Raw genomic sequence first — 71,351 nt, 5'->3', positions numbered from 1 at the left:
TGGATTTGGAGAAGTCTGAATTATTTGTTAGAAGAAATAAAGAAAACAACTGAAAAGAGGAAAGTCCAGTTGGGTTGTTTCCTTCTCCAATTCGATGCTGACTTCTTCGACTGATTCAAATATTCACTTCTTCTTGGCGGTGGCTTATATATAAGTTCTCAAGGGTTCGCGCTCTATGTGCAATTGTTAATGCGTGCAGAGTGGGTCATTATGAATTTCACGTGCCAGTGAAAGTTTTTGTTTGTATACACCAAGAATTTAAGTGTTAAAGCCAATTGATCTTGTGGTAAGATTTGTTGATTTCTTTGTGAGATTGAAAGATTATTTTGTAAGGAATTGTGGAGGTAAATATTATGTGAATTATTGGGTGTAATTGAGGGCTGAAAAACACATAAAGTGTTGGAGTGACTCGATTGTGATTGTAATTTCTACTGTATCGCTTAATACGACAATCCAAATGCAAGAGAATATTACCGATTTACAACAAACACATCATAACTTCATCGAAGCAGGTTCCAATCGCTCTAGAACCTCAATAAAGAGTTATGTACACCTACTTCATTCAGATAACATTAAACACATTCTCAACTCCTCCATGATCATTTCCAAAGATTAATTTTGCCTACCTTGGGATCATCGCCACCACTCACCAGCCACCACACATATACAACCAAAGCATTGAGTATAAAGAATACAAATATGGAAGGGAAACGAGGCAGAGGGAAAACAGTAGAACCAAGTACACAAACACGAACTTGATTACTCGATTCTGTACAAGTAGACTTGCTAGTTTGTTCTTTTGTTGAGTTTGAGATGATTTGCTTTAGTGAATGTTGACACCTAAATTTTGCTAAGTCATTTAGGGTTTAATTGCATAAAAAATTAGGGATTGATTTTTAACCCCTAAACAAAAATATTTTCATTAAATTACATGGCATATAGGTATTAGATGTATTTGCACTAATAGGGCCTATTAGAATATATTTTTATTTTTTACTATTCTAAAAAAGAATTAAAAAATTAATTAATTAATTAAAAATTTCAAGAAATTTATTGTTAAAAAAAAGAGAGGGGGAATCGGGTCGGTTTGACCCGGCCTGACCGGGTCCGGCCCATCCTCCTTTTTATTTTCCCCTTTTCTCCACCTGGACCGGCCCATTCCTCTGCCTTTTGGAGCCCGGCCTCTTGCCCCTTCCTTCTTCCCCTGCACACGTGTGCTTGCAGGGGGACAGGGGAAGGACGCTCGTACAAGGGGGACGGAGGGACACCACGACAGAGAAGCAGAGCCGGTCGGCGACCGGCCGACCACGGCAGGGCCGGTCGTCGAGCGTGACCGACAAGCCACAAAAGGGCCTCACGGGCGCACGAACCAGGGGGAGGAGGGGGGGAGAGTTTTTGGGGAGAGTCTCTTCTTGGAACCGAAAAATAGAGAGACCGAGAGAGTTGGAGAGTGAATCTGAAAGGGGAGATCTTTGCTCGTTCGCCGGTGGTCCACCTGGGTCGCCGTCGGTCCCGTCGAGCCCCCAGCCGCCGCGCTTTGTCCCGGTTAGTCACAAACCAGGTGGGTCTTCACCATACATCGCTCTGTTTTAAGCCCCCCTCCCCTGCCTCTCGGGTGCCGGGCACACCGAGTCTATTCGGTGATCGCCCGGCTCCACTAATGGAGGATAGCACCTGTTTTATACTCAAAGAAGTGGTTTGGAGTAGGGGTGTCAATGGATCGGGTCGGGTCGGGCTTTCATGATACCCGACCCGACCCGAAAACAATAGGGTTGTGCTTGACCCGCCCAGACCCGGCCTAAGACCCTGTTCAACATACACCCCAAGGGCTGGGTCGGGCCGGGTGGGGTTTCGAGTTTTTTTCTCTTCAAACACACACACACACACACACACCTTTCTCCCACTCTCTCTCCTCCTCCTCTTCGTCTTCTTCACTGTTTCTCTCTCTCTCTAGTTGCAGACAATTTGCAGAGACCACAGAGACAGAGAGAGAGATGAATTTGATACGAGAGGACAACAATCTCCAGCCAAGCGTCCATCATCTCCAGGCGGCCCCTTGTAAGAGCTCGCACCTCGTTCTCCTCCTTGTCCTCCTCCTACTCCTCCCTCCTCCCCCCGACGACCGGTTCCCGGTGTCGTCGCTGTCCTTCCCGATCGAGGACAACCCCGCCGACGACCAGCCGCTTCTCGCCGGCGCCGGCGCCGCCGCCCCCCCTTGCCGCCGGAGGAGTCGAGCTCCGGTGGATCGAAGGCCGAGGGCCGTGCGGCGCCGATCGAGAACCCGAGGGGCTCGACCTCGACCCCGCGGCCGCCGTGCAGCGCGACCGACATAGCTACCGCGATTCGTCTTCTTTACCGTTTCTCTCTCTCTAGTTGCAGACAATTCGCAGAGACGAGAGAGAGAGAGAGATGAATTTGGGAGGACATGACCCTGTCGGCGAAAGCTGAGAGATCCGAGCAAGCGAGCTCCGGCGAGACGAGCGAGGAGGAACGAGCTACGACGAGGCGCCGTGGATCTCCGAACAGAGTTTCATGCGAGAGAGCGAGAGAGCGAGCTCCGGCAAGACGAAAACCAGGCGACGGATGCGGAGATCGGTATCGGAAAATCGAAGGATCGCCGACGAAATGTGCACAGAAAGTGAGAGAGAGGAGAGAGAAGGGGAGAGAAGAGAGAGAGAGAGGGAGGTGTAGGCCGGCCCAGAGTGTTAATGGGTCGGCCCGACCCTACCCCAACCCTAATGAAACCCCAAATTTTAGGGCCATATTCGAATAAGATTAAGGCCCAACCCCAAAATACCCCAAATTTTAGGGTCAGGCCGGGCCGGCACGGGTCGAGCCGGGCCGGCGCGGGTTTCATTGACACCCCTAGTTTGGAGTGTCGTATGTCGAAAAAAGGCCATGAATCTCGTTAAAATCGGCCCTGTATTTCCTTTTTGTAGTCACACACCACCTGTTTGACAAAATGCCTCAACGAAACTGTTTAAGCTTCAAACGTCGAATCTGGTCGTGTGGTTTTCTAGCGTCTCATTGCAAACTGAGACGATCCTGTGATGAGATATGGCCATTTAGATCCTTAAACTTCATGTTTGAGCTAAAAATCGCATAAAATCTCAGTTTCTAGCTCCGGTTTGAACTAGCCCTCTACCTGTTCGACAAAATGCTCAAACGAGGCCCGAGATGAGCTTTATGAAAATTGATGCTCTAGAGCTTTGATTTATGCACGATTTGCTCCAACATTGTCACTGAGTTAAATTTTTCTTTGTCTTTCATGCAGTTTGTCGCGATTCGCACATCGTCCGAGTCAGCCATTTGTGCACCTCCCATCCGCTGGAAAGCTTTTGGTCGCCGGTGATGCCCGCGGTTTGAGGCCGCCATCGTCAGTCCACTATCTCTATTTCATGTCGTGTATGTCTGGTTGTTTAAACTTGGCAAGCTTTCTTGTGGCCGAAAGTTTGGGGGCCGGAAAATGAGTTTTGGTCGCCGGTGTCGTTTTTTGTGGCCTGAGTTGGTCGGTGGTTGGCACGCGCCGACGGTCGGAGGCGAAGGGTTATTCTCGGCGGGGTCTCCGCTGAGGGCGTGAAGAAGAGAAAACTCGGGGAAAAGAAGACCAAAAGAAGAATGAAAAAAATCAGAAAAGAAATAGGAGAATGGGCTGAGGGTTATATTCTCAGTTGGGTTTTGCGGGTTTATCTCCTTTTGGTGCGTGAGGGCTCTGCTTTGTTTTAGAACATTTGGGCTTGGTTTGAATTTTGTGAGATAAGTTTAGATCATTTGAGTGGACTTATCATGAGAGCCCAATCTTGAGTTCATGGCTCGGATCCATGAACCTATTCGCGGCCCATATTCAGGCTAGGCCCTGGGGGCCTAGCCCTAGACCCTATTTTGGAGTAAAAAAATATTTTTAAAAATTCCGAAAAAAAATTATTTTTTTCTAAAGTTAGGAAAAAGCTTAGAAACTAGATTTTTAGTTGTTTTCTTTAAAATGTGTGAAAGTATTTTTTGATAAAATTGAACCTTAAAAATTGAACAAGCCATTAGGGCTTTACCATAGGGCTTTTGGTTGCCTTTTCTTTTCTAGAGACGATGCTAGGTCACTGGTTATCTATTTCTATTACGATTATTTGATTGTGCATTTTAATAGATTGGTCATTATTTTCCATTTTTAGCATGGTTAGGATGAACTTTAGGCTCTTCAGTAGGTTACCTTGACAAGTTAGTTGGCAAATGATCAAATTTACGTACCGAAAGGGTACTAGTTAGATGACTAGTGTAATCAAGTTCCCGATCGTAAGAATCTTTGGTTGCGCACATATTGAGACGAATTCAACTAGGTTGTCACACCCCGAACCCCATCGAGCACGCGACATCCCTCTTCGGTCGAATTAGTGCGACATCCCAGGAAATGTCGCCGACCCAAATTAACCCATCAGAGTTTAATCGCGGCGGAAACATCAAACACCCAAACATTAATTTACCTGGGGTACTAGGGAGAATAATTTGCCAAACCACCAAATCTTAAACTATACCTCGAATTAAGCACAATATCCATTTACAACATAAATGTATGCCACAACCGCCAATTTACAAGCCACAAAGCAAAATATGCACATTGGACTACGAAACTGCAAACCACCGTTATCACAAAAGGTTAGTAGCCTGGGTAACGCTACACCAAAATGGGACACTTCCAAACTCTTCCTCAGCTCCAAAACTTATCCCTACGCCCTCTAGATGGCGTCCACTCTGACTCACTCTTTTTGGAATCCTCATCCGAATCCTCATCAGGCACGTGCTCATCCGTCAACTCCGAATTGGCCTCCATCTCGATCGAGAATTCTACCACATCATGATCAGAGTGCAAAACAGTTCCAAAACGCTGCGACGGCGGCGGAAGGTTCATGGCTCGGGCGGGTGCTCTGAAATGGTTTGGTTGAAACAACCATGAGACACTTCTCAATATGTTCACAACCTAAACCTTACTTAGGCTACCACGTATTCCAGACAAGTCCAGACACTGAATCAAGCAACACACAAACAACATCCACACAATCGTACTAACAATCACATGCGATCCTACCTGGGATCCATCATGCACATCCCTGCATGTCAAACAATAATACAGCCAATTCATTTATATCCATACTCATCCAGCACCGTATCACGCGAGGCAAACCACACTCACACACTAACTCTCGCCGTGCGTCGACTTTCACAAACCTCATGCGTCAAACCAAATCCGACTCACTCTCAACTTTTCCACCACTACCGCGCCCGCGTAAAACGCATCAGGCCCACGGTCTTCTGACCTCGTCAGGCATCGTCACCTCGTCGGGCCGGGCATCGTCACCTCGTCAGGGACGGCATCGTCCCGCGTAAACGAACACGCCTCAGGACGGAATCCTACATTCTCAACTTTCCTTCTCTACCGCGCCCGCGTAAAACGCATCAGGCCAACGGTCTTCTGACCTCGTCAGGCATCGTCACCCCGTCGGGCCGGGCATCGTCACCTCGTCAGGGACGGCATCGTCCCACGTAAACGAACACGCCTCGGGACGGAACTTACCCCGCGTAAACGAACACGCCTCAGGGTATCACTTTTCCAACCAATCCTACATTCCCATACCTTCGTTCCACTCATTTCACACGTATCACACGGCCACACGTACACACGGCCACACACAATCTCACGCCTCACACTCACTTCCCAAATGCACATCCTTGCCACACAAACACCATACAATTGCACATGCTTGACACGTGAGCTCATTTCACAATCACACCACACACCTCACGGCCATACACACAGGGCACACGGCCACTCAATATTCAGCCCAACAATCATTCAGAAATCAACCAACAACTACAACCATTTTACAAACACACCATCCACATACAAACACACATTCAGGATCAATTCCCGTCACAAGGGCAGCAACTATTTAACCTCGACACCCCCATCATTCCGCTCATAAAAACGAACATCCAAAGAATCGGGGTAAAGTTGGGCTGTTTACACAGTGATCGAAATCCCATTCAAATAAATAGTAAACGAGCTTTAAAAATTCTGAAATTTGGATATGTTGCGTAAAACATCTTGATAAACATTTTCCGTGAAGAACTCGAAACCCAGTCCCAACTGTAAACACCTCTTTTTGTCACTTGAAGTCAGATGAAAATCAACCCGTCCGGTCAGGCCACCTGACCATAAAAATGCATTTCATCCGGTACCCAAATCACTTTGGAGCCTTGAAATTTTTATATGTCATAGTCACAAATGTCCCCAACAAGTTTTGTGAAGGAAGTATTTTGAAAATGGGTTTGGAAAAATTTATAAAAATTCGAATAGACCCGAAGGTTGGAGGAACAGTATTTCCAGCACACTAATTTCGGTCCAAAGATGGACTTCCGAATGGCCTTCGATGATTTCCAAAAATTCTCAAATTAAATTATGCTATACTTCAAGATGTTGGGAGCAACTTTCATGAAGAAAACTTCCTCAAATTCAGCCCAAAAAATTCGTTACAAAAATAGCAAATCGAAGACGTACAGTAACCGCGAATCAGAGATTCACCTCAAATTTCAAAGATCTAAACCTTAGTTAATATCCACCGAAATTCAGACCACAAAACTCATTTCCCTCAGCTCAAATGACCATCTAACATCCACAAGAATGTCCAAGAACACAATAAAGGATCAAGCTCTCCTCTAATCCAATTACAATAACTTCCATTAACCCCTAAACTACTCTAAACCGCGCCTAAACGAGTCCCTTAATACCCAATATCCTAAATAGGGTTTAGATTGCGACTTACCCGACTCTAGACTCACGCGGCTAGAGCCAAAGCGGCGGCAAAACCAAGATCTAACGGCGGCTTGCGGCGGCGGTGATGATTGGCTGCGATCGGCGAACGGTGGCGGCTTGGGCAATGGCCGGTTGGCTCACGGCCAAGGGGAGAGGAACCGAGAGGAAGAGAGAGAGAATCACGGTGGGGTGAGGGTGGCGTGAGGCTCGGAGGACGGGTGGTGCGGCACACGGCGGCGGCGGTCCGGCGGGCGTACGAACGGCGGCGATCGGCGAGGGGAGAGGCGGCCGAAGGGGAAAGCTCACGGTGGGGGGGGGGGGGGGAAGGACCGAATGGGAGGGGAGAGAGAGGAGAGAGAGAGACTTATCTTTTAAAAAGTCCACTTTTGGCTAATTACCAAAATGCCCCTCTCTAATCTTTTCATCCGACGGTCCAGATTCGATCTTATCTTGAAACCGACGGCCCAGATCGAATCTTACCAAAAATATCCAAGGGCAATCTTGTCATTTCTCAAAAAGTCCAAGGGCAAAATTGTCTTTTCCAAACTTGAGGGTAAAATGACCAAAATGCCCTTTGCCCATAAAACTAACCCTTTATTAATTCCCAAGGGTAAAATTATCACTTTCTCCGTTTCTCATCGAAAATGAATTTTTCTGAAGAATTCAGGCGCATCCAAAATTGCACGTTACAACCGCAACGTCGTCCTAACGTCCCGTTGTGACTTCCTAATTTTCCGATGTCCAATTTGGGCTCAATTAAATAATTAAATTTTATTAAACGCAACTCGAGCGTTTCTCAAACTAACAGGTGGCTCGTTGGGGAAATTCGCATATTCGATCCGTGACTGATAATAAATTGAGTCACGTGCAAGTTCGTTCGGTTCGTGACAATTTCGGTTGTCATTTAAATCGTGAGGATCAATCACTAGATCCGAGGGGTACGATCGTTTGGTATAAGTTCAGGACCGTTCGTCAATTCATTTCGTGGTCCAACGGAATCACCCGCGATCCACTACTATGACAGTGGTGAACTGGCCCCTAGTTATCCTCAGATCGGCCAACAGTGGCTCCAAATATCACCTCGGCGATTTTATGGTCGAAAATCAATTCACGATCGAATTTTCTTTTCGTCGCACGAATTTAAATCCCCCATTAGCCCTTCCCTAATGGTTAGTATCCCAGGAATGATCAGTTCCGGGCGAGAACTAACTACGAGTACATTCATAAAATCTAGTATTTCATAAATCCCAAATGGATCAATTTTCAGGATGTCACATATGTAGCACCGACACGTCCAAAAGGCCGACGTGTCCGTGTCGGACGCGTCCAATATGCTCGGACACGCTCCGACACGCGGTCAATAGGTGTCGGATATCCGACATGTGGTCAACGCGCCGGACATGCCGGTGACATGTGAGTCCCTTTGTCACCGAGAGAGAGATGAGCATGGCGATGAAAAAGGTGTAGGGGAAGTTCAAGATGAGAGGCTACATGCCGTCATCTCCTTCGCCTTCTGCTTCTCCGGTGTTGGTCATCTCCTTCGCGTCCCTCTTCTCCGGCGCCGAGGACGATACCCTCGATGCCGTCATCACCTTCGCGTCCCGCTAGAGCGCTTCTCCTGCGCCAAGGACGACACCTTCCACGCCATCATCTCCTTTGCGTCTCGCTTCTCCGGCGTGAGGACGACGCCCTCTCGAATCCCTACTCTCTCGTTGCTCCGTTTTATGCTTTGGTTTTCTTTTGTTGTAGAGAAATTAGGGTTAGGTGAGAGAAGAATAGGGATCAGCCGAAGTGATGATCACGGGGAAGACACGATATTAATGGTGATTTGATTTTCACCCTTTTTCTCCCTCTTTTCTCTTTTTTCAAGGTTGAAATATGTGACATTCTGAATTTCGACCCATTTTTGGGATTTATAAAACATGTATTTCGTCGGTGTACTTATAGTTAAATCTCGCCCAAAACTGATCACTTTCGGGTTATTTTTAAATTTGAGATTTCGCTAAAATCGCATTCAATCGAATTTGGCCGTTATTTAGAGCCTGAATTGCGATGTCGAATTTCTCGAAATTTCGTGACGAATTTAATTAGACGGTGTCGATATTATTGTGGCCAGCGTCGATATTGCCTGGAATTGGTGAAAAGTGAAATTTGGATCGAGTGCATATTTTGACTAGTAGATCTCCCTCTTAGTGTATTTTAGTTAATGTTTTTGGCCTTTTCCTAATTTATAAATTAGGATTTTTCGTGGACCGTCAGATCAACTTCGAGTTTGAACGTGGGCCGTTGGATCGCACTCATTGAATTGACTTTCTCTCTCTCCTCTCTCCCCTGCGCACGTCCACTCCTCCCCTTTGCCATGCAGACCTACTCCCTCCCTCTCTCTCTCTCTCCTCCTTTTTCTTCTTCTTCTTTCTTCTTTCTTCTTCTTCCTTCTTCTTCCTTTCTTCGTCATGGCTTCTGCTCCTCCCCTTCTTGGCTCGCCTGCCCACCGCCGTTCATCCCAGCCGTTGCTCGCCGGCCATCCGCCATGTGCCGCCCGTCGCCGCGCGTCTCGCCGCCTAGCAGACGTTCGCCCGTCATCGCGTGTCTCATTCGCCCGTTGCTCGCCAGCTCGCCGCCCGCCTGGCTGAGCCCGTCGCCACCACCCTCGCTACCACCCTCGCTATCGCCCAGCCACCGCTCGCCGTCACCGTCGCCGCCAGCTCGCCCAGCAGCTTGCCGCCTCGAGTCTCGCCGCCTAGCTCGCTGCTCGGCTACTCGCCATCCTGTTGCCGCCCAACAGCCGCTCGTCTTGTCGTCGTCGCCGTGCCGCCCAGCTCGCCACCCAGCTCACTCACCAGCCAACTCGGCTGCTTGCTCAGCTCGCTCACCAGCCAGCCGGGCCACACGCCTGCTCGTTCGCCCGTCTCCGTCGCCGTCGCCGCTCGCCTGACCGCTCATCGTCGCCGTCGACCGCTCGCCCAACTCGCCGGCTATGTCGCCCAGCTCGCCCAGGCCGACGCCTGTTGCCTGGCCACTGCCCCGGGCCGTGGCCGAGCCGTCCCAGCCGGTGCCCTTGCCGTGCCGTGCGCCCTGCCCGTGCCCAGCCGCTTATTGACCGCTTGCCAGTCTGCCCGGCCGCTCGTCCGTTGCCTGGCTGAGTGCCCTGCCCGTGCAGAGCGCCTCGCCCGTGGCTGAGGGCCGTGCCGAGGCCTTACCCGTTGGCCGGCCGCTGCGCCTTCACCCACGCCGAGCCTGCCGTTGCCCCAACCGGCCATTTGGCCCCCTTGCCAGTTTTCCTTGGGTCAAAACCTAGGTAAGTGACCTTCCAATCCCTACTTAGTACTTTTGGTATTATTAGACTTGTTTAGGAGTTGATAAGGGTTGGTTTAGCGACTAAGTTAGGTATGAATTAGTTAATTGAATGTGATTGGTTTATGGATTATGTGGTGGTGATTCTTTTTGTAGCTAAATTAGTGATTGATTGAGATGGGTTCAATGACTGGATTGTCGTGGCGTTTATGGGGGAAATTGATGCTTGAATGTGGTCGACTTGAAAGTCGCGTTGGTGGGCTAATGTGGTGAGCATAACTTGAATTGGAATAGTATGACGTGTTAGATTGGTATTGGCGAATTGTGTGTGGCGTATGTGCATGAGGAATGTCCTGAGACGTGGTAACGCGGGACTGAGCCCGGATTGATCGGAGGGTTGCCAACCTGAGACGTGGTTACTCGGGTGTGGCTAGAAAGGCAAGAAATGACCTGAGGTGTGGTTACGCGGGTCGAGAGAAATGTCCTGAGGTGTGGTTACGCGGGACTGAGCCCGGATTAATCGGAGGGCTGGACCTGAGGCGTGTTGACGCGAGTCGTGGCTAGTTGGTTGGACACGCATACGAAATGTGTTTGGTCGAATTGGGTGAACGTACGTGGTTGTGGCGCTCGAGTGTTTATGTTATGTTCTTGAGCTATTATTGCATGTTTGTATTTGACTAATGCGCGGAGTTGGCGTGTGATTTGAGGCGAGGTGAGTGTGCATGAGAATTCTATTATGTCGTTTGCTAGATTGCATGTTGGGACTTGTTTGGGTACGCATTGGCCTAGGTGGGGTTTAGGTTGTCTGCTTATTGAGATTTATTCTCATTGCTATAATGCAAACCATTTCAGATCCTCGACCCTGACCTTGATCATGCCGCCACCTCGGCGTTTTGGGGTCCCTATGCATACGGTGCATGAGGAGACCGAGTATCCAGTAGGTCCATATCAGACTTATATTAGGCACCTCATTACGATCTGGGTAGATGTAGGTCTAAACGAATTGCAGCGTCAGACTTACTTGGCCTAGTTTTATCGTGACGGGTTGGAGTTAGTTGGCCCAATCCGGGGTTTTGAGGGACAGCAGCACGGCACCGGGGATGCCGTGGATTGGGAGCCCGGGGACGTGTATGCTCCTGATGGTGAGATTCTGGACTCCGAAGATTCCCCGGAGAACCCTGGTCCCGAACCCGAACCCATACCAGAACTTGTAGTGCCTGCGGATCTCGAGCTCGAAGAGGATTTTGAGGAGTCCGAACCTGAAGAAGAGCTCGAGCCTATACCAGAGCCCATGGAGTCCAAGCCCGAGGAGGAGCCGGGTAACGAGGAAGAGCCGATCGAGATCAACTCTGACACGGAGTCGGAGTTTTCAGGGTTTGATTCAGATTGGGCGCCTTAGGAGTATTTGGGTACTGGGCTTAGAAGCTTTTGATAGAGCCCCTTTTGTGTAACCAGTTAGTCTACCTTACCACTTGTCCTTTTTTTATGATAATAGTGGATGTTAACCCTAGGAGCCTGATGTCTGATTGTCTGGCCGAATGTTGTAAGTGACTGTTTTCCATTGCTATAAAATTATTGTTTTATTAAATAGATAATGACAAAGGGATAATAACAGCATAAAACAATAATTTCATAGCAATGGAAAACAGTCACTTATAACATTCGGCCAAACAATCAGACATTAGGCTCCTAGGGTTAATATCCACCATTATCATAAAAAAGAGACAGGTGGTAAGGTAGACTAGCTGATTACACAAAATGGGCTCTACCAAAAGCTTCTAAACCCAGTACCCAAACACTCCTAAGGCGCCCAATCTGAATCAGACCCTGAAGACTTCGACTCCGTGTCAGAGTTGATCTCGATTGGCTCTTCCTCGTTACCCGGCTCCTCCTCGGGCTCGGACTCCATGGGCTCTGGCACAGGCTCGGGCTCTTCTTCAGGTTCGGACTCTTCAAATTCCTCTTCAAGCTCAAGATTCGCAGGCGCTACAGGTTCTGGTACGGGCTCGGGTTCGGGACCAGGGTTCTCCGGGGCATCTTCGGAGTCTAGAATCTCACCATCAGAAGCATATACGTCCCTGGGCTCCCAATCCACGGCATCCTTATTGCCATGCTGCTGTCCCTCAAAACCCCGGATTGGGCCAACTAACTCCAACCTGTCACAATAAAATCAGGCCAAGTAAGTGTGACGCTGCAAGTCGTCTAGGCCTACGTCTACCCAGACCGTAGTGAGGTGCCTAATATAAGTCTAATGTGGACCTACTGGATACTCGGTCTCCTCATGCACCGTATGCATAGGGACCCCAAAACGCCAAGGTGGTGGCATGATTAAGGTCAGGGTCGAGGATTTGAAATGGTTTGCATTACAGCAATGAGAATAAATCTCAATAAGCAGACAACCTAAACCCCACCTAGGCCAATGTGTACCTAGATGAGTCCCAACATGCAATCTAGCAATTGACATAATAGAATTCTCATGCACACTTACCTCGCATCAAATCACACGCCAACTCCGTGTATTAGTCAAATCACAAACATGCAATAATAGCTCAAGAATATAACATAAACACTCGAGCGCCACAACCACGTACATTCACCCAATTCGACCAAACACATTTCGCATGCGTGTCCAACCAACTAGCCACGACCCACGTCAACACGCCTCAGGTCCAGCCCTCCGATCAATCCGGGCTCAGACCCGCGTAACGCCTCAAGACATTTCTCTCGACCCGCGTAACCACGCCTCAGGTCATTTCTTGCCTTTCTAGCCACACCTGCGTAACCACGCCTCAAGTTGGTAGCCCTCCGATCAATCCGAGCTCAGTCCTGCGTTACCACGCCTCAGGACATTCCTCATGCACATACGCCACACATAATTCGCCAATACCAATATAACACATCATACTATTCAAATTTAAGTTATGCTCGCCACATTAGCTCACCAACCCGACCTTCAAGTCGACCACATTCAAGCATCGATTTCCCCCACAAATGCCACGACAACTCGGTCATTGAACCGATCTCAATCAATCACTAATTTAGCAACAAAAAGAATCGCCACCACATAATCCATAAACCAATCACATTTAATTAACTAATCCATATCTAACTTAGTCACTAAACCAACCTTCATCAACCCCAAAACAAGTCTAATAATACCCAAAGTACTAAGTAGAGATTAGGATGTCACTTACCTAGGTTTTGGCCCAAGGAAAACCGGCAAGGGGACCAAATGGCCGATCGGGGCAGTGGCGGGCGAGGGCGTAGCGGCCAGCCAACGGGCAAGGCCTCGGTATAGCCCTTGGCCACGGCCGAGGCGCTCGGCCCGGGCAGGCGACAGGCGAGCGGCGAGCCGGGCGGACTGGCGAGAGGTTGGTAAGCAGTTGGGCACGGGCAGGGCGCACGGCATGGCAAGGGCACCGTCTGGGACGGCTCGGCTACGGCCCGGGGCAGCGGCCAGGCGACGGGCAACGGCCTGGGTGACACGGTTGGCAAGTTGGGCAAGCGGCCGACGGCGACGGCGAGCTGGGCAGGCGGCCGGCGAGCAGCGACTGCAATGAGCGAACGAGCAGGCATGCGGCCCGGTTGGCTGTTGAGCGAGCTGGCCGAGTGGCCGGGCTAGCTGGTGAGTCAGCTGGCCGAGTGGCCGGGCTGGCTAGTGAGCGAGTTGGCCGGCGAGCTGGGCGGCACGGCAATGGCGACGAGATGAGCGGCTGTTGGGTGGCGACGGGATGAGCGAGCAGCCGAGCAGCGAGCTGGGCGGCAAGCTGTTGGAGGCGCTGGCGGCGACGTCGACTGCGAGCGGTGGCTGGGCGGTAGCGACGGTGGTGGCGACAGGCTCGGCCAGGCGAGCCGCGAGCAGGTGGGCGGCGAGCTGGCGAGCGACGGGCGAATGAGACGCGCGGCGGCGGGTGAACGGCTGCTGGGCGGCGAGACGAGTGGCGGCGGGCGGCGCAAGGTGGACGGCCGGCGAGCAGCGGCTGGGATGGACGGCGGTGGGCGGGCGAGCCAAGAAGGGGAGGGGCAGAAGCCGCAGCAAAGAAAGGAAGAAGAAGGAAAAAGAAGAAAAAATAAAGAAGGAGAAGAAGAAAAAGGAGGAGAGAGAGAGGGGGAGGGAGTAGGTCTGCTTGGCAGAGGAGAGGAGTGGACGTGCGCAGGGGGGAGGGGACGCGCACAGAGGAGAGAAAGAGAGAGAGAGTCAACTCAATGAGTGCCATCCAAAGGCCCACGTTCAAACTCGAAATTGATCCGACGGTCCACGAAAAATCCTAATTTATAAATTAGGAAAAGGCCAAAAACACTAACTAAAATACACTAAGAGGGAGGTTTACTAATCAAAATCCGCACCCGGTCCAAATTTTCGATACCATAGTTCAGGCTCTAAATAACGGCCAAATTCGATTGAGTGCGATTTTAGCGAAATCTCAAATTTAAAAATAACCCGAGAGTGATTAGTTCTGGGTGAGATTTAACTATAAGCGCACCGACGAAATACACGTTTTATAAATCTCAAATATGGGTCGAAATTCGGAATGTTACAAAATAAGTTGCTCTGGTACGGGGAAATGGAACATCCAGAACAACTACTTTAATGCTGCTCTATTTTTTGCCCTTGGCGGACTACTTCCTCTCCACCTCCTCCGAGCTCGAATTCCCAGTCTTATTTATTTATGACAAGCTTCATAAATAAATTGGCTTTTTCTTATGATATATTGGATGTATTTAGGAAAGTTCCTAATGTCAAGTGGCTCATTTGGTTAACGTTAATATTTTTAGTGTAAATTCATTCTATGCTTTTATTTATTTATTTATGGATTTGAATCAGATTTAAAAATGATAATTTATTGTGTATATATGAAAATATACATTTAATATATAACGTGTCCAAATATGTCGGAATTCTCTATTTTTTGAGAAATGACGTGTTGTGTGTCGTGTCGTGTCACGTGTCGCATGTTAGTGTCGGTGCAACATAGTTGACGACCCCATGAGTTAGGTTCATATGGGTAATAACAAGTCACTTGTTGATCTAGTGGTGTAGTATTAAAATTTTTGTCTCCCCTAAGGTGAGAATAGAACAAATCTGCAATGAAAAAGAGGCTGAGCTAAGCTCTTAATGAATTTCATAGCCATTATTGGTGGTATATTAAACTACAAAGACTTGATGGAATTACCTATATAAGTGTGGAGTGGGACTACTCCGATTAGAATTATTGGCAATGATCTCTAGAGCACTTGTGAATAAACCAAGCACGCGCTTGGTCTATTAGTGCAAAACCGCATTGAGCAACAAAATTTGTGATAGTGTAATGCAATGGGTAAAAATTATAATTCACAAAAGGAAAATCTTGGTTCATAGAAGTTTCAAACTTTACCAATGATTTCATGAATTATATTTCATTCTTTCTATGTATGATTCATAACCTAACAAGCACCATTTTTGATGCATTACTCTCAAATGACCCAGCATTATTCTATTTTTTATTTTCAAAACATTTTAAAATATGTAGAGGATTATTGGATATTTCAACAATTTTGAAATATTTTTTAAAGTAATGGCTTTGATAAAAGTTATGACCACCATGCGGCCATCATTTTGTAATGGTTGTATAGTGGCTTTGTAACTGTCTTGTAAAGACTTTGTAACGTTTGATTGATTTCTTCATAAACTCTTCATTATTTTAGAATGGATTCTTTATAACAGTCATCATTTTAATAATTATCAATTGATTTATAACGGTTTCTTATCGGTTCTCTCTTTTGTTTAAATGTAAAATTAAACTTCAAACCACATTCCTTTAAGATACACGAGAATTTTCCTTTTCTTCTCATATCTTTCCTTTCTTTGCTAGGTTATACACATAACGTTGTTCCTGTTCCTTCTATTATTTTATGCGGAATAAAGAAGAAGGTCTATTGTATCATGGGAGGATAGCCGCTAGAGCCTTACGCGTCAAATTTCGTACTCCAATGGGCGGAATTATCCTTAAGACACTACTTGCACGCCTCATATATTTAATCTTATTTTTTATCCTCTTTTAACAATAGATTTTTCTAGCAAAATATACATAACGATTACTGACCACAAGCTATCAGATTAAAAAGAAAAGAACTCTTTAGTTTACCTTAAAATATATGGATGGAGAATTTCTTAATTAATTGAAGATGTTTAGGGACAAGTTTATTATTCTCATGACATATTCTAAGGATATTTCGCAAAGTTTGTCATAATTTTACAAGTCGATCTTATTGTACCATTTTGTGAACCCCTGTCGATCGAACAAGCAATCTTGACTACCTTGGCAATGACGCCGCACTATATTAACAGAGCCTGGCGTCCCTCACCGAACCTTTGCCACTGGTCTTCTTCCTCCCACCATTTTGGTTTAGATTCAACTATTATGTGATTCGATGGTCATTCTTCCTCCGGGTTTTTCTCACTGTTCTTCTTTTATATTTTCATTTGCAATCCAAACCCTTATCTTTTATAGTAAATAGTATACGACGAACTCGAAATATAAAATGCGGGAAAAGTGTTAAAAAAGTCATAAACCTATTACGTTGGTGCCAATTTAGTCTTAAATCTTTTTTTGGTGCCAATTTAGTCCTGAACCTTTTGTCTTTGTGCCAATTCAGTTCTTCTAGCTAATTTTGGTCGGATTTTGCTGACGTGGACGCTAGTGGTGCCATGTAGGCCCGCCGGTGATGACGTGGACAATTTATAATAATATTTTAATATTTTTTCGATTTTTTTAATTATTTTTCCTTTTTTCCTTTCTTTTTTTTTTTGGCTTTCTTCCTCCCTTTGCCGATGACCGGCCACCGGCCATGGTTGGGCGGGCTGCCCTCTCCCGGCCAGGCGAGGGCAAGCCCCGGTGAGGGTAAGCCCTGACAGAGGCTTCCCTCGTTAGATCTGGCGGGGCCGACCCTTGCCTAAGCCATGGCGGTCTTGCTGGGTGTCGCCTGCGACAAGACAGTGCTCAGCGAGGCCGTCCTGGCTTGGGCGAAGGCGAGCCCCGATGGAGGCTCCCCTCGCCAGATCTGGTGTGGGCGAGGTTGACCCTCGCCAGATCTGGCGAGGGGAGCCTCCGTTGAGGATCGCCCTCGCCTAGCCGGGCGAGGGCCAGTGGCCGGTTACCGGCAAAGGGAGGAAGAAAGCCAAAAAAGAAAAGAAAAAAAAAGGAAAAAAATTGAAAAATAATAAAAAATTGAAAAAATATTAAAATATTATTAAAAATTATCCACGTCATCATCGGCGGGCTTACGTGACACCGTTGGCATCCATGTCAGCAAAATCTGACCAAAATTAGCCGGAAGAACTGAATTGGCACAAAGACAAAAAGTTTAGGACTAAATTGACACAAATTCAATATATTTAGGACTTTTTTAACACTTTTCCCTATAAAATGCTGATTCAAAGATCTAATTGCGCACAAGAAAAGCTGAAGGACCCCATTGAACAATTTGCAACGGTTCAAAAATCTCCGATACCTTTGAACCTTTTCTTAACCTAAAGAAAACATCGAATATTGTTAATAATCCAGGGACCAAAATAAAAAAATTAGAAATTCAAGGTCGACATTGACACATCAGACAAAGTTTTTGTTATCACATTGTATATTAAACAAAAATTGAATGTCATGACCAAAAAGGAAAAAAAAAAAAAAAGTCACCCTTGTCCCTAGTTGTCACTGGTACGAGCATCCCATGGACCAACCGGGCTCCACGAGTCCGAAAAATCACATGCAGGCATAGGTACATGCATACTCCACATCTTATCCCTTATTGGAGTGTGAAAATAGAAAACAAAACCCTAGAGATTCCTAACATACGTGAAGACAATATCATAAAATTAAATAGAGGAAAGTAGAATGCGCAACTCAGCTGGTGAGTTCCCATTTTGTGCTTGATTTGAGAGCTTCAAGCTTGTGTGAGTTCTTGATTTGTGCTGGATTTTTATTTTTCCACTTTCGCTTTCCAGTTTGCGCTTGATATGAGAGCTTCAAGCTAATGTGATTTCCCTATTTGTGCTGGGTATTTAATATTTGCAGGTATAATTCATGGTTTATATTACATATTTTGAACTTCTTATGGTTTAATATTGTATTTCACGTGTTCGTTTTCATTGTTTGTTGCTTTTAGTAACTGTGAAATTTTTGTTGTTACCTTATCTTAAATTTATGTTTGATATGTACTGGTGTTCATAGTTTGGCTGCTCAATATCGTATTGTTGATGGATATGTAATTTGAAATAGTATGTTTGTCCTCTCAAGGAATACAAAAAAATAAAGAAAAAATAATCGATTAGTCCCGGGTTGACCCTAGAACTGGACCGGACCGGGCCCACAGGGTCGGTTTGATCCTCGATCCCAGGCTCAACAGGGTCGGTCCTTGGTTCTGAAAATTGGGGACCAACATTGTACGGATTGGTCAATGGGTTAGGTTTTGGACCAGCCCAATCCGGATTGCTCACATTCGTAAAATTGGCAACGCAGCAGAAGCGGATTGTAATTTTACAATTAAGTCGGGAGCTATAGAAAATCGACAGAGAAATAAACCGAGGAATAATAAAAGGACATGAGAAATTTTACATGGTTCGGTCCGAATGCCGAAACCTACGTCTAAGGGGAGAACTAGCAAATAATCCACTAATAAATCAGAGAATTACATAATTTATAATCACTCATGCTCAAGTGTTTCTAGCCCTAATATATTCCTAATACCCATAGTATTTAACAACTGAACTCGATGGACTCAACTCCGCACAAATCTCTCCGAGCTCACACCTCTCTGTCTTTGGAGCTCTCTCAGCTTTTCTCTCTACTCACAAATCTCTCCGAGCTCTCGCCTCTCTTCGTCACTAGAGCTCTCTCGAGTCCTCTTGGCTATCTTTGTCTTCAGATGTCCTCTCCGCTTATAGGAGAAAGGATGGGAAAACAAGACAAATGACGCCTATCTTCAGAAGCCATGCGCCTCCATGCAATTAATGATGGTATGACCATCATGCACCGACATAAGAAATGAACATAGCTTCTGCCTTCCCTCTTTCTTCCATTTATTATAAAAGACAAAGGAAGCAAGCAAGACAAAACTCTGAAGCAGTAGGGGCGCGCTCCAATTTTCCTGGGCATGTGTGCACATGGCCATGTGCATGCATTAAACGAGGAAGGAAAGTGGCCGTTCAACTCTTAGGGACAAAGCAAGAACCCATGGCCATGCATTAATGAAGGAGAGAAAAAAGTCAAGACTTTCATGTTTCCCATGTGCACATTCAATTAATAAAGGATTAATTCCGCGAAAATTCATAAATAGATATGCTTATAATAATTTTACCTCATATTAATTTTTTGATCACAAAAAACTCCAAACTGATATATCTGTGATAAATTTACTCTCAGTTTATTTCCATTAAATTTTATTGTCAAATTACTTTATCAAATCATACGCGGCAATTGACGGATATACCAATTTTATGTTTTACCCTCCGTTTGTCACATCCGTACCAGTCTATGATTTTTTGTGGTATTAATTCAGTTTAATAGAAACTAACGGAAGTTAAATTTGTCACAAATGTATCAATTCGAGATTTTTGTTGGTCAAAAAATTAATTTAGGGTAAATTTATCGCAGGTGTACAGTTTGAGGTTTTTTATAGTAAAAAAATTAATTTGGGGTAAAATTATTACTGGTGTACTAATTTGAAAATTTTCATCGTATTAATCCATTAATAAAAGACAAATATGGCCAACACTTCTTCCATGCGCAGAAAACGTTCAAGCTTTGCTTCTTCCTCTTTGTCTGCTCAACATTGCATTTTTGCGCATGACTTTGAGCAATAAATGCTCCACGTGTGCATCGCGTCTCGTATACGGGCTGAGCTCGAACTCAAGACATAATTTAACACCCACCCCTAATATCACAGGGGGAGGCTGAAGGTTGAATTTCTGCGTGCACTCAGTTTTAGCCGGTCTTTTTATCTTCTCCCTCCCGTCTTCCTCTCATCTGCTTGCCTTGCTCGCACCTCCAGCTCTCACATGACAAAGCAGCTCGTGCACTACGTAGTGGTATGAACATATCTTCTCTCTCTCTCTCTCTCTCTCTCTCTCTCTCTCTCTCTTATGGTTTCTGTCAGTCTATAGTTATAAACGTCAATGGAACGCGCATTATTATTGAGCATGCTGATTTCACTGCACGTGAGGCTTATGAACTCTGATTCTGCGGTCGCGGTCGTAAAGATTAGCACTCTCGGGGTTGACGCAGTGTCGTTTCTCATTCTCAGATCATCCCTTCTCCCTTTTTGCAGGTGGACGCATTCACTGAGACGGCATTCAAGGGGAATCCCGCGGTGGTGTGCTTCCTGGAGGATGAAGAGAAGGACGAGGAGTGGTTGCAAGCAGTGGCCGGGGAGTTCAACATACCCATAACTTGTTTCTTGGCTCGAGTAGCCGCCTCGGGGACGGACGGCTCGAGCCCGAGGTTCCACCTCAGATGGTTCGTCACTACCGTTGCCGAGGTGAGTTCCGAATCTCCATCAGCTTCTCAGCATGATGGACTTGCTCGGTAGTTTCTTACCTTGTCTCGGACTTAGCATGAATGGAAACGCCTGAATGGTCCCTCCCTCGTTGCCCAAAAGCACATTGACTGTTTTGTTTCCCTTTTTTAGCTTTCCAAGAATTATTGCCTAAAATATAGTATTGTTTTCCCCCATTCAATTGGAAAAAAATCTACAGACCAAAAAAAAATTATTGGAAAAAATCTTGGCAAATTGAACAATATGGCAAACGAAAATTCGTCACTCAATACAAAATTACGTAAAAAAAATGAACTTAATGTTGGTGAGTTACTTAAATCAGATTTAGTAACCAAAAAAAGGTTGGTAATTTGATCTAACAAAAGATGGTAACTCACTCTAATTTTTTTGTCAAACTTAGACTGTTAATTTTATACGAGAGTTGGTAAACTTGAAGGATTGGTAAGTTAAGAAAATTAAAATCAATAAGTTTTGCAAACTATTAAAAAAAGCCAATAATTTCATAAAAGTATCTAAATTACTTATTTGGGAAAAAAATTTTGCTGGTCATTCTTTGACTGGAAAATGTCAATTAAGGACCCAAAGTAGGTCTCTTTTTTCAAAAAAGAACTTCAAGTGGACAATGTTTCAATTAAGGACCCAAACTGCCCAAACTAGTCTCAAATAAGAACCCAGCTCGCCGGCCGGCCAAATGTTCACCGGCCGGCGACTGTGAGACAATTTCCGGCGCCGGAATAGGGGCAATTTTGTCTTTTTCTTTCTTTTTTTTTTCTTTTTCCTTTTTTCTTTTCTCTCTTCTCTCTTGTGGCCATCGCCGGCGACGTCCGCCGGCCTTAGGCGAGGGCCGCCTTCGCCGGCGTCGGGCGACGGCCGCCCTCGCCCTAGCCAAATCCGGCGAGGGCAAGGGCGACCCTCGCCGCAACCCTCGCTAGCCCAGGCGAGGGCGGTTCTCGCCCGCCCAAATTCGGTGAGGGCTGCCCTTGCCCTCGCCAGCCCAAGCGAGGGTGGCCCTCACCAGCGTCGGGCGAGAGCCGCCCTCGCCGGATCTGGCGAGGAACGCCCTCACTAGCCCAGGCGAGGGCGACCCTTGCCCGATGCAGGCAAGGCCGAGGGCGGCCCTCGCCGCAACCCTCACCCTCGCCCAATCCGGTGAGGGCCACCTCACCCACCCAGGCAAGGGTTGCGGCCTCGCCTGGGCTGGCGAGGGTTGCAGCGAGGGCCGCCCTCGGCCTTACCGGCGTCAGGTGAGGGCCGCCCTTTCCTACCCAGGCTAGGGCGGCCATGGCCCGACGCCGGCGAAGGCGGCCCTCGCCTGAGGCTGGCGACGTCGCCTGCGATGGCCACAAGAGGGAATAGAGAAAAGAAAAAAAGAAAAAGAAAGAAAAAGACAAAATTGCCTCTATTCCGGCGCCGGAAAATATCTCACGGTCGCCGGCCGGCAAGCTGGGTCCTTATTTGAGACTAGTTTGAGCATTTTGGGTCCTTAATTAAAACATTGTCCACTTGGGGTCCTTTTATGAAAAAAGAAACCCACTTTGGGTCTTTGATTGACATTTTCCCTTTTTTTGATATACAGTTTCTTGACGCATATTAAGTTATCAACACTGGAAAGAATATCCACATTTTTGGGCACACAATAGATTTCTGCTGCTTGGAAAGTCTTCTTTCCTATTTATTATTAATGAATTCTTCATATGGGATTGGTAACAACAACAACGGAGATCGGCTCACGCACATGAGATTAGGCCGATTAAGTGTAATGGTGGATTCCACCCTCCTTGTGCGCGAAATACACGCGTAGTCTCTTAGTTTTCTGAGTGGTATATCGATTTGATTGGGATCGAAACAACGGATAGCTCCTTTACTCGTCGATATTGAGTTAAATTTTCGTAATTTTTATGCAAATCATTGGAAGGTGGCGCGCAGATACCATATAAATACGAATCTCCTTTCAGGTTGACCTCTGTGGTCATGCAACACTAGCTGCTACACACGCTCTTTTTACCTCTGGGAGGGTGGATTCAGACACTATCCAATTTGTCACCTTATCAGGAACTCTAACCGCTAAAAAGGCGTCCGAGATTGAGACAGTCAGCACTTCAACATTACAGAATGGGGATGCGCTAGGATTCTTCATTGATTTGATTTTTCCCACTATCCTGATTTCAGAATGCAACAGCGAGAATGTGTCATCTGTCTCCGAAGTATTTGACGGTGCCTCCATAGTCGAAGTCAAGAAGACGGCAAAAGATGACCATCTTGTAAATTCCTAACCGCAGTCGAATCTTTCAACTTTTGTTTTGTTGCAGCTTACTGAAAACCTTGATTTCTCTTCATGAAACTAATCCTTTATGGTTTTCAGAGTCTTATTTTCCTTCTTGGGTTGATGAAAGTTTTCAACCATGACATTGAGCTGATTTGACTGGGAATAGCCAGGTGATTAATTTTGCTTCTTTTCCTTGTCACTTTTGATTTCTTTTCGCAGGTCGTTTTCTCATCGGGAAAAGCAGTTGAAGACTTGCAGCCTCAATTTGATAAGATACGAAGTTGCGCAGGGAGGGTCATTGCCGTAACAGGACTTGCTCAACCAGACTCGGGATTCGATTATGTCTATCGACTCTTTGCTCCAAAACTCGGGGTGAACGAGGTATCAATGTTCATTTGCAAGCAGACACAAATCATTGTAGTGTATCTAATTAATCAGCTGTCAAGTGATGTGCTAGAAGGAATTACCCACTTCCTAATTCTTGTTCACTTATTGTTTTGTCTATGATTCATCCATGTATTGATAAGACTGAGATAGCTATCCGGATCAAAGTGCCAAGGCTATCTCGTTGTCGATTTTGTGCCTGTGATGCAAAATGCTAACTAAAAGATGTATTTTCCAGGATCAAGTGTGCGGGAGTGCAAACTGTTTTCTGGCGCCTTATTGGAGCAAAAAGCTGAGGAAAAATGATTTCATTGGTCATGCTGTAATCTCTTTCTCTCTCTCTCTCCACACGCCCAGATAGACATGTGCGAGCAGTGCATCTGTCATTGCTCAACTTCTTATGAGTCCTTTTCAATAGAATTTCACGTGTTTCCCTAATCATCTTTGTGCATGGGTTGAGTAGGCATCGCCTAGAGGAGGAGGAGTGAACGTGCGCCTGGATGAGCAAAACCAGAAAGTCGTGCTGCGTGGGAAAGCTGTAACTGTAATGACGGGTTCTATTCTCGTTTAAAAATGCTTCAAGCAAGCAAGATTTGTCTCGCAAATGTGGTACGGGGCAAGATGGAATAAGTACTCTGGTCGTGTGGAATAAAGGACGTCAGTTGTTTGATACTGCAGAATATAGCAGAGATTTCACTTTGCTTGTCCTGGTAACCTAGCATAAGCATCAAAGAAATGGCATTTTCAACAACCATTTATATTCCGACCAGAAAAAAAAAAAACAACCATTTATATCGTTCTGTTTTATGTAACTGAGGGACAATGCATCAACCAGTTTGTCTCGTTTGTGTGCTATCTCTGTATCGCTGCTCATTCAGATTCCGGGAAGCTACTTCTGATCTATTCCACCTTTCCCTCCTTAAATTAGAAAAAGATAATGGCCCTTGTGGATGATCGAGTTTCTCTGAGAATGTGACTAGTCGAGGCTCGAGTTGAGGAGGAGTCCCACGTCTAAGAACGGTGAGATGGTTGAGTTGCTTATGACCCTGTTTCGCCGTTTAAAGGGGTTGAATCTCATTCCTATTTAGGAACTGGCATGTTGGCTTCTGTAAGCTCTATACCATCTCTCATCCACAGAAGATATGATCACGTGATCCTGCCTAGACACCATACATTAGATAGGAAGAACTGGTTCCTTCTATCGGTTTCATGCTGACCTTGCATTAAGCGGCTCAAATCACGTCAGAAACTTCTAAGAAAGCTCCTGATCCATCACCATGCTTTTATTGGCTTGTTTACACCAAAAATAGTTGAAGCGGCCGTCGACATGGACAGGCAAGTGCTTTCGGCATGAGCATAAACAATATGTTAGAAACTCGTAATTGATACCGGCAAATATCCGTACTAAGCTATCAATACGCGGTGATTGAACAAAGACAGGAAATCAGCAAAGTTTTTGGAAACATGAAGGCATAACTTTTAGTCAGGGCAAAATAATCGGGATGATAGAAGTCACCAGCGGATGCCAGGAACAATGGAGTATGAGTTGGAAACCGGCAAAGCAATTGAAATTGAAAAAGAACGAGCTAACATTTTTTAGGGAACAGTTTTTGCTTGAAATTATGAACAATTGCCGAAGATAGATCGTGGAGTAGTCATCGTGCAATGTGACCAAAGCGGCGGCTTAAAAGCAAGTTTAGAGCATCGAATTCTTATAAACAAAGGAACGTGAAGGTCAATGATGGGAACCGCTCAAAAGAATGCAACCATTGGGAACCGTTGAGAAGCAGCTACTTCTGGATCATTATAAATACCACAAATCATCCAACCGGAAGGACCCCAGCACAAATCGAAAAAATTTATCTTTATCTTTATTTTCTCATACTACAATTTACTTTTCTTAGTTGTAGGTTTCAGATTGACGTCGTCTATTCAATTTTGGCGTGTGTCTTCATCTTGGGTGCTACGTCGTCGATTAAATTCCGGGATCACCACAGAATCTAGTCTCTTTTCATTAAAAGCCGAAGAACCACTTTGGCCGAAAATATTTTGTCGCGGAAGAAACTTCGGTGAAACACCTTTTTGGCACGCTTGATGGGACTTTTGTGGCTAATATGAGGAGATACAATGGCATGAACCAGGAATCAACTTGATCCCAACAATGCCGGTGGGAATAACTCGTCACCACCACCAGCTAGTGAGAGGGTCGGATGTGCTGAGTCCTCAACGGCACCCCCGTTGACAGATCAAGCACAGGGCAAAATGAGGTGGTTAACGTGATGAACAGAGACAGCAGATGGAGCCCAGTCCAATTATGCTATCTGGTATGAGGAGGATGTTTGAAGAACATAAAAAATGAGGTGGTTAACGTGACATCCGGAATTTTCGAAATAGTATTTATGTGACATTCGAAAATTTCCGCATCCGGTAATGATACATAGACTTTAAAGCTAAGTATTATTAATTTAGAATCCAGGTGGACATGTAGAACTCTTAGTTGGATCGTAAATTTTGTGAGGCACGTAGGATGATTTCCCATGAACGTAATCATTCCGAGTTTGATGTGTTGCAAATTAAAATACATCAATTTGTACGTTAACATTATAACGGTGTTAATTTATTCATTGTCGTCTTAGTAATTGATGGGAGATATTATTAGTTTAAACTTTAGTTAATTAGTGTTAATAATTAATTATATACAATATGGTGTTATAAGGGGAGGAAATTCTATTTTCATTTTAATTTCTCACAAAACCTCTCTTAAGACACCTAAACCTCACGTGGCATTTGGAAAATCTTATGCATGGCCACATGCCACTCTTAAACTTGGCCTCTTGCACTAATATGACACATAACCATAAGCAATCATTGCATTATAGCATTAGTCACCAACACATCCCCACTTGGTGGTATATTAGATGAGAATTAGCCAACTGTGACTTCATGCAATCTTACATCTAACAATACCAAAATATAACTCTTAACTTGGGTGAAAATTCAAACTCATTTTCACCTCGGTGATATCATTCTTCAAAAGAAAGTTTCCTCTATCATTTGGTCTGAATTTCATTCTGTCAAGAGCTTTCACAGTGGTTTAAACTTTGGGGTCATTCAGATTCCGTTTGAGGTAAGTGAAGTCTCTAGAGTTAAGATGATTCGTTCTACTTGACACTTTTCATCCCTGCGCGTCCTCCGAATACACAAGTATCAGGAGGGTCACATTTAGAACACATTAATTGTGCTATTGCACGTATTGCGGTGTTGCTTCACTCATGATTTCACGAATTAGTGACTCTGGCCACATTTCGTTTTAAACCAGAATCACACGCATACCGTGTTTAGATTTAGTAAACCAAGGCATTGGATCTGGTTAACGTGTGCCGAAGGGCGCCCTCGCTGAAAACTTAAACGGAGAAGGAGCAATTTCCAATGCACAATAAAAGCATAATCAATACTTTTATTTTTGCCAAACCAAAAGGATAGAGATGGGCAAGAAGCAGTGACTATCCCCTGTAGGTGTTACCTTAGGAAAGTATCACACCTATCACGAAATGTTCAATTTAGGTAAGGATGAGCCTCTGTTACTCAACACTATAAAGGTAGGCGACCCTATCAACGGGACACCATCGGAGTACTGGAAGTCCACAACCCACTCCCAAACCAAGTCAAAAGACTACATTTTTTTGGGATTAATACCACGAAGAACCCCAAACTGATACACTTATAATAAATTTACCTTAAATTAATTTTTTGACTGCAAAAAACCCCAAACTGGTATACCTGTGACAAATTTACCCTCCTTTAGTTTTTTTTAAATTTTACCGTCAAATTGTAGAGCTGAATGACACGTAGTTAACGGGTGTATTAGTTTGGGGTTTTACCCTCCGTTTATCACAAGTGTTTCAATTTGTGATTTTTCGTTGTATTAATCCAATTCAACAAAAACTAACGGAGGGTAAATTTGTCACGGATGTACCAGTTTAGAGTTTTTGATGGTCAACAAATTAGTTTGGGGTAAATTTATCACAGATGTACCAATTTGAAGTTTTTTGTGGTATTAACCTTTTTTTTTTTTGTCGAAGTAAGAAGACTGCTTGACACAAGCAAGTTTTTACCTGTGACCTAGACATGGGAATATAAGCGCAAGACCGACTTAAATACGTCTGATGGTATAATTAATACTTCTTATAAAATATGATTGATGTTTCACTTTCCACATAAACGGAGCAGGTGATGAACAAACTTTGCAAAGCATTTAGCACATGAAATCCCCGGGGCAAAGGGCTCTTGAATTGCACCAATGTAGCACACGGACCTAGAGATGATAGAAGGGAAAAATACAAAAAAAGTACTACACATATTATGCGTCAATTCAATCCTAAATCTTTTTTTTTTTTGCCAATTAAATCCTAAACCATTTACAATTATGTTAATTCAGTCCATCTGGCCAATTTTGACTGGAAATTGCTAACATGGACAACGATCACCTTATGTGGTACGGCCAGCACTGATGTGGATAATTTTAATAAATCTTTTTATATTTTTTTCTTTAGTTTTTCTTTTTTTCCTGCAGTTAGGGCTGGCGAGGATGTCATAGCCCTCGCCCTTTATGGGCAGGTGAGGCTATCGTGGCCCTCACCCAGGCCAGGCGATGCCTTGGCTCGGGGTCGGCAGGGGTTGCGACGCCCTCGCCTGGCCAAACCTGGTGAGGGCTGCGACACCCTCACCCAATGTCGGTGAGGGTGCCTCGGCCCTAAGTTAGGGACAAAAAAGAAAAACTAAAGAAAGAAAAGAAAAAAGAGAAAAATTAATAAATTTTTTGGAAAATATTAAAATATTATTTAAAATTGTCCACATCAGTGCTAGCCGTGCTACGTATGACAGTATGCGTCCATGTCAGCGATTTCTAGCCAAAATTAGTCGGATGGACTGATTTGGCACAAATGCAAAAGGTTTAGAACTCAATTGGCCAAAAAAAAAAGATTTTGGACTGAATTGGCACAATTACAATAAGTTTATGACTTTTTTGGTAATTTGCCCGATGATAAAATAGATACGGAAAATGTCGGATATTTTAAGACATCTTATTAAAACCTACTTATGAAGTGATGTGGCAAGTTTTAGTTAGGTAATTAAAAAAGTGGGATTTGTATCTTTCATCATTAGTTTCTTTAATTACACAATTAATGATTGTCACATCACTCACTAAAAAAAAGTTAGATTGTTTAGTACATTTTGCTTTGCTTAATAAATAGCGAAAATACCACAAAAAACCTCAAACTATGTCACTTGTGACAAATTTACCCTGAAGTTCTTTTTATGACACAAAAAATCTCAAATTATGTCATATTTACCCTACAATACTTTGGCTCAATAGCATTTTCGTCTTTTTCTATTTTTTTTTCCTTTCTTCTCTCTTCCCTCCACCGGCCATGGCGTAGGGAAGCCGGAGAGGGCAACCCTCGCCGGCATTGGGGTTGGGCGAGGGCTGCCCTCGCCGGATCTAGCGAGGGCGACCCTCGCCGGCGTCAAGCGAGAGTCGCCCTCGCCCTGGCAGGCGAGGGCCGCCCTTGCCCGACTCAGGCGACCCTCGCTGGCGTCGGGCGAGAGTCGCCCTCGCCTGAGTCCCTCGCCGACGTCAGGCGAGGGCAACCCTTGCCCGCCCAGGGCAACCCTTGCCCGCCCAGGCGAGGGCAACTCTCGCTCGACGCCGGCGAGGGTTGCCCTCGCTAGTTCCGGCGAGGGTAGCCCTCGCCCAACCCCAACACCGGCAAGGGTTGCCCTCGCCGGCTTCCCTCCGCCGGCCATGGTCGAGGGAAGAGAGAAGAAAGGAAAAAAAAACATAAAAAGAAAAAAGACGAAAATGCCCTTGGGCCAAAGTATTATGGGGTAAATATGTCACAAATGGTATAGTTTAGAGTTTTTTTTTGTCATAAAAAAAAATTCAGGGTAAATTTATCATAAGTGGTATAGTTTGGGATTTTTCGTGTTATAAAAAAAAGTTTAAGGTAAATTTATCACAAATGATATAGTTTGGGGTTTTTGGTGGTATTTTTCCTAATAAATAATATAGTTAGTTTTCAGTGTGTACTGGTCAATCCAGATAGACACATTCTTTTCATTTATGACCATAAAGCTCGTTTTCATTCATTGAGCCCCCATCAACCGAAATTTAAAGTTTACTTCCATAAAGACAAAGGAAAGAGCACTGAAATCTTTAAAGGTAACAATGAAGATTTTAGTCGTTTTCTCTCAGACTTGCTTTGCACAATTGAATTCTTAAACTATGCATTTTTTCACAATATACATAGTGATAAGTGAGCACGCGTTGTCACAAAGTTCACATAAAAATAGGCCTAATTCAAAAAAAAAAACACAAATTTTAGGTCGAGTGGCAATTCTGGTCCCAACCTTTTTTTTGTCTCGTAAAAATGCACAAACATTAAGTCGAGTGACGATTATGCCCCCAACTTTTTTTTGTCTCATAAAAAATCACAAACTTTCACTTAAATCTCAAATCTTGCCCCTCTTGACTTAGAACCATTGATTATCCCAACTTAACTATTCCACCTTAGCAATAAATCCACGTGGTTCGCTGATTAGATTTAAAGCACTATTTATTATCTTCTTCTCTGAGCCACAACTTAAAGAATAACGGTAAAACTGTTCATCTCCTTCACTTCACCGGTAAGTAAAAAAGATCTCCAGATTGAATCTCTTTGATCAGATTTCGTCGTTTTGTCATAATTTAAAGTTGTAGACCACCGCCCGTCGACAGACGCCATGGACGAGATCCGCCAAGCACATGACCATAATATTTTTGCTCAAACAAAGGTGACTTCAGACAGAAAGTCAATGGGGGGCCAGATTTGGGATAAGAGTGAAAGTTTGTGATTTTTTATGAGACAAACAAAAGTCTAGCCTAGAATTGTCACTCGACCTAAAGTTGGTGTTTTTTTATGAGATAAAAAAAAGTTTAAGCCAAAATTGTTACTCGACCTAAAGTTTGTGCATTTTTTTGGAATTAGCCCCACAAAAATATACATAACGATTATGGGATAAGAATACGATAAGTGCCATAACTTTTTTTTCAACTGCTTAAGTGCCAAAAAATTTTTAAAATGTTCACCCAAGTGCAAGAAATCCGACGTGCCATAGCACTTGTGGTGAAATTAAAAGAAAAGAACTCATTATTGGAGCGTATGCTAAAAATCATTTTATTCTGTATATCAGATGTTTAGGGACAAGTTTATTATTCTCATAACATATTCTAAGGACATTTCGCAATCTTTATCATAATTTTACAAGTTGATCTTACTATACGATTTCGCAAACCCCTGTCGATCGAACCCTTAATCTTGACTACCCTGGTGGCGACGCCACACCATATTTAGTTGAGCCCGGTGTCCCTCGCCGAACCCTTGCTGCTGGTCTTCTTCCTCCCACCATTTCGGTTCAGATTCTTCAACTTTTCTGCGATTCAATGGTCTTCTTCCTCCCAGCCTTTCTCATTGTTCTCCTCTTAAATTTTCATTTTCTTTTAAAAAAATACTTGTTTTGTTTTTCAGATTTTGTTGGCCATATAGGATGTGACATTGTGATGCTAGCAAGACACTTAACACTGATTTAACAGCCACGTTGGAATTCCTTCTGCATTTTTTTGACGGGAGGATGAACTCGAAATAAAAAACAAATCATTAGGAATCCAACTGCAAGCAAGAAAAATTGAAGGATCAGATTGAGCAATTTGTAATATTTCAAGGGCCTCCGATGCCGTTATTCCTTTTTTTCCTTAATGTAAGCATCACATTGAATAATTTCCAATTGTTAAGGGTCAAATCAAACAATTAGAAATTTAAAGACCAACATCAGCACATCAGACAAAATTCATATTAAACGAAAATTTTGTATCGTCACTTAAACGAAAATTCTGTGTCGTCGTTCCAATGGAAGAATTTTCCATTCTAAAAAAATTTGACTCCTTTTGGATCAAATAATTGATCTTGTGATTTTTAAGCTTTCCCATCACCTGATTTACATGTTAGAACACCCCACGGACCGACCGGGCTCTGCAAGTCTGAAATTATTTGAGTGAGAAAACAGAAAAGAAAACCCTAGAGATTCCTAACATACGCGAAGACAAAGTAATAAAAATTAAGTAAGAGGAAAGTAGAATTGCGCAGGTACAGTCACCACGTGGGCGGTGCGCGGTGGGTGTTTGGCTTCTAGTCGTCTTGCTGTATTTCTCCGGTCTCCATTGGCAAGAGAAAACTATTGCCCGTCCCGAGTACACATGAGCCCAACTCACATGTGCCGTCGATGGAAGTCGGATTTACGGCGGGCCCCATCTGATTTACGGCAGGCCCGCGATTTGCAATATGTCTTCCTCTCGTCTCCTTGCTTTTGCTCGCACCTCTCTCTCTCTCTCTCTCTCTCTCTCTCTCTCTCATGGCGAAGAAGCTCGTGCAATACGTAGTGGTAGCGACATATCTTCTCTCTATATGTCCTTTCTTTCTTATGGTTTCTGTCAGTCTATAGTTAGCAACGTCAATTCAACCCGCATGATTGTTTGGCATGCTGAATTCACTCTGATACTGCGGTTGTAATCGTAAAGATTAGCTCTTTCAGGGTCGACGCGGCGTCGTTTCTTATTCCTAGCTCATCCTTGATCCCCCTTTCGCAGGTGGACGCGTTCACTGAGACTGCGTTCAAGGGGAACCCCGCCGCGGTGTGCTTCCTGGAGGAGGAAGGAGAGAAGGACGCGGAGTGGTTGCAGGCGGTGGCCAGGGAGTTCAACATCTCCATAACTTGCTTCTTGACTCGAGTAGCCGCCTCAGGGACGGACGACTTGAGCCCGAGGTTCCACCTCAGATGGTTCACTCCGGTGGCCGAGGTGAGTTCCGAATCTCCCATCAGCTTCTCAGCATGATGGACTTGCTCGGTGCTTTCTTAATCTTATCTCGGACTTAGCATGAATGGAAAACGCCTGGATGGTCCCCTCCCCCATTGCCCAAAAGCACACGACTGTATTTGTTTTTCGTTTTTCAGCTTTCCAATAATTATTGCCTAAATATAGTATTGTTTTCCCCATTCGATTGGAACATTTCTTTGGCTAATTAAAAAATATGGCAAACGAAAATTCGTAACTCAATACAAAAAGAGTAAAGAAAACAATTAAATGATAGTAAGTTACTCAAATGAGAATTAGTAACCAAAAATTAGTTGGTAATTTAATCCGACAAAAGTTAGATAGTTACATAATTGGTGATTAAATCTGACAAAAATTGGGAGTTTGCTCTAACTTAGATTGGTACTTTTGTATGATAGTTGGTAAAACTCGAAGGTACGGTAGGTTATGCAAATTAAAATTAATGAGTTTTGCAAGCTTTAAAAAAAATTAGTTATTTCATAAAAGGATGTAAATTACTTATTTGGGAAAAAATGTTATTGGTCATTTTTTGACTTACAGTTTCTTGACGCACATTAAGTTATCAACACCGAGAAAAATATTCACAATTTCGGGCACACAATAGATTTCTGCTGCTTGGAAAGTCTTCGTTCCTTTTCTTTATTAATGAATTCTTCATATGGAATTGGTAACAGTAACAAGAAGATCGGCTCGCGCACATGAGATTAGGCTGATTAAGTGTAATGGTGGATTCCACCCTCTTTGTGCGCGGTATACACGCATCATCTTTCAGTTTTCTGAGTCGTATATCAGTTTGATTGGGATCGAAACCACAGGATAGCTCCCTTTACTCGTCGATACTGAGTTGGATTTTCGCAATTCTTATGCAAATCATTGGATGCTGGTGCGCGGATACCATATAAATACGAATCTCGTTTCAGGTTAACCTCTGTGGTCATGCAACACTAGCTGCTACACACGCCCTTTTTACCTCTGGGAAGGTGGATTCGGACACTATCCAATTTGTCACCTTGTCAGGAACTCTAACTGCTAAAAGGGTGTCCAAGATCGGGACAGCCAGCACTTCAACATTACAGAACGGGGATGCACCAGGATTCTTCATCGAATTGGTTTTTCCTGTTGTCCCGATTTCAGAATGCGACAGCGAGAATGTGTCATCCATCTCCAGAGTATTTGATGGTGCTTCCATAGTCGAAGTCAAGAAGACGGCAAAAGATGACCTTCTTGTAAATTCCTCACTGTGGTCGAATCTTTCAACTTTTGTTTTGTTGCAGCTTACTGAAAACATCGGTTTCTCTTCACGAAATAATGCTTTACAGTTTTTAGAGTCCTATTTTCCTTCTTGGGTTGATGAAAGCTTTCGACCATGATAATGAGCTGATTTGATTGGGAATAGCCAGTTGATTAATTTTGCTTCTTGTCCTTGTCACTTTTGATTACTTTTCGCAGGTTGTTTTCTCATCGGGAAAAGCAGTTGTAGACTTACAGCCACAATTTGATAAGATACGAAGTTGCGCAGGGAGGGGCATTGTCGTAACAGGACTTGCTCAACCAGACTCGGGATTCGATTACATCAATCGGTTCTTCTGTCCAAAACTCAGGGTGAATGAGGTAGTAATGTTCATTTGCAAGCAGATTCACAAATCATCCTACGTGTATCTAATCAGCTGTCAAGTGATGTGCTAGAAGGCATTATTAGCTTCCTAATTCTTGTCCACTTATTGTCTTGTCTATTATTCATCCGTGTATTGATAAGACTCAGAGAGCTATGCGGATCAAAGTGCTGAGTCTATCTCGTTGTTGATTTTGTGCCTGTGATGCAAAATGCTAACTGAAGGACAAATTTTCCAGGATCAAGTGTGCGGGAGTGCGAACTGTTTTCTGGCTCCTTATTGGAGCAAAAAGCTGAAGAAAAATGACTTCGTTGTTCATGCTGTAATCTCTCTCTCTCTCTCTCTCTCTCTCTCTCTCTCTCCGGTGTCCATGCACGCACAGTGCATCTGTCGTTACTCAACTTCTTATGAGTCCTTTTCAGTAGAATTTCATGTGTTCCCCTAATCAGCTTTGTGCATGTTTTGTGTAGGCATCACCTAGAGGAGGAGTCGTGAACGTGCACCTGGACGAGCAAAACCAGAGAGTCTTACTGCGTGGGAAAGCTGTAACTGTAATGACAGGTTCTATTCTTGTCTGAAAATAATTCGAGCAAGCAAGATTTGTGTTGTACACGAGGCACTGGGTGAGATGGAATAAGTATTCTGATGGCATGGATTCGAGAATGTCAGCTGTTTGATGCTGCTGAATATAGCAGAGATTCTCAGTTTGCTTGTGGGGGTAGCCTATAGGCTATATGGCATAAGCATCAAAGAAATGACATTTCCAACAACCATTTATCTCGTTCTGTTATCTGTAATTGAGGGACAATGCATCAACCAGTTTGCCTCGTTTATGTGCTGTCTCTGTATCGCTGCTCATACAGATGCCGGGAAGGTACTTCTGATCTATTCGGTCCTTCCCTCCTTAACTTAGAAAAAGATAATGGCCCTTGTTGGTGGTCGAGCTTCTATGAGAATGTGCACAAGTCAAGGCTCGAGTTGAGGAGTCCCCCGTCGACGAACAATGAGATGGTTGAGTTCCTTATAACCCTGGTTTGCAGTCTAAAGGGGTCGGATCTCATTCCCATTTGGGAACTGGCATGTTAGCTTCTGTAAGCTCTATACCAACTCTCATCCACAGAAGAGATGATCACGTGATCCTGCCGAGACACCATACGTTAGATATGAAGAACCGTTCCTTATATGGTTTCATGTCGACCTTGCATTAGGCCCCTCGAATCACATCATAGACATCTAACAACGTTTGAATTACATTACCATGCTTTTATTGTGTCACACCCCGAAACCAGTAAATATGGGTAAACCAACAAGTTGGCTACAACGTCAGAGTTTTTATAAGCCGTAAAAAAGATTATATACAACTTAGAACTCAGCCAGCCCAATAACTAACAACAGACATATATACAACTCCATCAAACCTTACCCAAAAATCACACTCCAAAAGGTCCATGTTGATAGTGCTATCGTACTATCTGCCACTAACCAAGGAATCTGAAAAAACATTAAAGACAAAAGGTATTGGCAACCACAGTTCGATAAGTAGTATATCTTTTCTAAGTATATCAATCCTCCAGGATACACATTTAGGACTCAAGACATAACTTATTTACACCAAAACCAGAATACACCAAAATTACAAGAATAAAATGAGTTATACCTTACTCAAGATATATATATATATATATATATATATATATATTCATAATAGAAATGCCCATTTCATCAATAATATCAAAATAAGTATCAATAGTGTAGTTCAATAATTAATCTCGAAGGTCCATTTTAAGTTCAATATCCAACTCAAGGCTCAAGACGTGGCTTTTATGAAACTTACGTTATCATGCAACACTTAGTCATTGACCAATGTATATCATAGTACAAGGCTCTAGAGGTTAGGGGTGATCGGTTCCCGATCCGGTTCCCAAAATTGGGAACCGGGGACTAAAATGATTGGTCCTAGGATCGGGAACCGGACCCGACCGCCGGTCCAGTTCTGGTTCCTGTCCAATGGAATCAGTCACTTAAGGTTTAGTTCACATTTTACTAATGTTTGTCAATGAAGTTCACTTAAGGTTTAGTTCATATTTTACTAATTTTTTCGAAAAAAAAATGTATTAGTAATCGGTCCGGTGCAATCCGGTTCGTCCTTGGAACCAGACCGTTCGGACATTGATTTCACTTTTAGGAACCGGATCGAATCGGCCGGTTCGTGCCTGTCTGGGCGATTCTTTGTTTGGGCGGTTTACTTTGCGCACCCTTAATAGAGGTGACTCTCACGAGACTCGCATTGCCGTGTAGCACTTAGCCATTGACTACAAGGCACTAGAGGCGCCTCCCACGAAACTCGCGTCACTGTTTAGCACCTAACCCTTGACTACAAGGCCGTAGAGGTGGCTCTCACAAGACTCACGTCGCTGTATAGCACTTAGTCATTGACTAGTCCATATCACAATTGGTTTTACAAATCAAAACATATCATCTTTCGCAACTCAATTCATTGGTCAAAAAGCATAAAAAAGAAAGAAAGAAGGGCTCGCTCTTGGAGAAGAAAGAGAGAGAGAGAGAGAGAGAGAGTTTCACTAGAGAAACGGACATGGAGAAGAGAGGAAAAGGACAGATGATTCTAGCAAAAATTCGATGACCAAATGTTGTTAGAATTGGATCAAATTTCAATATGTTATTTGTTGAAATATTAACGCGAAAATGACAAGATCTTACAAATTAAGTCAATCCGAAAACACCAGAGAAATAAACGAAGAACAATAAAGGACACAAACAATTCACGCAATTCGATCAGAACGTTGGTATCTACATCCACGGAGAAAACCGATAATAAATTTTCACTATAATCGGAAAATTAGAATTATAATTACTCATACATATTTTTTATACCTAAATTAAGCCCAAACCTAAAGCGTCTACAGATAAACCATTCAATTTGAATGTAAACTCACGGCGCGAAACCACCGTGTTACTCCTCTGTGCAATCATAGAGAGCGCGACCGTGCGTCCCTCTCTTTTCACTGTTTGGCTCTTTCTCGGAATTCGCAGGCGGCTCGGAAAGAAACCCATATCTTTTACATGTCTTTTACATGTGCCCTTTCACAAGAGTCAACAAAACCAACTTTGACTGGGACCCACTGTTTGTGTGGCTACCGGGAAAGAAACTCTTACACAAGAAAGCCAATTTTCATTTGGGTTAATATAAAAAAAAACTCTAAACTAATATAATTATGATAAATTTACTTCGAATTAATTTTTTAATCACGAAAAATCTCAAATTGATATACCTGTAATAAATTTACCCCAAATTAATTTTTTGATCATCAAAAACTTTAAACTGGTAGACTTATGATAAATTTACTCTCTGTTAAATTGAATTAATATCACGAAAAATTATGAATTTGTAAACTCGTGACAAACGAAATAAAATTCTAAACTAGTACGCTTACGAATTGCTACGTGTCATCTAACTCAGCAATTTGACAATAAAATTTAACGAAAACTAACGGACGGTAAATTTGTTATAGGTATATTAATTTGGGGTTAGTTTAAGGTAAATTTATCACATATTACCAATTTGGAGTTTTTCGTAATATTTACCATTTTCTTTTTACTTTGTTTCCTTTCCTCTCTTATTGCTCCCTGGGTCCCGCTGGCTTTATTTTCCTGCTCTTGTACGGTAAAAGCCACAAGTGATAGTCTTTGCTCTTCTTATTTCAGCAATTAAAGAAGCTCGAGTCTTCATCTTGGCAAATTCGGATATTTACGAAATTGCTATAGCGGCAAAGAAAATAAATAAAGCAAATTAACAATCCTTATCTCGGATGAGTTCTTGGCAAATTGTGCTTCATAAAGTATACATATAACTTTCTATATATCCGACACCTCCTTTTGAAGGAACCAGAAATGGACCCTAGACATCTAAATGAATATATTCAACTGATTGCTTGGTCGAATGAATAGCTATAACAAACTAAATTCGGCGCTATTTGCCAAAGATGCAGTGTTCACATAAATCTAGCTTCCCTGTCTTTTGACCATTTAACAACCCCCTCTCATTCAGTATTGTCATACCTGCCTCACTCATGTGCATCAACCGCATATGCCACAACTGAGTCACGTCAGAGTCTGACTCACCTAATGAAATTGCAATAGCTCCAGTCACGGTCTCTCCGAGGAGATGATAGTGAGAATTCACTTTCTTTCCCTTCGTCACTGTCATAGCACCTTGAGAGATTTTCAGTACTCCACCTTCAGCGATGTACTTGAAATAAGGTTTTTCTTGAACTCCAGTACACGCCTCACATTTGTCACTATACGCACTACCCCATTGTACATTTGAATCCGAACTGTCCTCATCTCCACAATCTTGTAAGCTACGTTATTTCCCATCATAACTTTATCATGAGGCGTCATATCATAAAAATACCCCAAATCTGGCACCCATTTGTCTCATGATGAACTAGTAGTTATGCACAAAACAACATCTGCATCACTAGTGCTCTCCTCAGCAACATTCGTCACATTGCTTGTGGCATTCTACCTATCACCTTTATTTCTCAACTTAAGACAATATCTTCTAAAGTGCCCTTCCTTGTGACACTCAAAGTAGTTCACGCATCCTTTAGACTTTTCTATGGTGTGATTTCGACTTTCTTTTACTATGTAGCTATTGGACCCTTGATGTTGATCTCTACCACGAATCACTAGTCCCTGCGCTACATCGTGCGTCAGACTGTCATCTCGCAACTTTCTCTGCCATTCCTTATAAAACAATGCAGACTTTACATCTTCCGAAGTAATCGTAGTACGCTTATGTAGCAGTGAATCAGTAAAGTCAAGAAGCCAACAATATTATGCCATGTTTTTCATCATCAAGTATCTTACCGACGTTTTTCAAATCCATCATGAGTTTATTAAATTCATTTAGGTGGGATATGATCGACGTACCTTCAATGTATCGAAATTGATACATCCTCTTTAACATGTATAAGTGATTTGATTGTTCAAACCCTTTGTTACATAGAATGCCTGAAGTTTTTCCCATAACGCTACGTCATCCTTCTCTTCAGCCACCTCTATTAACATCCCATCAAATAGATTCAACAAGATTATACTCTTTACTTTCTCCATCAGCTCTACTTTATCAACGGCTTTCATTATAACCAGCAACCCATATTCTCCATCCAATGCCTTGGCCAAACCATGGGTTGTTGATAGTCGTACACATCTTGACGCTCTATAATCAAAAGTTGTACCTCCCGTTAAACTTATCAATTTCAACTTTCTATCCTGATTAATTGCAATAGCAAAATTTCCAAATAATAATCAAATAAGCAAAAGTCTCAAATCACAATCCAGAAAAATCCTGTCATCAAGCTCTTATACCAATTGTTGAAATATTAACACGGAAACAACGTAATCTTGCAAATTAAGTCAATGCGAAAACACTAGAGAAATAAACGAGAAACAATAAAGAACACAATCGATTTACGTGGTTCAGTCCAAATGTCGGTATCTACATCCACGAGGAGAGCCGACAATAAATAATACGCTATAATCGGATAATCATAATTACAATCATTCACACGTCCGAGTATTTTTACACCTAAATTAAGCCAAAACCTAAAGTTTTTACAAATAAATCACTTAATTTAGATGTAAAATTCACTACTCAAAATCACTGTGTTACTCTCCCGTGCGATCAAAGAGAGCTTAACCATGTGTCCATCTCTTTTCACTATTTGGCTCTTTCTCGGAATTCGTAGGCGGCTTGCTCAATGTGCGTTCCTCACGGCTGAAAACCTTGCTGAAGAGAAAAACATGTGTATTACATGTGCCCTTTCACAAGAGTCAACAAAACCAACTTTGACTAGGACCCATTGTTTGTGCGGCTGCTAGGTAGTCATGGCCACGGGCCGGTTTCGGCCCGGAACCGGCCCGGTCAAACCCGGGCCCGGCCCGTTGACCGGGCTCGCGGTTTGGAACCGGAACCGGCCTGTGCCCTACGGGCCCGGTTCCGGTTCCAGAAATTTTTGAACCGACCCGAAACCGCCGGTTCCGGGCCCGGTTCCCAAAAAAAAAAAAAGAAAAAAGAAGAAGAAGAAAGCTGCAGCACAACCTGCAGGTGCAGGCCATGCTGCTGCTGCTGCGGCCCGTTGCCAGGGCAGCCCCTGCAACGGGCAAAATTTTTAAAATAAAAAAAAAAAAACCGCCGCCGCGGCAGGCCGCACGCACGTGCGCCCCTGCGCTGGTAGCGGGTTTGCGCCTTGCGAGCCCGTCGCCAGGGCAGCCTTTAGGCTGCCCTGGCAACGGCCAAGGCCAATGCCCAAACAGGCAAAAATTTATAAAAAAAAAAAAAGATAACCGTTGCAAAATTGCAACGTTATCTTTTCTTTTTTTTTAATCCTAAATTTTCTTCTCATTTTTTCTTATAAATTCTCTCAAATTCTCTCAATACTCACAATTCTCTCAAATTCTCTTCTCTCAAGTCTCAAATTTTCTCAATCCACGCAATTCTTTCTTAATTCTCCCAATTAATCCGCTCAATTCTCTCAATCCACTCAAAAAATGGCAAGTGGAAGTCGAGTGCCAACTGGCAAAGGTAAGAATATCATGACGGAATCCCATCATTCGTTTGATCCTCGTGAATATGTAGATTTTCAAGATGATGAAATCAACATTTTTCCCGATGTGGAGCGCGTCCCGACGCAAGAAAGTTTTCATCCTCCTGCCGAAATATCTATAACAAAGGAAACGGAACGGGAATTTACATCTGACATTTGGAATCACTTTACGAAAATGGAAAGGTTTGATATTGGTCAAAAAAGGTATGATATAATTTGTAAATATTGTGGAAAAATATATAAATATACAGGTGGACAAGGATATGGAACATTTAAACGACATCTTAGGAGCAAACATCCAACCGAAACGGGAATCGATATCGGGCAACAACAAATTTCCGGGTACGTCAATCCTAACACTTCCCCTTTATTTCGTTTTAATGAAAAAACTTATAAGGAAGAATTAGGCAAATTTATTTCCATTGAGCATTTAGCATTTAATTTTGGAGAAAGATTTGGTTTTAATGAATTTGTACAAAAAGCATGTGCTCCACAAGCAAAACGTGTTCCTAGAAATTCAAATAAACGAGTAATTAAAGATCTTTACAAAAATGGAAAAAAGATTTACAAAACTTTTTTGTGCAATTTAATGGATGCGTGCATATAGGTAGTGATATTTGGAGTGATCATTGGCAAAATCATTCTTACATGGGCATAACATGTCATTGGATAGATGACGAGTGGAGTATTCAAAAAAGAGTTATTGCATTTAGAGTTTTCGGTGATAAGCATATGGCAAATAATATTTATAGAATAATTAGGCAAGTTTTAGAAGAATATTATTTGCTTAACAAAATTTTTTCAATTGGTTTTGATAATGCCGCAGCAAATGCCGCTTCAATTGCCGATTTAGAAAATATTTGTAAACCCGCTTTTGGCGGAAAATTTTTTCACATTAGATATGCTTGTCATGTTTTAAATTTATGTGTACAAGATGGTTTGAAAACTCTTGATATTTTTCTTCAATAAAAAAAAACGGCGATTCAATTTTTATGGAAACATCCCCAAAAAATGAAAGAATGGGGTAGATTTTGTAGAGAAAATGGCAAAAAGCCAAAAAGATTTCCAAGAGATGTTCCAACTCGTTGGAATTCTACTTTCCACTTGCTTAGTGAATCTTTAGCATATAAAGATTTATTATGTGCATTCATTTCTAATAATATACCTGAGATTAATTTATACCCACAAGAGTGGGATATTTGCCAAAATTTTTTAGATGTTTTAAAGGTTTTTAATGATGCAACTTATACTTTGTCCGGTGTTTATTATCCTACTACACATTTATTTTTAGTAGAGTGTACTAATATTGTCGGAATTTTTTATGAATATGAAAATGATGTTGAATTACAACATACTATAGTTGCAATGAAAATGAAGTGGCTACATTATTATAGCGAAATTCCCATTATTTATTTAGTTGCTTGTGTTTTTTATCCGCGTTGCAAATTGGATGGCTTAAATGATTTTTTGCGTACGTATTATCAATGTTTACATTATGATGCGATAAATGTTACAACCATAGTACGTGAGGTTAAAAACGTAGTAATAGAATTATATAATGAATTTTATACTAAATATAATTTAGGTGATATTGGATCTTCTCAATTTACGGAGATACAAAATGAAAGTACAGGTAAAATTAGTAGAGGGTACCAACTTTTATTACATAGACAAAAAAAAAAGGAGTAATAGGAAATATTTCTGAATTAAAGATTTATCTAACCGTTTCATTTACTGAATCCGAAGGTGGTACAGATTTTTTAATTTTGGATTGGTGGAAGAGGCACGCAAGCCAATACCCAATCCTTTCTCTTATTGCAAAACAGATTTTTTCAACCCCTTGTTCCACAGTTGCGGTCGAACAAGCATTCAGTGCCGGAGGTAATATTTTGGACGAACATCGTTCAAGATTAGCTCCAGAATCAGTGGAGATTCAAGCTTGTGTTGCTGATTGAACGAAGGCTCAATACCGGCAACAAGATATAGATCGGAATAATGAATCCGAATTCTTTAACGACGGAGATACTACCGCTACCGGTACCGGTACCGGTACTGGAACGGGTAGTGACGATTGAGGGTAAAAGAACTATTGGAGTTGGCAAATATTTCGGGAACCCTTGTTTCTCATACCGGGTACGCCCACGTGAGCTTAGGGAAACCGAAGTATAATCCGACGACATGTGACCTCTGGTCCCCTGCGCACGGAATGCTTAGGTTTTGAGATCATTTTAGGACATATATATTGTGCTCCTTTTTTTTATAGATCGTTGTAACGAATTGTAATGTGCTTAATGATAATTTATTAAGTTTAAGCCCTCTCTTTCTCTCTTGTCTTTTTGTCCCCAAATTTGATTACAATTTACATTTTAATTACAATTTATATTGAATAATGTTCCGTCACCGGAACAGTAATTTTTAATTATTTTTATTATTTTCTTTTCTGTTTTTCCTTTTCTGTTTTTTTTTTCCTTTTCCTTTTCTTTTTTTTTTCTTTTCTTCCTCCGCCGGCCATAGCCGGGGCCGGCGGAGGTCGCCGGCCTCAGGCGAGGCTGGCCTCGCCGGCGTCGGGCGAGGGCCGCCCTCGCTTGGGATGGGCGAGGCCGGCCTCGCCCGAGATCGGGCGAGGGCTCGACCTCGCCGGCCCGGGCGAGGTCGGCCTCGCCGACGCCGGCGAGGTCGAGCCTCGCCGGATCTCGCGAGGGTTCGACCTCGCCGGCGTCGGCGAGGCAGGCCTCGCCCGGTTGCGAGGCGAGGTCGAGCCTCGCCGGCGTCGGCGAGGTCGGCCTCGCCCGGTTGCGGGTGAGGTCGGCCTCGCCCAACGCCGGCGAGGTCGAGCCTCGCCGATCTAGCGAGGGTTCGACCTCGCCGGCCTCGCTGGGCCAGTAGGCGAGGTCGGCCTCGCCCGACGTCGGCGAGGTCGAGCCCTCGCCCGATCTGGTGAGGCCGGCCTCTCCCAGCCCAGGCGAGGGCGGCCCTCGCCCGACGCCGGCGAGGGCGGCCCTCGCCTGAGGCCGGCAACCTCCGCCGGCCCCGGCTATGGCCGACGGAGGAAGAAAAGAAAAGGAAAAGAAAAACAAAAAAAACAGAAAAGAAAAATTATGAACCGGAACCGGAACCGGCCGGTTCATACTTGGCCATGAACCGGAACCGCCGGTTCAGAACTGGAACCACCGGTTCAGAACCGGAACCGGTCGGTTCCGAACCGTAGTCATGACTACAGTGCTAGGAAAGAAACCCTAAAACAAGAAAACCCTTTTTCTTTTTGGTTTATTTTCTTTCCTCTCTTATCACTCCCTGGGTCCCACTTGCTTTCTTTTCCAGCTCCTGTGCGGTAAAAGCCACAAGTGATAGTTCATGGACAAAATGGCACAAATAATCTATGAATTTTATGTAATGTGTTCTTTGAACTTTTAATTTATCCAATATAACCTCTGAACTTTGATCCAATACACAATGTGATCTTAAATTTTTAATTTGTTTAATATCGTCCCTAAATTTTTTATACATGTTCAATTTAGTCCTTAAACTATATGAAAATATTCAATATAGTCCTTTCATCCTTGAACTATATGAAAATGTTCAATGTAGTCCATAAACTATATGTAATTAATGGAAGGATTGCATTGAACATTTTCATATAGTTCTGGGACTATATTGAAATGTATCAAAAGTTCATGGACGACGTTGAATAAAATAAAAGTTTAGAGACCACATTGAATATTAAGCTAAAGTTCGGGGACTACATTGAACAAATTAAAAGTTCTTACAAATTAAAAATTTAAAAACCATATTACACAGCAATTAAAAAAGCCTGAGCCTTCGTCTTGTCAGATTCGGATATTTACGAAATTACCACCGTTCCAAAGAAAATAGATAAGGCAAATTAACAACCCTTATCTCGGATGAGTTCTTGGTGAATTGTTGCGGAAGAAATTAACAACCCTTATCTTGCAAATTCGGATATTTACGAAATGGCTCAAAACCTTGCGGAAGAAATAAATCCTTCATTGGATAAGTTCTTGGTTAACCGGTGCCCGCCGCGCCGCCGCACCGAACCCCCCACCAACTTTTCTTCTTCCCCTTTTCCCTTTCCGCGCGAGCTCTCATGTCCATAGATATAAGCTGAGCATCACTTTTCCTTCTTTGACTTTTCGAAGTTTATTTTTTTGTTTGGCCCCACCCTTCTCAGCCAAATATTACATGCTGGCTAAAAGGTCATCCGCTACAATCGCGGCTGGGACAACGTTAGCTGACGAACCACAGTCGACAGTTTCCAAACAACAGAGTCATTCGGGTGCGAAGAAAGGAACAAGAACACGGGTTAGAGGATCGCTAGACGGCTAAACTATAGCTGGTCCACAACACACAATCCCAAAGTACAATAGCAAGGGTTGATGCGAAGGAAGAACATTGAAGTAAGTAGCTACAGAAGTAACTTGACTGTAAGTAGAACGATATATATTTTCCGCTAAGCAAAGGACGAATCGAAAGGGGTTCCAAAAAGACCAGAAGCTATAGCCTTTTGGGTATAAATAAACATTAACATATGGTTATTTGAGTGAATGGTAGACCTGAGATGAGTACGAAATCATAGCGCTTTAATGGAGTACAATATGACATGTTTTTCATATGTGTATGATTAGTCTTATTGAGATAGAACACATATTTTTCGATAACTTCTATAAACACATGTAAAAACACAAGTATTGATAACATCATCACTAAAAAGGTGGAGCAAATACTACTCGTAGATTCCACTGACACGGCAACCTATTGGTAAAAGGGTCACATTCTTTTCCATAAGTTCACAACTCAAAAATTCAAGTCATGTCATGAACAAATCTCTGTTCAGTTTGTACTTTGGGCATTTATTATATCGTATGGAAATCTCCAAATTTCAAACACACTTATGAGACCACAGTAATGATTGACATAATTATGAGTGAATTGAATGGTTATAACTCAAATCGAATGTTTAATAACGAACATGAGACCATTACGAAATTGCTCAGAGGGTAGGTATGCTGGTCCCTGATTTGTGTCCTTTATGACTTGTCCAAAAAGAGAAAAACTTACTCTTGGATAATGCTTGGAACGAGGAATAAAAAATAGTGCAGACTGATAAGGTAGAGATAAAAACAAATGCCGTGTGTGTCACGGGCAAACCTTGGCCATCTCTCTCTCTCTCTCTCTCTCTCTCTCTCTCTCTCTCTCTCTCTCTCCCAATGGAAAGGAAGCTCGTGCAGTACTCAGTGGTATCAATACACTCTCTTTCTTCTGTTTCATTGCCCTACCACTCTGTTGCTCATACTTTTAAGCCCACCAGAAGTGGAGATCTCTTGCGGACCTTCCTTGAACTTTTGTGCATCGACTGTGACATGGCCTCGTGTGTGGTGTTGTTTTGCAGGTGGACGCATTCACCGATACGGCCTTCAAGGGGAACCCGGCTGCGGTGTGCATCTTGGAAGAAGAGAGGGAGGAAGAGTGGTTGCAGGCAGTAGCGAGGGAGTTCAACTTCTCAGAGACCTGTTACCTGACCCGGGCCTTGGCCTCGGAACATATCGGCTCGGCCGATGGGAGATCGAGCCCGAGGTTTCGGCTCAGGTGGTTCACTCCAGTTGAGGAGGTGAGTGACTTTCGGATTCCAGGTTCCCATCGTTGCTTGCTTTAATTTGGCAGGTGCAGGATATAGAAAGTGTGTTGCTTATAAATGACTAAAATCTCTTTGCTCTGCTTCCCACGTGCATGACTATACTCGATTTTGTGCATTGCTAACTTTACTTGAGTGCTTTTGGAAACTTTCTATCTTTATCATAGCCAACAAAAATGACAATTTTCTGTTCTTTCTCGTGGTTAACATCCCGATTTTGTTTTGAATCTTCTAAGTTGGGATAATTCGTGGCTTCTGAGTTCCGCCGCATTTAATCAACCATGGACAGCTTGATGAAGAATTTGTCGACATTTTGATTTCTATTTGTCCTTCACTGTCCGTTTTAATCTCATTACTTAGGATTACAAATTAATTAGGTAATTGTCCCGTTATCAGATGAAATTAAATGGATTATCGCGTGGGACTATGAATTATGTTGATGCTGTTCGATCGACCTCCAAGTCCAATTCCGAGCCTCTGATGTACTTGAGAGATGTTTGATTTGTCGTCAAAACAATCCATTTCCGCCAGACTGTTCTATCTGGTTTTTGCTCTGATGCCTGGTGTTAGATAGAGGCAGTAAACATCAGTTTAAATAATGAATGAGATCGATGCAAGTATGTCCCATTTCAGTATGGAAGAAATGCTACTGGAAAGTGAAAACTGGTGATCATATTATCTAATCACAAACTTTACCTTTCAGGTCGAGCTCTGCGGTCATGCGACGCTAGCTGCTGCACACACTCTTTTCACATCTGGGATGGTAGATTCTGACACCATCGAGTTTATGACGTTATCTGGAATTCTGATTGCTAAAAGGGTTCCAGAAACGAAGTCATCCGACAATTCGAAGATTCAAGATGGTGATGTGCCTGGAAAATGGATCGAATTGGATTTTCCTGTAGTCCCAATCATGGAAGATGATGCCGAACGGATTTCATCTGTCTCCAAAGTTCTCAATTGCACTTCCATTGTTGAAATCAAGATGACGGCAACGGGCGACCATTTCGTAATTCCTTGATTGCAACCTGATCATTTTCTTTTCCCCATAAATACTGTATTGACTACATTGAACACCTTGCTTCCTCTTTGAGGCAATAGTTTTCATTCTGTTGAATCGAGTATTCGTACAGCAGCAGCTGGCATTAAGTTGTATTCATATAGGAAGAGGAAGTGTTTACTGCTTTCATTTCTACTTTCTTCTGCTTATTTTCGCAGGTTGTTATGCCATCAGGGAAAGAAGTTGAAGAATTTCAGCCTCGGTTTGATGAGATACAAAGATGTCCTGGGATGGGTATTATCATCACAGGATCGGCTCACCCAGACTCAGGATTTGATTTTGTCAGTCGAGTCTTTTACCCAAAACTTGGGATGAATGAGGTATTGAAGCTGATATTTTGGAAAGTTTCTTGAATTATCAATCATTCTTAGTTCATCAACTGTCCAATTAGTTGGTTATATGTCGAAAACTGTTCTGTCAACCAAATTTATGCTCTTACCACAACCCCCTGAATGAATAATCTATTTTTCAGGATCCTGTAAGTGGCAGTGCACATTGTGCTTTGGCAGCTTATTGGAGTGAAAAGCTGGGGAAAAATGATTTTGTTGCCTATGCTGTAATCTCTCTCTCTCTCTCTCTCTCTCTCTCTCTCTCTCTCTCTCTCTCTCTCTCTCTCTCTCTCTCTCTCTCTCTCTCTCTCTCTCTCTCTCTCTCTCCGTGCATGCGCAGTTTCTCTCATCTCTCAAATGGTATGTAAATCAATGACTTTCGATGGCATCTTGCTACTTCCCTAATCATTTTCATGTCTTGCAGGCATCGCCCAGAGGTGGAGTAGTGAAGGTGCACTTGGACAAGCAGAACCAGAGAGTGACGTTGCGCGGCAAAGCTGTAACTGTAATGAGGGGCTCTCTTCTCGTTTGAATTTCTAGCTCTTCTACTTCATTTTGGCCTTCTAGCACGTGAAAATCCTGTACGTGAGAAATAAATGATATAAATGATCTTATGTTGTGGGTTCGGTGAAACCAATTGGAATAATGTGAACTGCCTGAGATAGCATCCTTTCCTGTATGAGAGGTACTCAATTTGCTTGCGGTGGAGAGTAAACTGAAAAGTGTTGAATCAATCACATGGCTCTCATTCTCAAAGGACCGGGTCTGCAGAAGAATGTGCATGTTTGAATCGATTGATTGACAAAAGGGTTTACTGGCGTGTCTGGGAAAATAAACAAGTGACTAACATGTACATGTTTGTTCTGCACACGAGAATTTCTGCTCTCATCGACTACTGGTCTATGAGATCTGTAATGTTTTCCAGTGCAGACACTAGCGATTGACTTAGTAAAGTGAGTATTTCTTATTTTTGCAAGTCTAGATGCGAGTCTATTGATAATCTTGCAATCAAAGGGAACACAAGAAGAGCTGACAGCAAACGCGGCTCTAAAAGCTCCGAAGGGCCTCTATGGCCCCCCAACAAAAAAAGAAGTTGAGCGAAAATAAAGCTGTCTACGCCACACTGGTCCAGACTTCAGTAAGGCGATCGCGAAGCAACGAAATAAGAGGCTTAAGCAGGGCAATAGAAACTTCCAAAGAATCAACCCGAGATCGCAACGGACATCCTGCCACTACGCTTTCTGGTCAGGAGTTGGAACCATCGTTGCTTGGGCACTTTGACAGTGAGCGCATCTCCGCTCACGGCGGCAGTAGAGTCGGTCGCCCTAACATCCTTAGCAAGAGCCAGCTGGATCTTTTTGTTTACCAATTCGATCCTGTCACATGAGATACACAGTGAATTCTCATCGATGATCTCAACCTTCAACTGGTCCTTCCTCAGTTGCGGAAGCTGCAGGCGGAAGACATAGTCAGTCGCGGTCTTTTGCCTCTCAACCAAGTTATCGGGAGAGAATGGATCGCGGCAAAAAAAAGCGCCATCTGCATGCTCATGCCTCTGCATTCTTATGATACGAATTAATGTCCTTACGAGCGGAATCCGAAGTGAAAGCACCATTGGAATGGGAAACGGAGTTCTTGAAAGGAAAGTCTGCGGCTTTATTGAGTATACATATGCAGCTGCAAACTAAGGGAGCGAATGGTAACCATTCTGTTCCAGAAATCAAATTCTTGCCAGAAATTGATTTTTGGAGGAGAAATCTGTTTGATAAAACATAACTAATTCTGCTCCAGAAATCGATTTCTGGAACAGGAATATTTTTTTTTATTTTTTTATTTTTTTGGGCACCTCAAAAAAAATAAATTTCACTCAAAGTGGGTGCCCAAAAGTATTCTAAGCCATTTTGTGAAGTTTTGAAATTTTTGATTTTTTGATTTTTTTGGGCACCTCAAAAAAATTAAATTTCACTCAAAGTGGGTGCTCAAAGGTATTCTAATTCATTTTGTGAAATTTTGAAATTTTTGATTTTTTGATTTTTTTGAGTACCTCAAAAAAATTAAATTTCACTCAAAGTGGGTGCCCAAAGGTATTCTAAGCCATTTTGTGAAATTTTGAAATTTTTGATTTTTTGATTTTTTTTTTGCACCTCAAAAAAATTAAATTTCACTCAAAGTTGGTGCCCAAAGGTATTCTAAACCATTTTGTGAATTTTTGAAATTTTTGATTTTTTTATATTTTTTGAAAAAAATTCACCAAATTTCCTATTTTCCCGAAATCTGGCTGTTAACACCTAAATTTTGGCTATCCATTTAGGTACATATTGCACAGGAAAATTAGGAGTCGATCCCGACACCTAGCAAAAATATTCGTTAAATTGCATATAGATATTAGGAGCATTTCATTAATAGGCCCATATAGTTCGCATATCTATCGGACCGTCGGCAGATGGACTCGAGTGAGTGGTTCTGAGCTTAATCAAATTAAGCCCGCAGTGATGAAAATTTGACTTAGCCCATTAATTCTCATGGCTGAAATTCATTGGGAAGTTTGCTGAATTGGGAGATTGATTATGCAAGATTTGAAGCCATATTTGGTCAAAAGGGATTAAGAAAAAAAATAGGGACAGATCACTACAAGATGTACTCACAGTCAAAAGAAGGGAAATTAATCTTACTCATGGAGGAATGTATCTTTGATCGTGATGTACGAATATCTTGAAAGAGGAAAGAAGAGCCGGTCGTTTCCCTACGGAGACCGCTTCACTTGCATATAAAGGGGATTTTTTTAGAAGACACTTTGGGGAGAGCACAAGAGAAATAGTGAGAGCAAAAAGTGAGAGAGAGGGGGAGAGATGATTGCAGGTCGGTTCAATCGCGTATGCCCTGTCCCACCACCACACCGCTGCGACGACATTCCCGCACCGTATCCAAGTCACCGCCTGTGCTGCTCCCAGCAACCCGAGCTGCCACTCCGCCTACCACCTGTCGTCGCACCTTCTGCTCACGGCCAGACCTGTGGCCGTGAACCTCTGGTGAGCGCCTGAATCGATTAACTCTCCAGCTTGCTCTGTCGTGCCCAACCGAGTCGCACTCCCTTCTGGCAAAGCAGTTCATCGGACGAATTTTCAGCGAACTCCAGTAACGTCCACGCAGTCTCTTCCCCAGTCCACCTAGTTGCAGTCTACGCTCTCAAGTTGACCTTCAAGTCTTCTTACTGAGTTTCCACGATCTGCATAAGAAAAAGCCAAAGAAAAGCATGGAAGAAGTGGTGGAATTTGTCCCATCTTGGCTGGTGAAACATGGAAAGTTGACTGTAAGTTCCCGTGAAGAGACCACGTGGAATTGAAGACAAAAGAAGATCGTGACTTTGCGGTTCAATCGAGGATCAACAGGTTGTTACTCGTTACATTATCAATACTTATGAATCCTTACAACGTATGCACGGCGTCCACTGCCTCGTTCTTCACCGCCACGGAGGCACCCCTTTGCCTTGTTCGAATGCTCCTTTGCAGGTGTCTTAACAACTTTTCCAGTGATTCCAACGAGCTTGGTTTCGAGCCATAGCCTTTCCTCATCGGTGGCCGTAAAACTTCTTGCTGTCATTCCTTCGTGAAGCCGGAGAAGTCCATACTACTGCAAGCCGCCGTCCCGCGGGGAGTCGCTGCCCGCCGTCAATCCGTCGGCCACCGTTCGCTGCTCATCGCGATCCGCAATCCCGATCCGCAAGTTTGAATTTGGAAACTATCCGCAAATTAGGTAACGATCTCATCTGATATCGTTTTGAATATTTCATTACATGATATGGGTGATATTGTTATCTATTATGAATTTTTGTTAATCTTTGGGTGTGCATGTGATATTTGCAAATATTTAAAAATCACCCAAAGTTAGGAAATTTTTCTAACTTAATAACATGTCGGGACGACTATCCGATCTCAACCATGAGATACGATACTCGGTGGCACGGAAAATCTTTATCCTATCCATAACTATTTGGATACGATAATAGATTTTATTTTGTTCCCAAATTCAAACGAATTGCCTTCCATCAATATCCATAACCACATGGATATGACTGTCGGTTCATATCGTTTCCTTAATTCAAAGATAGTAAAACAAATCTTGTGGATTGCGTGGACTGGTTTAGATCGTGGTGATTATCTATCTATTTGATTTATTTCTTTTAAAAAGAAAATTCCAAAAAAAGATTAGTTAGGATTTGAATTGATTTTATTTGAAGATAATGATGCATGTTTAGGATAGGTTTAAAATAACTTTCTTTGAATAAGTCGATAGGATAACTTTTTAATTTAAATTAGGAATTAGAGTAATTTATTTCCTAGTTTAATTTAGATATTATCCTGATCTCGAGGGTTCATTTTAGGGTAATTCTTGATTTCGAATTTTCATAAAAATACCAAAAAGAAGCCACTTTAGGATAGATTAAATTATCTTTTTTTTAGAATAGATTGCATGTTAATTTAGGCATTTTTTTAATTCCGAATTTCATTGAAAAAAATACCAAAAATAAATCATTTGTCCGTCATTAATTTGTGACATTCCGAATTTTGGCCCATAGTTGGGATTTATAAAATGTGTAATTCGTCAGTGTGCTTATAGTAAAATCTCGCCCGGGAACTGATCACTCTCGGTTGTTGTTTTAAAATTGAGATTTCGCTAGAATCGCGCTCGATCGAATTTGGCCGTTATTTAGAGCCCAAACTTTGGTGTCGAATTTCTGAGAGTTCCGGGATGAAATAAATTGGACGATGTCGATATTATTGTGGCCAGCCTCGAGATTACCCGGGATATGTGAAAAGTGGATTTTTGACCGGGTGCGGATTTGGATTAGTAGACCTCCCTCGTAGTGTGTTTTGGGTTATTTTCTTTTGGCCTTTTTTTCCTATATTATTAATTAGGATTTTCGTGGGCCGTTAGATCGTTTTCGAGTTCGAATTGTGACCGTTGGATCGCGATAATTACTTTCTCTCTCTCTCTCTCTCTCTCTCTCTCTCTCTCCGGTCACCCTCCCCCTTGCGCACGTTTAGCCCCCCCTTGTCAGACTCATCCACTCCTCTCTCTCTCCTTCTTTCTCTTTTTCTTCTTCCTTCTCTCTCCTTCTTCTTCCTTCTTCCTTCTTCCTTCGTCGACCCCGACTGGTTCTGCTTCTGCCTTTGCTCGTCCGACCAGTCGCCGCCGACCGCCCTTCGCCGTCCGCCTCGCGCCACCGTCGCCCGACCGAGCCGTGACGCCGCTCGTCGCCCGCGACCGCCGCTGCGCCGGCCCCCGTCCGCTTGTTGCCGGCTCTGTCTTCGCGCTGCACGCGACCAGCAACCTCGCCGGGCCCGAGGTCCGCCGCGGCCCGGCGGCCCGGCCGCCCGTCGGCTGTCCTCTGTCGCCCGGCCACCCGTGGCGCCGCCGTGCCGCCTCCCGGCTGCCGCACGACCAGTCCCTCCTCCCCTATTTTTCTCTTCCCCGGTCCCTCCCCTGTTTCGGCTCCGACCGTCCAGCCGCCGCGTCCAGCGAGTCCCAGCTGCCGCGTCCGGCGAGACCCAGCCGCCGGCCAGTTCGTCCGGCCGCTCGCCTAGCACCGCCGCCCAGCCAGTCGCCGCCGTGCCGCCCCGTCGCCGCCGGTTTGCCCCTCTCCCTCAGCCCCGATCTCTCTCTCTCTCTCTTTCTGTCACCACCCCCCCTCGACTCACCTTTCCTCCCCTCCAGCTCGTCGTCGCAGCGTCGCCGTCGCCGCCGTTGCCGCCGCGTCGCCGTCGCCGCCGCCGCCGCCGCCGCGTCCGCCGCCCCGGCCCGGCCGGCCCGGCCAGCCCGCCCAGCCGGCCAGTGTGGCCGGGCCCGTCCACCAGCTCGACCAGGCCACTCGCCCGTTGCTCGGCCCTTGGCCCGTCCCGTTCGGCCGCTCGCTTGTGCACCTGCGCGCGTTGCCCGTTCAGCCGGCTCGTCGCCCGGAGCACGTCGCCCGTCCCGCTCGCCCGTGCGCCCGGGCACGCCGTTCAACCACCGTGCCCGCGCGCCAGGCACGCCGATCGGCCACCGTGCCCGTGTTGGCCGACCACCGTGCCCGTTGGCCCGTGCCCGCGCCTAGTTCGGCACTGTTCACCCGGGCCATTTTAGGCCCGAGCCGATTTTCTCTGGGCCAAAAGCAAGTAAGTGACCTCCTATTCCTTATTTAGGACTATGTGTAATTTTTTAGACTTGTTTAGGATGTGCTTGGTACCGGGTTAGAAATTAAATTAGGCGTGGCTAATTTGACTGATTGTGCTCAATTTGTGAATTATTGTGGCAGTAATTGTGTGGCTAATTTAGGGATTGACTGAGATAATTGTCGTGGCGCTTGTGGGTGAATTGGATTAATTGAATGTGTTGACTTGAATGTCGGAATCGTGAGCTTATGATTTGAAATTGGGATGATTGAGGGTGCATATTGGTGGCTATTGTGGTGAGTCAATGATTGGCTTATCGTGGCGGTTGTGAGTGGAATTGATAGCTGAATGTGACCGACTTGAAGGTCGGGTTGGTGGAATATTGTGGTGAGCATGCCTTGAATTTAATTGGTACGACTTGTGAAAATTGCAAATTGTGTTATGGTGCATGTGCATGAGAAAAGCCCGGATTGATCAGAGGGCTGCCAACCTGAGGCGTAGTTACGCGGGTGTGGCGAGAAAGGCATGACCAGACCTGAGGCGTAGGTTACGCGGGTCAATGGAAGGGGAAAAATGTCCTGAGGCGTGGTTACGCGGGACCGAGCCCGGCTTGATCTAAGGGCTGAGCCTGAGGCGCAGTGGCGCGGGCTGTGAGATTGGGCCTGAGGCGCAGTGGCGCGGGCAGTGTGAAAGGACCTGGGAGGTCGTGGAAAGTTGTTCGGCCACGTATGCGAGTTGAGTGTGATTGAATTGATTGGACTGGCTGATTGAATGTGTGATTGAATTGGTTGGATTGATTGAGTGCTAGTGTGGTTGGTGCTTGAGTGATTGTGATATGTTATTAGACTATTAATATTGCATTGTCACGTTTAACTAACGTGCAGAGCATGCGTTTGATGGCGAGGTAAGTACAATGACGTGAATTTTATATGTTATGGGGTAGATTGCATGTACGACTTGTCTAGGTACGCATTGGCCTACGTGGGGTATAGGGGGTAGCTTATTGAGACTCGTTCTCACGGTTATTATATAACAATTTCAGATCCGCGACCATGAGTGACTGGAGACGCTGCAAGGGTATCTCGGAGATCAAGGACGGGTCAAGTTGCCCCATATTTTTGTGTGCCCCTCTTTTGTATAGCGAAGTAGGATATCCAACCACTACTCCGTTTTAATGTTGTGTATTTGGAATTATTGTTTTGTGCTATCCCTTCGTCATATTTTACTATCTGGGTTGTTTTATTTCGCTTCCGCTTGCGTAGTTCGTTTGGGTCGGCGACGCGTCCTGGGACGTCGCGTTCAATACGACCGTGGAAGGGGTGTCGCGAGCCCGTTGAGGTTCGGGGCGTGACATAATTAGGTCACGTCGTCGCATGATATATAGTTTGCATGTTAGGCTGCATTAATCGCGTGTTAATTTTTGCACGTCATTACATATAGGTTAGCTTTCATTTAAATAAGTGAAAATCCAAAAAAATATTGAGTAAACTGCTTGTTAATTAGAAATCATATTAGAATTGTTGATGTGATTTTCTAGCTAACAATGCGGATGCTTACGTTGCTTCGAGGTAAGTAATTCTCCCAATCTTGCAATTTATTTAATGTTTTGATTATTGGGTGTTACTTTGGTGGTTTGCGCACCCGCATGATCACCTCACATATTAGTGACTAAGTTAAAATGGATCCAGACTGCATGCATAAATATTTTTTGAAAAGAAAAGGTACCGAAAGGGCGTTAGACTAGATCTAGCGTAATCAAGTCCCCGCGCTTAGAATCTCTGGTTCGTAGGAATAAAACATATCTCCCTATGTTTTATTTAGGTTTCTAATCGACCTACCATAAATAGATTAGTGGCGACTCCAAGCATGAAAACTTTTGCATATTAAAAACTTAAACCCTAAGTTGCGAATTGATAGGGCTTGGGAGGGCCTGAGTTAAGCTTAGTCTTAATAATCCATTAGCCTGAGCAAATTTTAGGTCGCGACACTGACTTTTTTTTTTTATTTTCTGGAAATTTTTATGAATTTTTCCGAAATTTTTCAATTTTTATGCATTTTCTGAAAAAAAAAAGTGAGAAAAAGAAAGAAAATAGGGAGAATGCATTCTGGAAGAGAGAAGCTACAAAAAGTAACTTCTCTTTTTCTTGCTCAAAACTCATTCTGGAATAAAAAATGCATTATGGACTCAAGAATGCATTTTGGAATCAAGTATTTTTAACAAACGCATTTTTATTCCAGAATGCAAAAATTGCTCCAGAATGCATTCCGGAAATTTTTTAACAAATGCATTTCTGTTCCGGAATGCATTCTAGAGCAGAATTTCTACTCCAGAATGGATTCCATGCGCGCCCTAAGTCCTCTGCATTCTTTATGGCAAGTTGGCAACCTTATAGTTGACATCATCTAATTCCCACTAACTTGATGAAGATTGGTATATAGGGCCGTAAAGAGTTTACAAGATCACAACCAATTATTCTAAAATTTCAAGGTGTGAATTAATATTTGAGGATCTGGAAAAAATTGAATTCGGGATCTTATGCTCTAGTACCATGTAAAGATTATGTGGGACCATTATCAACCGTTTTAAAGGTTATGTAGTCGGATGATAACATGGTTTAATATTTATGTATACTACCAAGGACTAGGCCAACTTATGATCTAGTCATGTGTGCGTGATCCGGCGTCAAAGGAAAGGTCCTGTCAGTTTCTCATTCTAAGAGATGAACGAGTAGATCAATTTAGCTATTAAATTATTGGATTATTGTATTGAAAAACCAATTTAGCTATTAAATCATTCTGAGATCCAATCTGTCAATTTTTCCAACGAGTGAAGACGCACACTAAAGTATGCCAGAAGAAAAGACAAGTAGGGATCAATGGTTTTGGTTCCGGTTGCGTGTCCCGAAATGATTTCGTTAGAATTGGCTCAAATTTCAATATGTTATTTGTTGAAATATTAACGCGAAAATGATAGGATCTTGCAAATTAAGTCAATGCGAGAACACCAGAAAAATAAACGATGAACAATAAAGAACACAAGCGATTCACGTGGTTCGGTCCGAATGTCGGTACCTACATTCACAGGGAGAATCGATACCAAATAATCCATTATAATTAGAAAATCAGAATTATAATCGCTCGCATGTATTTCCCACGCTTAAATTAAGCCCAAACTGTCTACAAATAAAGTAATAAACCACTCAATTTGAATGTAAACTCAGCGCAAAACCACCGTGTTACTCCTTCGTGCAATCATAGAGAGCGTGACCGTGCGTCCCTCTCTTTTCATTGTTTGGCTCTTTCACGGAATTCGAAGGCGGCTCGGAAAGAAACGCATATCTTTTACGTGTCTTTTACAAGTGCCCTTTCAAAAGAGTCAACAAAACCAACTTTGACTGGAACCCACTGTTCGTGCGGCAGCCAGGAAAGAAACTCTGAAACAAGAAATCTATTTTCCTTTGGATTAATATCATAAAATACTCTAAACTTGTATAATTATGACAAATTTATTCCAAATTGATTTTTTGATCACGAAAAACCTCAAACTGGTACACATGTGATAAATTTATCTCAAACTAATTTTTTGATCATAAAAAAGCCAAAACCTGTACACTTGTAATAAATTTACTCTCCGTTAAATTAGATTAACACGACAAAAAACCACAAATTTGTAAATTCGTGGCAAATGAAGGGGTAAAATTCTAAACTGGTACATCTATCAACTGTCACGTATCATCCAATTCAGTAATTTGACAATAAAATTCAACGGAAACTAACAGAGGGTAAATTTATCACATGTGTATCATTTTAGGATTAGTTTGGGGTAAATTTATCACAAATGTATCAATTTGGAGATTTTCGTGATATTTATCCTTTTATTTTTACTTTATTTCTTTTCCTCTCTTGTTGATCCCTGGGTCCCACTTGCTTTATTTTCTTGCTCTTGTACGATAAAAGCCACAAGTGATAGTCTTGGCTCTTCTTATTTCAACAATTAAAGAAGCCCGAGTCTTTTTTTTTTTTGGTAAAGGAAGAAGCCCGAGTCTTCATCTTGGCAAATTCGGATATTTACGAAATTGCTACCGTTCCAAAGAAAATAAATAAAGAAAATTAACAACCCTTATCTCGGATGAGTTCTTGGTGAATTGTGCTTCAAAAAGTATACGTATACCTTTCTATGTGTCGGACACCTCCTTTCGAAGGAACTAGAGACAAGCCTTAGACGTCTAAATGAATGTATTTAACTGGTCGCTTGGTCAAATGAATAGATATAGTAAACTAAATTTGACGCTACTTTCCAAAGATGCAGTGCTCATATAACTCTAACTTCCCTATCTTTTAACCCTTGAACAACCCCCTCTCATTAAGTATCATCATAAGTGCCTCACTCATATGCCTCAACCACATATGCTACAACTAAGTCACGTCAGAGTCTGACTCACCTGATGAAACTGCAACAGCTCCGGTTATGTTCTTTCCGAATAGATGATAGTGAGAACTCACTTTCTTTCCCTTCATCACTGTCATAGCACCTTGAGAAATCTTCAGTACTCAACTTTCAGCGATGTACTTACACTCAATATCATCGAGTGTCCCTAAAAAAATAAGGTTTTTCTTGAACTCCAGTACATGCCTCACGTCTGTCATTATACGCACCACCCCACTGTATATTTGAATCCAAATTGTCTTTATCCCCACAACCTTGCATGCTATGTTACTCCTCATCATAACTCTATCCCGAGGCGTCATATGATAAAATACCCTGAATCTAGCACCCATTCGTCTCTTGACGAATCAGTAGTTACGCACAAAATAGCATATGCATCACTAGTGCTCTCCTCAGCAACGTTCGCCACCTTGCTTGTGGCATTCTACCTATCACCTTTATTTCTCAACTTAGGACAATATCTTCTAAAGTGTCCTTCCTTGTGACACTCAAGGTAGTTCATGCATTCTTTGGACTTTTCTATAGTGTGATTTTGACCTACTTTTACTCTGTAGCTATTGGACCCCCGATGTTGATTTTCACCACGAATCACCAGTCCTCGCGCTACATCCTGTGCTAGACTGTTCTTCATCATCGAGTATCTTACCAACTTTTTTCAAATCCATCACGAGTTTATTAAATTCATCTAGGTGTGATATGATCGACGTACCTTCAGTGCATCAAAATTGATACATCATCTTTAACATGTATAAGTGATTGTTCAAATCCTTTGTTACATAGAATGCCTGAAGTTTTGCCCATAACGCTACAACATCCTTCTCTTCAGCCACCTCTATTAACACCCCATCCAATAGATTCAACAAGATTATACTCTTTGCTTTCTCCATTAGCTCTACCTTTTCAACGGCTTTCATTATAACCAGCAACCCATATTCCCCATCCAATGCCTTGGCCAAACCATGGGTTGTTAATAGTGTACACATCTTGACGCTTTATAACCGAAAGTTGTACCTTCCGTTAAACCTCTCAATTTCAACTGACCCTCCAGACTAATTGCAATAGAAGAATTTCCAAATAATAATCAAATAAGCAAAGGCCCCAAATCACAATCTAGAAAAATTCTATCATCAAGCTCTTATACCAATTGTTGAAATATTAACGCGGAAACAACGTAATCTTGCTACCCACCCATCGGTGGCCGCGTTGGTTTGCGCTCAGTTCCTTTCACGAGAGGTCCTGGGTTCAAACTCGCCCATCGGTGATTTAAGTGGGGGGTCGTGGCGGTGGGATGCTGCGCTAGCCCCCCTCGAGGACTAGTCGGACATCACCGCTGGTTTGAGCCCTAGCTCACCGGCCGCGCGGACGCCTCGATTATCAAAAAAAAAAAACGTAATCTTGCTTACCTTACCAAAAAAAAACAACGTAATCTTGCAAATTAAGTCAATGTGAAAATACTAGAGAAATAAATGAGGAACAATAAAGAACATAGGCAATTTGCGTGGTTCAGTCCAAATATCGGTATCTATATCGACAAGAAGAGCCATCAATAATTAATACGCTATAATCGAATAATCATAATTACAATCACTCACACGTCCGAGAGTTTCTCAAATCTAAATTAAGCCAAAACCTAAAGTGTTTACAAATAAACCATCTAATTTGGATGTAAAACTCACAATACAAAATCACCATGTTACTGTCCCTTGCGATCAAAGAGAGCTTGACCATGCGTCCCTCTCTTTTCACTTCTTGGCTCTTTCTCGGAATTCGCAGGCGGCTCGTTCAATGTGCGTTCCTCACGGCTCAAAACCTCGCTGAAGAGAAAGACATGTGTTTTACATCTGCCCTTTCACAAGAGTCAACAAGACCAACTTTGATTAGGACCCATTGTTTGTGCGGCTGCTAGGAAAGAAACTCTAAAGCAAGAAAACCCTTTTTCTTTTTAGTTTATTTTCTTTCGTCTCTTATCACTCCCTGGTCCCACTTGCTTTCTTTTTCAGCTCATGCGCGGTAAAAGCTACAAGTGATAGTCTTTTCTTTTCCGAGGCAAAATGGCATAAAGAGTTTTTGAATTTTGACCCAATATGTAATGTATTTCCTGAACTTTTAATTTGTTCAATATAGTCCCCGAAATTTAGCTTAATATTTAATGTGGTCCCTGAATTTTTATTTTATTCAACGTCTTCCCTGAATTTTTGGTACATGTTCAATATAATCCCTGAACTATATGAAAATATTTCATATAGTCCCTGAACTTTAGCTTAATGTTCAATGTAATCCCTGAACTTTTATTTTGTTCAACGTCATCCCTCAACTTTTGGTATATGTAGTCCCCGAACTTTACCAAAATGTACATTTAACATTTTGGTACATGTTCATATAGTTCAGGGATTATATTGAACATGTACCAAAAGTTCAGGGACGACGTTAAACAAAATAAAAGTTCAAGGACCACATTGAACATTAAGCTAAAGTTCGGGGACTATATTGAACATTTTCATATAGTTCAGGGATTATATTGCACATGTACCAAAAGTTCAGGGACAACGTTGAACAAAATAAAAGTTCAGGGACCACATTAAACATTAAGCTAAAGTTCGGGGACTACATTGAACAAATTAAAAGTTCAGGGACCATATTGCACAACAATTAAAGAAGCCCAAGCCTTCGTCTTGGCAGATTCAAATATTTACGAAATTACCACGGTTCCAAAGAAAATAGATAAGGCAAATTAACAACCCTTATCTCGGATGAGTTCCCGGTGAATTGTTGCGGAAGAAATTAACAACCCTTATCTCGCAAATTCGAATTTTTACGAAATGGCTCAAAACCATGCCGAAGAAATTAATCCTCGAATGGATAAGTTCTTGATGAATTGTTGCCCGGTTTTTCTCCTAACACTTTTCTTCTACCCCCTTTTCCCCTCTTCCCCTTTTCCCTTTCCGCGCGAGCTCTCATGTCCATAGATAAAAGCTGAGCATCACTCTTCCCTTCTTTGACTTTTCGAAGTTTTTTTTTTGTTTGGTCCCACCCTTCACAGCCAAATATTACATACTGGCTAAAAGATCATCCGCTACAATCGCGACTGGGACAACGTTAGCTGACGAACCACAGTTGACAGTTTCCAAACAGCAGAGCCATTCGGATGCGAAGAAAGGAACAAGAACACGGGTTACAGGATCGCTAGACGGCTAAACTATAGCTGGTCCACAACACACAATCCCAAAGTACAATAGCAGGGGTTGATGTGAAGGAAAAACATAGAAGTAAGTAGATACAGAAGTAACTTGACTGTAAGTAGAGCGATATATATTTTCCGCTAAGCAAAGGATGAATCGAGAGGGGTTCCAAAAAGACCAGAAGCTATAGCCTTTTGGGTATAAATAAACATTAACATATGGTTATTTGAGTGAATGGTAGACCTGAGATGAGTACGAAATCAGAGCACTTGAATGGAGTACAATATGACATGTGTTTTTCATGTGTATGATTAGTCTTATTGAAATAGAACACATATTTTTCGATAACTTCGATAAATACGTGTAAAAACACAAGTATTGATAACATCATCACTAAAAAGGTGGAGGCAAATAGTACTCGTAGATACCACTGACCCGGTAACCTATTGGTAAAAGAGTCACATTCTTTTCTATAAGTTCACAATTCAAAAATTCGAATCATGTCATGAACGAATATCTATTCAGTTTGTGCTTTGGGCATTTACTATATCATATGGAAATCTCTAAATTTCAGGCATACTGGTGAGATCACAATACCAATTGACATGATTACGAGTGAATTGAATAGTTATAAATCAAATTGAACATTTAATAATGGACGTGGGACCATTACGATAGTGCTCAGAGGGTAGGTATGCCGGTCCCTGATTTGTGTCCTTTTGACTTGTCCAAAAAGAGAAAGACTTACTCTTGGATAATGATTGGAACGAGGAATAAAAACTAGTGGAGACTGATAAGGTAGAGATAAAAATAATTGCCGTGCGTGTCACGGGCAAACCTGCCCCGTATGCTCCATAAAGAACTGGACTCTTGCGTTCTTCTCCAATACATCGCCTGATTTCATTGCTTCTTCTCGATTGGCCATCTCTCTCTCTCTCTCTCTCTCTCTCTCTCTCTCGCTCTCTCTCTCTCTCTCTCTCAATGGAAAGGAAGCTCGTGCAGTACTCAGTGGTATCAATACGCTCTCTTTCTTCTGTTTCATTGCCCTGCCACTCTGTTGCTCATACTTTTAAGCCCACCAGAGTTGGAGATCTCTTGCGGACCTTCCTTGAACTTTTGTGTATCGACCGTGACATGGCCTCGTGTGTGGAGTTGTTTTGCAGGTGGACGCATTCACCGATACGGCCTTCAAGGGGAACTCGGCTGCGGTGTGCATCTTGGAAGAAGAGAGGGAGGAAGAGTGGTTGCAGGCAGTAGCGAGGGAGTTCAACATCTCAGAGACCTGTTACCTGACCCGGGCCTCGGCCTCGGAACACGTCAGCTCGGCCGATGGGAGATCGAGCCCGAGGTTTCGGCTCAGGTGGTTCACTCCAGTTGAGGAGGTGAGCGACTTTCGGATTCCATGTTCCCATCGTTGCTTGCTTTAATTTGGCAGGTGCAGGATATAGAAAGTGTGTTGCTTATAAATGACTAAAATCTCTTTGCTCTGCTTCCCACGTGCATGACTATACTCGATTTTGTGCATTGCTAACTTTACTTGAGTGCTTTTGGAAACTTTCTATCTTTATCATAGCCAACAAAAATGACAATTTTCTGTTCTTTCTCGTGGTTAACATCCCGGTTTTGTTTTGATTCTTCTAATTTGGGATAATTCGTGGCTTCTGAGTTCCGCCGCATTTAATCAACCATGGACAGCTTGATGAAGAATTTGTCGACATTTTGATTTCTATTTGTCCTTCACTGTCCGTTTTAATCTCATTACTTAGGATTACAAATTAATTAGGTAATTGTCCCGTTATCAGATGAAATTAAATGGATTATCGTGTGGGACTATGAATTATGTTGATGCTGTTCGATCGACCTCCAAGTCCAATTCCGAGCCTCTGATGTACTTGAGAGATGTTTGATTTGTCATCAAAACAATCCATTTCCGCCAGACTATTCTATCTGGTTTTTGCTCTGATGCCTGGTGTTAGATAGAGGCAGTAAACATCAATTTAGATAATGAATGAGATCCATGCAAGTATGTCCCATTTCAGTATGGAAGAAATGCTACTGGAAAGTGGAAACTGGTAATCATATTATCTAATCACAAATTTTACCTTTCAGGTTGACCTCTGCGGTCATGCAACGCTAGCTGCTGCGCACACTCTTTTCACATCTGGGATGGTAGATTCTGACACCATCGAGTTTATGACGTTATCCGGAATTCTGACTGCTAAAAGGGTTCCAGAAACGAAGTCATCCGACAATTCGAAGATTCAAGATGGTGATGTGCCCGGAAAATGGATCGAATTGGATTTTCCTGTAGTCCCAATCACGGAAGATGATGCCGAACGGATTTCCTCTGTCTCCAAAGTTCTCAATGGCACTTCCATTGTTGAAATCAAGAAGACGGCAAAGGGCGACCATTTCGTAATTCCTCAACTGAAACCTGATCGTTTTCTTTTCCCCATAAATACTGTTTTGACTACATCGAACACCTTGCTTCCTCTTTGAGGCAATAGTTTTCATTCTGTTGAATCGAGGATTCGTACAGCAGCAGCTGGCATTAAGCTGTATTCATTAGGAAGAGGAAGTGATTAATGCTTTCATTTCTACTTTCTTCTGCTTATTTTCGCAGGTTGTTATTTCATCAGGGAAAGAAGTTGAAGAATTTCAGCCTCAGTTTGATGAGATACAAAGATGTCATGGGAGGGGTATTATCATCACAGGATCGGCTCACCCAGACTCAGGATTTGATTTTGTCAGTCGATTCTTTTGCCCAAAACTTGGGGTGAATGAGGTATTGAAGCTGATATTTTGGAAAGTTTCTTGAATTATCAATCATCCTTAGTTCAACAACTGTCCAATTAGTTGGTTATATGTCGAAAACTGTTCTGTCAACCAAATTTATGCTCTTCCACAACCCCCTGAATGAATAATCTATTTTTCAGGATCCTGTATGTGGCAGTGCACATTGTGCTTTGGCAGCTTATTGGAGTGAAAAGCTGGGGAAAAATGATTTTGTTGCCTATGCTGTAATCCATCTCTCTCTCTCTCTCTCTCTCTCTCTCTCTCTCTCTCTCTCTCTCTCTCTCTCTCTCTCTCTCTCTCTCTCTCTCTCTCCGTGCATGCGCAGTTTCTCTCATCTCTCAAATGGTACGTAAATCAATGACTTTCGATTGCATCTTGCTACTTCCCTAATCATTTTCATGTCTTGCAGGCATCGCCCAGAGGTGGAGTAGTGAAGGTGCACATGGACAAGCAGAACCAGAGAGTGACGTTGCGCGGCAAAGCTGTAACTGTAATGAGGGGCTCTCTTCTCGTTTGAATTTCTAGCTCTTCTACTTCATTTTGGCCTTCTAGCACGTGAAAATCCTGTACGTGAGAAATAAATGATATAAATGATCTTATGTTTTGGGTTCGGTGAAACCAATTGGAATAATGTGAACTGCCTGAGATAGCATCCTTTCCTGTATGAGAGGTACTCAATTTGCTTGCGGTGGAGAGTAAACTGAAAAGTGTTGAATCAATCACATGGCTCTCATTCTCAAAGGACCGGGTCTGCAGAAGAATGTGCATGTTTGAATCGATTGATTGACAAAAGGGTTTATTGGCGTGTCTGGGAAAATAAACAAGTGACTTAAAGCCTCCATCGGATTAAGACATCAGCATCACACGGTTTTTGTACCCGTAGAAAACTGACTTCCTGCCAATTCGTCCTTCTTCGAGTAGTAGGATGGCCGTGTCGTTTCTGTTGAGCGTCAGAGGCGCGGCAATAATATTGATTTGATGAAAGGAATTTTTGAAGGTGAAACAATCGCAATTCGCGTCTTTCTATTGCATGTCTCAATTACAAGAGAAATAGACTATATATAGACCATGGTTTGATTCGAAATAGGAAATCTCTTTCTAGGAAACCTATTCTAATTAGGAAATCTAATTGACTTATGAAACTTTCCTAAAATATAACTAGAAATAATATCTCACAATATCTATCAAAATATGGAAATACGAACAGACTCAAAAAGGAAACAAGTACTAACAAATTTGGTTTAATTTCTAACACTCCCCCTAAACCAAATTCTCTTCCATCGATCATTCCAAACAGGCTCTTGAACTTTCGAAAAGCATCGATCTTGAGAGGTTTAGTAAAAATATCTGCTACTTGATCTCCGGTCTTCACATGCAATACTTCAACTTCATTCTCTTTAACCTGTTCTCGGATGAAGTGATATCGAACATCGATATGTTTACTTCGTTCATGAAAAACTGGATTTTTCGCCAAAGCAATAGCAGAAACATTATCAACAAAAATCTCCGTTGCTTTCTTCTACTCCATAAGAATATCTTTGAGTAGTCTTCTCAACCATATTGCATGACAAACGCATGAAGATGCAGCTACATATTCAGCTTCACATGTCGACAGAGTAACACTTGATTGCTTCTTTGATGACCACGTGAAAGCAGTGTCGCACAAGAAAAATACAAATCCCGTGGTGCTTTTTCGGTCGTCGATATCTCCACCATAATCACTATCCGAATAAGCTCTAAGTTTGAAAGATTCAGAGCAATAATAGTGTAAACCATGAGAAATAGTACCTTTGATGTACCGAAGTATTCTCTTTGCAGCTTTAAGATGAGATGATTTCGGCTTCTCCATGTATCGACTAACAATTCCAACACTATACATAATATCCGGTCTCGTGCATGTCAAGTATCTCAAACTTCCAATCAAGCTTCTATAATATGTCGAATCAACATCGGCACCATCATCAAACTTCGAAAGCTTGGTTCCACACTCCATTGGTGTATTGACCGGCATACAGTTCTTCATGTTGAATTTTTCAAGGATATTTTCTGCATATCCTTTTTGGGAAATAAAAATCCCATCGGCACTTTGCTTCACTTCGATACCAAGGAAATAATTCATGAGACCATTATCGGTCATCTCAAATTCTTTCACCATCGATGCCTTAAAAGCATCAATCATCGCCGAATTATTTCCTGTAAAAACAAGATCATCAACATATAAACAGGCGAGTAGAATATCACCTTTTTCTTGCTTCAAATAGAGTGCATGCTCGTATGGACATTGAGAGAATCCATTCGCCTTGAAATATGCATCAATTCTGGAATTCCATGCTCTCGGTGCTTGTTTAAGCCCATATAGAGCTTTCTTCAACCTTAGCACTTTGTCTTCATAACCTTTTACAACAAACCCCTCGGGTTGTTCGACATAAATTTCTTCTTCAAGGATGCCATTCAAGAATGCTGATTTGACATCCATTTGATAAATCCGCCAATTATTTTGAGTAGCAATGGAAATAATCAATCTAATCGTTTCCATGCGGATGACAGGGGCAAAAACTTCATCATAGTCGATTTTGACTTTTTCCTTGTACCCTTTCGCTACTAATCTAGCTTTGTACCTTGTTACTTCACCTTTCTCATTCTTCTTGGCCTTGTACACCCATTTAACACCAATTGATTTCTTGTCCTTCGGAAGATTAGCAAGCTCCCATGTTTGATTTTTCTCGATGGCTTCAATTTCTTCGTTCATGGCTTTCCTCCACTTTTCTTCTTTGGCCGCATCATCATAAGCAAGTGGTTCATAATCTGCAAGAAGACATATAAGATGAAGCTCTTCGGTAGCTTCGTAAATTTCAGACAATCTTCTTGATCTTGGCACTAGCGGTTCATTGACACTATTTGAAGAGGATGGTGTTGATGAACTTGAATAAGATGTTGGAGAAGAAGGTGAAGGTTGATCTTTCAACTCCGTTTGATCGGAATCATCACGAACATTCGCTTCTTCTTTTAGATTTTCTTCCCACATTCCATCTTCATCGAACTTGACATCTCTACTTACATACACTTTCAAAGTGTTAGGGTCAAATAATCGATAGGCTTTGGATGATGAGTCATATCGATAAAGATGAGCTTTTTGCTCTTGTCTTCAAGTTTCGATCTTTTTTTATCCGGGACATGAGCATATGCAATGCTCCCAAAAATTCTCAAGTGCGAAACACTTGGTGTTCTCCCTGTCCATGCCTCTTGTGGAGTTACGCCTTCAGGTCCATATGTTGGACATCTATTTTGAAGATAGATGGCACACGAAACAGTTTCTGCCCAAAGTTCCTTGGACAAATTTTTGCTCTTCAACATGCTTCGAACCATATCAAGAATGGTTCTATTTTTCCGTTCAGCCACACCGTTTTGTTGAGGAGAATACGGGGCCGTCAAGAAACGCCGAATACCATGATTTTTACAGAATTTGTTGAATATGGCTGAGGTGAATTTTCCACCACGATCAGTCCTCAAAGCCTTGATAAAATAGCCGCTTTCCTTTTCAGCCAGGTTCTTGAATTGTTTGAAAATATCAAACACTTCTGTCTTTTCTTTCAAAAAATACACCCAAGTTTTCCGAGTAAAATCATCAATAAAAGTAACAAAATATCGATGATTACCATATGAGTGAGGATTGATCGGGCCACACAAATCAGAATGAATCAACTCAAGCGGCTTCTTCACTCGATAAGTCGCCTCCTTTGGAAAGCTAGTTCTGGAATGCTTGCCGATAACACACCCTTCACATAATTGATCGGGATGATCAATATGTGGTAAGCCATAAACCATCTTCTTGCGAGAAAGCAAATTGAGTCCGCCAAAATTGAGATGGCCAAACCTCAAATGCCACAACCATGAAGGATTATCTACGCACGTCTTTAGACATCGAGACATCTTACTCTTTATATTAAGAATAAACATCCTGTTCTTCGACATCTTCACATTTGCAATCAATTTATTATTCCAATCTCTCAACATAAGATTAAGATCTCTCATATGAACAGTATAACCTTTCTCCAGAAGTTGTCCCAAACTCAAGATATTGCTTGACATTTTTGGAACATAATAAACATTAGTAATAAACTGACGTGCACCATTCTTTAAGCGAATCAAAATTGTACCTTTCCCTTCAACAAGAATTTTAGAGTTATCACCGAATGAGACATTCCCTTTAATTGTCTCATCTAACTCGGCAAACATCTCATTTCTCCCACACATGTGATTACTTGCGCCGGTATCCAAATACCACGTATCGCTTTGACCTTCTTCATCTTCTTTGAATGCCAATAAGAGAACTTGATCATCATTATTTACCAAGTTCGTCTTTTCGTCTGGTCTGCTATTTTCTTTATTCCAGCAGTTAGAAGCATAATGGCCAAGTTTATTGCAATGATAACATCGGATTTTAGATTTATCATACCATTGGCTTGTCGAGTTCTTTTCTCATCCACGAACACCTCTTTGGTACTGGTATCCTCCATCATTTCGAGCAGGATCTCCTCTGCTTCGTCCGCGACCTCTTCCTCGAAAGTGACCTTGGCCACGACCTCGATCACGATCTTGATTTGTCCCGCGATTTTGTACGGGATCTCTTCTTTGCTCCTTTTCATCTCGTATGGTCAACTGCGTTTGGAGAACTTCTTCCACCGGTTCAATCTTTTTCTTTCTAAACATTTCTTCATGGGCTTGTAATGAACCCATAAGTTCATCGACCGTCATGGCATCCAAGTCTTTGGATTCTTCGATTGCAACCGCAATATAATCATACTTCTTGTCTAAGGACCGAAGTATTTTCTCAACAACACGAACATCGGAAACTTCTTCTCCGTTTCTTTTCATCTGATTAACAATTGCCAAAATTCTCGTGAAATAATCAGCAAATCGATTCAGATTCTTTCATACGAATTACCTCGAATTCGCCTCTCAAGGTTTGAAGGCGAATCTTCTGAACTTTCTGAACTCCTTGATGTGTGTTTTGAAGAATCTCCCATGCCTCTTTAGCGGTAGTGGCGTTCGAAACTTTTTCAAACATGGAATCATCTAACGCTTGATAGATGATCGACAGGGCATATTGATCTTTCGTTCGAGCCTTCTCCAAGGCATTCCTCTTATTCTGGTTCAACGTGGCTTCATCCTCTGGCTCATCATAGCCAGTGTTAACAAATTCCCACACACTGTAGGCGCCGAGTAGAGCTTTCATTCTAATAGCCCAGTTACCATAATTTCCTTTGGTAAGACGAGGGTATTGAAGAAGAAGCTGATTGTTCGTTGAGGCCATGATCACGAACCGTAAGCTCTGATACCAATTTGTTGAGCGTCAGAGGCGTGGCAACAATATTGATTTGATGAAAGGAATTTTTGAAGGTGAAACAATCGCAATTCGCGTCTTTCTATTGCATGTCTCAATCACAAGAGAAATAGACTATATATAGATCATAGTTTGATTCGAAATAGGAAATCTCTTTCTAGGAAACTTATTCTAATTAGGAAATCTAATTGACTTAGGAAACTTTCCTAAAATATAACTAGAAACAATATCTCACAATATCTATCAAAATATGGAAATACGAACAGACTCAAAAAGGAAACAAGTACTAACAAATTTGGTTTAATTTCTAACAATTTCTCGTACTGGACGTGGAGTTGGGGTGCGAATTGCAGCTACACTAACATGTACATGTTTGTTCTGCACACGAGAATTTCTGCTCTCATCGACTACTGGTCTATGAGTTCTGTAATGTTTTCCAGTGCAGACAGTAGCGATTGACTTAGTAAAGTGAGTATTTCTTATTTTTGCAAGTCTAGATGCGAGTCTATTGATAATCTTGCAATCAAAGGGAACACAAGAAGAGCTGACAGCAAACGCGGCTCTAAAAGCTCCGAAGGGCCTCTATGGCCCCCCAACAAAAAAAGAAGTTGAGCGAAAATAAAGCTGTCTACGCCACACTGGTCCAGACTTCAGTAAGGCGATCGCGAAGCAACGGAATAAGAGGCTTAAGCAGGGCAATAGAAACTTCCAAAGAATCAACCCGAGATCGCAACGGACATCCCGCCACTACGCTTTCGGTCGGGAGTTGGAACCATCGTTGCTTGGGCACTTTGACAGTGAGCGCATCTCCGCTCACGGCGGCGTAGAGTCGGTCGCCCTAACATCCTTAGCAAGAGCCAGCTGGATCTTTTTGTTTACCAATTCGATCCTGTCACATGAGATACACAGTGAATTCTCATCGATGATCTCAACCTTCAACTGGTCCTTCCTCAGTTGCGGAAGCTGCAGGCGGAAGACATAGTCAGTCGCGGTCTTTTGCCTCTCAACCAAGTTATCGGGAGAGAATGGATCGCGGCAAAAAAAAGCGCCATCTGCATGCTCATGCCTCTGCATTCTTATGATACGAATTAATTTCCTTACGAGCGGAATCCGAAGTGAAAACACCATCGGAATGGGAAACGGAGTTCTTGAAAGGAAAGTCTGCGGCTTTATTGAGTATACATATGCAGCTGCAAACTAAGGGAGCAAATGGTAACCATTCTGCTCCAGAAATCAAATTCTTGCCAGAAATTGATTTTTGGAGGAGAAATCTATTTGATAAAACATAACTAATTCTGCTCCAGAAATTGATTTCTGGAACAGAAATTATTTTTATTTTTTTATTTTTTGTGCACCTCAAAAAATATAAATTTCACTCAAAGTGGGTGCCCAAAGGTATTCTAAGCCATTTTGTGAAGTTTTGAAGTTTTTGATTTTTTTATTTTTTTTGGGCACCTCAAAAAAATTAAATTTCACTCAAAGTGGGTGCCCAAAGGTATTCTAAGTCATTTTGTGAAATTTTGAAAGTTTTGATTTTTTTGAGCACCTCAAAAAAATTAAATTTCACTCAAAGTGGGTGCCCAAAGGTATTCTAAGCCATTTTGTGAAGTTTTGAAATTTTTGATTTTTTTTTATATATTTTGAAGAAAATTCATCAAATTTCCTATTTTCCCGAAATCTGACTTTTTTTTATTTTCTGGAAATTTTTATGAATTTTTCTGGAATTTTTCAATTTTTATGCATTTTCTGAAAAAAAAAAATTAGTGAGAAAAAGAGAGAAAATAGGGAGAATGCATTCTGGAAGAGAGAAGCTACAAAAAGTAGCTTCTCTTTTTCTTGCTCAAAACTCATTCTGGAATCAAAAATGCATTCTGGAATCAAGAATGCATTCTGGAATCAAGTATTTTTAACAAACGCATTTTTATTCCAGAATGCAAAAATTGCTCC

The 71,351-nt window shown here is 42.6% G+C and overlaps 3 protein-coding genes and 1 long non-coding RNA gene across 7 annotated transcripts; all 4 read left to right on the top strand.

The window, feature by feature from the left end:
- The first annotated feature begins 19,996 nt into the window (after positions 1-19,996).
- On the top strand, positions 19,997-34,651 carry LOC115679434 (uncharacterized). 4 transcript variants are annotated; one of them, XM_030603029.2, is made up of 6 exons: positions 19,997-20,159; positions 20,399-20,608; positions 22,582-22,887; positions 23,112-23,273; positions 23,515-23,598; positions 23,740-24,172. In XM_030603029.2, exons 1-6 carry the CDS (start codon positions 20,130-20,132, stop codon positions 23,845-23,847), a joined length of 900 nt encoding a protein of 299 aa, XP_030458889.1. In that variant the 5' UTR covers positions 19,997-20,129; the 3' UTR covers positions 23,848-24,172. The 4 variants fall into 4 exon arrangements, with proteins under 4 accessions (XP_030458889.1, XP_030458887.1, XP_030458888.1 ...); XM_030603027.2 differs by lacking the exons at positions 20,399-20,608; positions 22,582-22,887; positions 23,112-23,273; positions 23,515-23,598; positions 23,740-24,172 and adding exons at positions 31,960-32,169; positions 33,126-33,431; positions 33,655-33,816; positions 34,057-34,140; positions 34,289-34,651 and having other exon boundaries at positions 20,034-20,159; XM_030603028.2 differs by lacking the exons at positions 19,997-20,159; positions 20,399-20,608; positions 22,582-22,887; ... (1 more) ...; positions 23,515-23,598; positions 23,740-24,172 and adding exons at positions 31,590-31,754; positions 31,960-32,169; positions 33,126-33,431; ... (1 more) ...; positions 34,057-34,140; positions 34,289-34,651.
- A 5,934-nt stretch (positions 34,652-40,585) lies between these two features.
- Positions 40,586-42,837, top strand: LOC130137999 (uncharacterized). The gene is made up of 2 exons (XR_008816428.1): positions 40,586-40,789; positions 42,299-42,837. It is a non-coding gene; the product is annotated as an uncharacterized LOC130137999 (long non-coding RNA).
- A 2,783-nt stretch (positions 42,838-45,620) lies between these two features.
- Positions 45,621-48,165, top strand: LOC115663057 (uncharacterized). The gene is made up of 6 exons (XM_030585109.2): positions 45,621-45,702; positions 45,855-46,073; positions 46,801-47,106; positions 47,316-47,477; positions 47,630-47,713; positions 47,911-48,165. Exons 1-6 carry the CDS (start codon positions 45,673-45,675, stop codon positions 48,016-48,018), a joined length of 909 nt encoding a protein of 302 aa, XP_030440969.1. The 5' UTR covers positions 45,621-45,672; the 3' UTR covers positions 48,019-48,165.
- Positions 48,166-62,073: 13,908 nt separating this feature from the next.
- Positions 62,074-64,724, top strand: LOC130137922 (uncharacterized). Its single transcript, XM_056310515.1, has 6 exons — positions 62,074-62,275; positions 62,428-62,646; positions 63,374-63,679; positions 63,888-64,049; positions 64,201-64,284; positions 64,470-64,724. Exons 1-6 carry the CDS (start codon positions 62,246-62,248, stop codon positions 64,575-64,577), a joined length of 909 nt encoding a protein of 302 aa, XP_056166490.1. The 5' UTR covers positions 62,074-62,245; the 3' UTR covers positions 64,578-64,724.
- The last annotated feature ends 6,627 nt before the right edge of the window (positions 64,725-71,351 follow it).

This window comes from Syzygium oleosum, unplaced genomic scaffold (genome assembly GCF_021117445.2).
Source record: "Syzygium oleosum isolate NSW1041296 unplaced genomic scaffold, Sole_v2.1 Sole_v2.04, whole genome shotgun sequence".
Lineage (NCBI taxonomy): Eukaryota > Viridiplantae > Streptophyta > Magnoliopsida > Myrtales > Myrtaceae > Syzygium > Syzygium oleosum.
Note: the sequence above shows the minus strand (reverse complement) of the source record. Positions and strands in the feature narration are given on the sequence as shown.

Coding starts and splice junctions, on each gene's coding strand:
- LOC115679434 (XM_030603027.2), top strand. CDS start 20,130: ATGACAAAGCAGCTCGTGCACTACGTAGTG. Junction 32,170..33,125: donor GGTTCACTCCGGTGGCCGAG/GTGAGTTCCGAA, acceptor ATCTCGTTTCAG/GTTAACCTCTGTGGTCATGC. Junction 33,432..33,654: donor CGGCAAAAGATGACCTTCTT/GTAAATTCCTCA, acceptor TACTTTTCGCAG/GTTGTTTTCTCATCGGGAAA.
- LOC130137922 (XM_056310515.1), top strand. CDS start 62,246: ATGGAAAGGAAGCTCGTGCAGTACTCAGTG. Junction 62,276..62,427: donor AGCTCGTGCAGTACTCAGTG/GTATCAATACGC, acceptor GTTGTTTTGCAG/GTGGACGCATTCACCGATAC. Junction 63,680..63,887: donor CGGCAAAGGGCGACCATTTC/GTAATTCCTCAA, acceptor TTATTTTCGCAG/GTTGTTATTTCATCAGGGAA.
- LOC115663057 (XM_030585109.2), top strand. CDS start 45,673: ATGGAAAGGAAGCTCGTGCAGTACTCAGTG. Junction 45,703..45,854: donor AGCTCGTGCAGTACTCAGTG/GTATCAATACAC, acceptor GTTGTTTTGCAG/GTGGACGCATTCACCGATAC. Junction 47,107..47,315: donor CGGCAACGGGCGACCATTTC/GTAATTCCTTGA, acceptor TTATTTTCGCAG/GTTGTTATGCCATCAGGGAA.